A 72,089-nucleotide genomic window follows, 5' to 3' on the forward strand; every position below is an offset into this window, starting at 1 on the left:
AGTACACCGGTGAACACATCGTTCACAACACCTACAGGTTATGAACCTACTAGCGTTCCACGAGACTGTCTAGAAGGAGTCTGTGGTCGTTATCCATACTCCGCTGAATAACTAGGTCAACAAAAACAACAACATCGAGGCCTCTCATCTATTTATTACACACCAACTATCTACCCATGTTCTACCGAACATATTAGTAGATAAAATATACATTTTTATACATAGTTTAAAACCTGTATATTATGTTCATTCAATATATATTCCACACAACAAATGAGGCGTACCCACATAACACGTATTTCATAGAAAACAAATCAGATCTATGTGATTAAAGAGAGTGAATATACATTCACTTACATAACAACAAAACTATACACATAACACGTATTTCGTATAAAATACTTCATAATTATGCGTTAGAAGAAAGTAACTACACACTCACTCGTATAAACAACAATATACTTAATACACTCAAACCATACTTGTATTATTATTGCGTTTATGAAAAGTAGTATACACTCACTTGATCAGAAGATGATCGGACATCACTACGGCTTGTAGAAGTCGTAATCCTTAGCAGATCTGGAAGATCTCTACAAAAATCGAACTTCTCGTGGGCAGAGCTTCGGCTTGGAAACCGCAATTCTCGGGATCTTCGGGATCTCGGGACTTGCTTCGGGACTCGGGAATATTACCGGGGCTTCGGGGGTAAAAACGCAGAGCTTCGGCACAAAAACGAGAAGAAATGAGCAAGAATACTCGGACCGCTCGCATCCTATTTATAGGAGGCTGATGCCTAGGAGTACGCGCGGCGTACAGGCTCCGAAATGCGTCACTGCATGCGTCATCCAAAGTGTCGACACTCTGGTTGTACGCGGGGCGTACTCGAGTACGCTGGGCGTACTCTGGATGAGTCCGGTGACTCGTCTTCGGATAAGGCCAGATTTTATAATTAAATTTAATTATAAATTATTTAATAAACTTCGAAAATTCATATCTCCTTCATAAAAACTCCGTTGTCGACGTTCTTTATATCCACGCGAAGGTGAGACTACGCTCTTCAACTTTCGTTTAGACTCCGTCGGCTAATTTTGAATTTATTTTTATTATTTATTTTTAATAGGCCGAGACAGAAAATTTCGTTATAAATTCATAACTTCTTCGTTTGACGTCCGTTCTCGCCTAACTTTTTATCGCTTTGATACTAACAATGAGATCTTCGATTCTCGTTTAGATCACTAAGGCTAAATATCGCTCTAACGTAAATTTCACTTTTTACGTTAATCAGCGTTGCCGGTTCTGTCGCGAAACTTCGACAGATCATAACTTCCTCGTTATAACTCGGATTTCGGTATTCTTTATATCTTCGGAAACCTTGTTTCAACTACTACAACATTATCTAAAGATATCAAGTTTATTTTACACTTAAATTTTGACGCTTATTTTTATTCTTAATTAATCAAACCACATAATTAAGCAATTAAGCATAAAACACATAATACTCAAATAATACACTTCTATTATTTCAAAACGGGTTACAAAGGTTAACCTAGACTATCACATTGCTAAAAATGGCAAGCCCAGAAACACAGGCGTTACACGTGGCAAGGCAAAGGCGTGATCGTACCGCTCCTCATGTTTATGTTTTATGTTATGGTTCTGGAATACTCTGATAATAAATGTATTGAAAACCTTTTTGTAAAAACTTAAAGAAATTGGGATGTTTTTGAAAAGTTTAAATTTGGCTTGAATTTATGGTCGTTACATATAGGGCTATAGTACCCAAAGCACATAACTCGTAATTGGATCAGGGAAGTCATAAGGTTACTAAGACACGAGTAGTTGAGTTTGTTTTGTTCGTTTTTGTCATTACCTTTGTTTTAGTATGACTACGAAGATGATTGTTCGTTCAGATCTTAGTGATCATCGAGTCTGATTAATGTCTGCAAAGTAAGTTAGTTGGTTCAAAGAACCATGTTTGATGTAGTATTCGAATTTAGTCAAGAAATCGAAGGAAAAGATAATAAGGGAAATTGAGAGGAGTATCGCAACTTCCATTAAGGCTAAGTGGCCAGTAGCTAGAAATGATACTTATGAATGATGTGGTTATACCACATTAGAACATGAAGAAATGTATCTTTCATGATAGAGTACGACTCATAGAGAAACCCGAGTCTAAACATTACATCAAGCGATAAAAGGTTATTAGAATAAGACCATTCTGTTTGTTACAATAGTCAAAGTAAAGAACTTTTCATGGATCGATTCTGTTTAAGGAACATGAGTCTTTGATAAATATTGAGTTGAAATTTGAAGGTTAGGACTGAAGGTCCGACAAAGAATGAAGAATAGGTGCGAGGTTGAGCACCACTAACATATAAGAAGTCCAAGAGTTGATACTCGTATAGAAAGACATAGGAGTTATGGTCATTACCTAGGATGGAAATGTGATATACGAGATCATTCTATAAGCCTTGTTTTGTTGATGATTCCGGGATGTAATCATCCTAATGGGGAGATAATTGTAACACCCACAAGATAGGGCTATATGATTTAAGAATAATAGGATAATTATTCGTCACGGTGATAAATAGATATTTTTGTTAAAAAAATTATTCATGATAAATAATCTAAACAAAAGTTGTAGTAATCGTTAAACCGAGAGCATGCATATAGAGAATGTTTAATTCTGACTTCATATGAGGAAGTTATGATCTTTCGAAGTTTCAACGCAACAGTGTGCGACACAAAAACTGAAATATAAATCGGTTGATTATTAGCCAAAACACTGTAAACGAGAGTTGAATATCTTGTCAATACCTATCTGTCGATATAAAGACAGTCGAGAACGGATATCGTATGAGAGAGTCATCATTTTTATATAAACTTTAACAATCTAAGGGGCTGTTTGATAGTTGTTGACCGAGTAAGATCTGACTGAGTCAGAGTCTGACTGGGTCTAAAGTCTGACTGAATCTACATCTGACTAAAACCATGTTGTTCGATTATGGGTTTGACTGGTTGTGCTAACTGTTGAAAATGACAATTTACCCTTATGTTCTATTTTTTAGTGGTATGGCAAACGAACCAAAATCACACAAATGCTAACAAATGTCTAATATGAGGGGGGCATATCAGAATTCCAATTGAGATGACAAAAACACACAAATACTAACAGATGTCTAATAGAGGAAATTGAAACTAAAAGAACAAAGGAATGCAATCTTTTGGTTTCTTGTCTAATTAGGCAAAACAAATTATATTTTCATAAGGCATACAATATCTTAGTCCCAAATACCTAAAAAGAGACACTGTGCAGCCCAAACTGATTTCAACTTGCACGTCATGGCTTTAACTTAGTTCATATATCAACACATTTAGAAAACTCTAGAAACCACCATTTAGCTTGTTCGCTATTTGTTTGACTTCATCCATATACTTAATAATGGTTTTTTAATGTAATTCAATTAAAACAACAAACATATGGTCTTTTAATGCAATTCAATTAAAACAACATACTGATACTTTTAATACTCTATAATCCAACCTGCTAGCCAACCTTAAGAAATCGGAAACATAATCAACAACAACCATTTTGAAACATGCTTAAATATCATATGGTAAAGGTTTAGAAGATATCTAACAATCAAGTAATTTGATATCCTTGCTATCCATACAATAAAATTACATAAATGAAACCCTCAAACATATAAATACATTTGAAAGGAAAAATCTAAACCAAAAGAATAACCAAATGAGAAATTTTGTTGAAATCCTCTTGCATAGCTGTCTGGACTTGCATACTGTACACATTATGTAAATATATCATAATCAAATCTCATCTCAACTCCACTCTTGATTTCATACATATAATTTGATATAAACGCATGGTCTGATTTCATATAGATACAAATCATATCATCAATTGAGTTCAGAAAAAAAAAAAAAACAAAAACAAAACAAAAAACCAAATGCGTACCTGTTGTTGTGGAGCTAGACACTGCCAGAGGCTGAGAAGGTGTTGAAGTCGCCTGAGGAAGCTGCTGATTTTAGGTTGTGTGGATGAGGAGTGGTGGAAAGGAAGAAGCGATGCCGGCTGTTAAGTAGAGGCGCGCGTTTTTGTGTGTTTTCTTTTAGGACGCAAGGGCATAAAGGGAACGATGGCTTTTCTTTTTTGGGTTAGCAACAATTTTCATTTGGACCGAGTCAGGAGATTAGTCAGCTATTGCTGACCGAGTCAACAAATTTGGGGCTCTACCAAACAGCCTGACCGGACCGAGTCAGCCGAAACTTGCTGACCGGACCCGGTCAACTCATTATCAAACAACCCCTAAGCTTGTTAAAAATATAACTTCAAAAATAAAGTGGGAATTATTTGATGAAGTTTAAATGAAAGTTGTAGATATCACTGATAGCTACTTGTGGATATAAAGAACGTTGGAAACGGATAATATACAAAGAAATTATGGAACTTACAAAATCTACATTTTGTACGGTGCGTGCTTCTAGAAGGGCTCCATGTCAAACCAACATGCCACATGTTGTAAGGAGAGAGGCCGACCATGTCAAGTGCGCAACACACACCTAGTCCTTGCACGACGTGCAAATTGAAATTTCTTCTTATAAATAACAGGCAACCCCCGTTTAGTTCTCTTACACCACCAGTGCAATTCCTCTAGATTTCTTTTACAAAATCTCAATATTTCCTTAGAATTTAGGGTATTCCAACTAGGCTTCAAAATAAGAGCCCGAAAAATAGAAGCTCTCAAGTTGGAGTTTTGCTAGTGCAATTTCTGACTTTTCGCTAGAAATCTCTATTAGTTAAGCTACAATTATTTTATTTCAAGTGTTACTTATATATATAGTCATAGGTATTATTATCAATCTATAAATAAGATTTATTAGTGATTCCAAGTTATTAAACTAGATTGATCTACTTATGGGAGTGAACTCTAGGTTGAATTTGGTGATATGTTTAAAGTGATATTTCCAAACAGTATACTCTATATACCAAATGGAACCTACCTCCGGTATAATCCTACCTGGTCATTCCTTACTTGATAGATCTTGATGTGGACATTGAGATTAGTGAGGAATCTAGACTATTATTAGTTACCAGGAATATTAGACTAAAACTCAATATTAATTATACTTAGGTCACATCAAAAGGAAAGCTAAGGTGTTAGGCGAAGCTCTGCCCAAATCACTAGTCGATCTACCTAAGACAAATGAGTGCATAGTTATTTTCATCTTACACATAGATATGTAGTATTTAGATAATTGAATGCTATATGTGCTTATGTGCAAAGATGTTCCGTGTTAGATGAGATGATATAAAGATAAAATTATATGATTTATACCGTATACGTATTTTTATGAATATAATACATTGGGTAATTAAAGACAAATATGATAAGATTTCACAGTACGATGAAAGATGAAAATGATGATAGGATATCACGATTTTAATAGTACTATTATACTAACAATGTATGAACTAGTACTATTGTACTAACGATGTAGGAACTAGTATTATTGTACTAAGAATTTAGTCCTCTAAAAGAATATGGATGACAACTACGATAATTACATCGATGGTCCTTAAGGTAGATCTCTATAGATGAATAAAGAAGATAATGAGAATGAATATTCCGGTTAACGATTTGATAGTTAAGCATATTATTTATATTATTGTGAACTGAAGATGTTGTAAGGGCAATATCGATTACGTTTATACTTATGGTTCTTGTATCAGTTATCGCATCCTAAGTTTTTAATAATCAATGAAAAATATCTCTTAGAAAATACTTTTACAGGACCAATTCCGCAAAATAAAGAATACTTTGCTCTTTTTTTTTTTAAATAAGTATAAATTATAAATAAAAGGTATTTTCTGATAGCGAAAAAATGGGAATGTCACAAAAACAATAACGAAGTCTTACAATTTACATGAATTAGAAATCATATTAACATAAATTAGAAAAAATGAATTTTCATCGGCTTTGAAAACGTTTCTTATCTGTTTGTGTAATATTTACTTGGGTTACTTTTTTTTAGAGCTACAGAGGTTCATAAGAATTATACTACACGTTTAAATTAAAGTTGAGATAAAAGTGACAGTGACTCTCAAAATGAGATGGTTGGAATGGAAAAATGGAAAAGTTGATAGAGAAAGAAATATCACCATTATCACAAGAAAACGCAAGTCTTTATCAATCGTTAAAATTACAAAAATAAAAATAAAAATGCTAGTCTTTATAAACACAAGAATACAAAAAGTATCCGACAGCTAACATGAATCTTATAAAAGTCATTTAGTAAATTTAATTTTTTATCACATAACCCCAGTTTGCAAGAGAGTGATTAGATTAGAAAAGGACATAATTTTCACTCATTTGATGGGATACAGTTCTAACAAAATACATCAAACAAATAATAAAAAGTCACAAAAGATGGCTAAACATATATTTGATGATCCTAGTGCCATCTAAATATTTCCCTCTAAAAAAAGAAATATACGATACAAAATTCAAAAAAGAAAAATTACAAGCAACTCGGATCAAAGAAAAGATCGACATCAAGATGATCTTGTCAGTGTTCTACTTCTTCTTCAACTACATACTTCGATAACTGCTACCAGTGTTTGTCTTTCACAAACAGATTAATTAAACTACAATAAATTCAAAAGTTTTGGCTTATTTCTCTCTTCCCACTATATCCATTAGGGAAGTCGTATGTACTTCGAATTTGTAGAGATTGAGATGGAGAAAAAAGGGAAACAATTTAAGTTGAAAAGACTCTAAGAAGGAACAACAGTGCCCACATAACCAAATCCAACGATCAAGAAAGTCACCACTTGGAGGAAAATGTATACGAAATATCGATGATTTCCATACATAAAATCATAGCATCCAATGAAGAACAAGAACACTGCAAATCCCAATTCTGTAAGATGAATCCTGAATCACTCAAAACATCAAAGAAGAAGTATTAAGATTACGTAAGTACATGCACTTAATTATGTAAGTTTTGGTATAATAAAACTCGTGAAAAGCATTAAAAAGCATCAACTTTACCTGTTACTAAGGTTAAATTTAAATGGTTTGGATATGGGATCGGGTTTGATTTGTTTAAGATTTGATTTTTTGTTCTTGACAGAATCTCCAAGCTTTTCGGTGACAACCCATTCGTTGGATCTCTTTGCATCAAGTAGACCAATGAAGGTTGCCTTAGTCCGATGCAATGACATCACGTTCTCAAAAAGAATCCAGTAGAATAATAAATGGATTGATCTAAAGAAAAGTTACAAATTTAATTCACTTAGAACCATATATATATATAATAGTACAAAACTATATAAATTATAAAAACCCTAAATATAAGTGTTTTTGTACCTTGGTGTCCCGACCGAATTCAATGTGGTAATTATGCAAGGAATGTAGATGGCTCCCCATGTGGGGACTTTGACTTCGGGGACTAAAATGGTGACCGGAAGAACAATGCAAAAGAAGAAAAATGTGACCATGTGAGCGATGATTTTTCGAACGAAGAAAAAACTATAGATTACGTACACCTTCTTCCAAAATGTCACTTTCTGCAAAATAAAGAAAACATATATGATCATAAGGCACCATTTGTTATGCATACACAATATATAGGACAACACACAAAAGGTTAAATTGCAATTTGGCATCCAATGACTAAGGATATTTGAACTTTATAGATTTTTAATGGGTTGTCATGTCACAATTTTACTTTTCATACAACTTTAGCATTTTTTTCCTTTAGGGGATTGAACTTTAGAAAAGTTCAATGAGAAAATACTTTTAAAGAAAATCATTTATATTGAAAAAAAGTTTTAGTTTCTCATTGAACAAATTCATATTCATCGAACTCTAACGTGACATTTTTACTATGAATGATTTTAGTTTATTGAATGTCAATACCTATTTCATTAAACCTTACACTGTGAATGCTTTAAAATTGTAATTTTTTGTGAGACCCAAAATAATGAAACAAGGTTGGACGTGGACTAGCTACCGATCTATCATACTTGCACAAAATATGAATTCTCTCATCATCTTTATCAAAGATAGATAGACATAGAACAGTATAATTATATCCCATATAACAAAGACAACCTTATGTACGAACCTTGTTCCTAATAATCTCAAGCACCATTTTCCTAAACAAATTGGCTGGACCGCAAGACCACCTATGTTGTTGGAAACGAAATGCTTTGAACGTACTAGGAAGTTCACTATTGACCTGTAACATTATTCAAAAGTTAATTCATCAAAAAATATGGAACACTAAAACAATAATGCCCTTTAATACCATGTTAGATATGTGTAGATATTGATTTTTCTTTCCCATAAATGAGAATTCAACATATATATAATCACATTCACATACAGAGGTATGTGGGACAATACCAATATAATTGTTCAAATATTAAAAAAAAATCATTTTATATGATGACCTTTAAAATTACCTGCAGGTCACCAAGATAAAGAAATTTCCACCCCTTGAGACCAGCTCGGACTGCGAGATCCATGTCCTCGACGGTGGTCCGATCCTTCCAACCACCGGCCTCGTTGATGGCGGCGATCCTCCACACACCGCCGGTTCCTGTGGTAAATTACGATAATGCCCCTAGGTTAGTTTTGGAAAATATGATTGTTAGTTAAAGAATCATATTAAACTAATTTGTTACCGTTAAAACCGAAAAACGCATGAGTGGCTGATCCGACTTCTTGCTCCACTGTGAAATGGTAATCCAGTGACATTTCTTGCATTCTTGTCAATAAACACTCATCTGAATTTACTGCAAAACGTAATCGAAAAATCATTAGCACGTTAATAGCATCTTCAAATAAACGTGATTCTATAAAATGTTTGTTTTTATAAAACATATATATCTATGTAACAATGTAACTATATCCGATTTTAGTTTACTAAATGAAGAAAAGAAAGATTAGAGGAATCGTAAAAGTCCATAGATAATAAATGACAAACCTACCCCTGTAAACAAATCAACTATTACCTTAGGTGGTCCGTTAGCTAACGGGACATGTGCATAGCATTTACGTCATTATACTTATTCCGTTGGATCCTGTTTAATTCTAGATATTACTTTTCTTTTTACTATGAGACAATGTAGGACCGATTATTAAAGCATCTAAAAGAAGTATATACCTTTTTAATTATTCGTAAAGTACACACATCTAGGCACACAGTACAAATCCTCCTTACAAATTTTCGAAAAAGGAACTAAAAAAAATTCTCAATAATTAACTGATTATAAGGTAACACAATGATGGAACAAAAAGTGAAACCTTTTTATCAACATAACTATTTATACGTCTGATTTTTCTATCAATTTGTTATATTTTCGTGTCTCAAATAAATTAATGTTTTTTTTTTTTTTACTGCGTGTCACATCTTTATTTAGTTTATCAAATATTATTTTATAGTTATTTTGAATTAATTGTTTTTTCTACATATTATTTTATGAGTTTTTTTTATTTTAATAAATTCCACATAATATTTTAATTTAATAATTACAATAAATATATATTAATTTTATCAATAAATTAACTTACCTTTTAATTTCAAATTTTCTAAAATTAAAACTTATTATTTTTTTTATTTAAATTATTAATTTAAATTTAAAAAATAAGAAACATTTTCATTATAATAATTTATTATTTTTCTTACATTCTTACAAATTCAAATTTCTCAATAGATTTTTACATTTAACTTGTTTTTTTTCAAATTAACCCTTAATATTTTGACTTTATATTTAGTTTTTTTTTCAAATTAATTCATATAATATATACGTTCTCACAATTACATGATTATATGAAATAGATAAATTCAAATAATAATAATATAAATTAGTGTAAATTACCGAATCGCCACCGAGCTTGAACAAGGGCAATTTTAGGGTTGAACTCGAGGAACGGAATCGCTCGCCGGAGAAAATCCGGTTCCGGCCGGAAATCGGCGTCAAATATGGTGACATATTTACAGTTCTTCACATAATCATGAGTTAATCCTTCTTTCAATGCACCAGCTTTATACCCTCCACGACTCTCTCTAATTTGGTACCAAATCTTTACTCCTTTGTTAGCCCATCGTCGACATTCTTTCTCAATCAAATCCTACGAATCAGAAGTCAGAAAATTTAAGCTCTGTGATTTCAATGGTGAAATCCGGTACTATTCTGTCATTATAAACTGTACTTGATGCTTTAATAGTTGTACATTGCAGAGAAAGTAAACTAGAAACGTTGAAATCGTGGAAGATAATAAGGTCTGAAATCTGAATTTGATGAACAGTCATGGAATTTTTATTTATGTGCTTTAGATGGTTGTACTTATGCGGCGTTGGTGAGTTGTACCTTGATGTTGACGTCGGTGGAATCATCGAGAACTTGAATCACAAGGCGGTCGGCCGGCCATGACAAGTTACATGCTGCACCGATTGAGATCTTGTATACCTGAAAAAGATATAATCTTTTGAGTTTTTTAGAACATGAAAACGATGTAGGATTCAAGAACATGAATTGAACCTCTTTTTCGTTGAACATTGGGATTTGAATAAGAACCATTGGAAAAGATGAATTCCCACTCTCTGTATCTTCATCAATCGGTTGCCATTTGTATCGTTGTTCAGGTTTCTTCCAGAAGAGTTTTATGAGGATAATAACAACACCCATGTAAAGTCTTTCGATAAAAAGCATCAGAGTCATGGCTAAGCATATATAGACTGCTAATTGCAGCAATGGGACTATCAATGGCGTCTTTATAAGGTCCCACTGTATCCCAAATTGCATTCGTAAGTCCGCCATTTTCTCTCCTTCTCAAAAAGTTGAACTGAAACAGGGGATTGAGATCTATCAAGATTGATGAAATGTGAAGGAAAGTAAGCTGTGATCTTTGTGGAAAATGTTTGTTTACACAAAATTGGATGATATTTGATTTTGTAAACAGTTATATGCTCGAATGCAGACTACTCTGTTTCCTTTCTTCTGTAATTGGCTATTGCGACATTGTTAAAGAGAGGGTAGAAAATGGTGAAAGTGGGAGTAGAGATTAGAGAAAGAGAAGAGTGGAGCAAGTGATGTACAGAGAGAATTGAGGGTATTTTTATAGTCAATTTACAGTTTTTTACTATGTGTTCTTTCTTTTTTGGTAACCTATATTTATCAAAGGAGGAATTCAAACTTGATAAATATATCCAAGTTTTTTTTTTTTGTCATGGATTTCATATGGTTTAGCCATATCTTTTTTATTATTAGTATCAATTACTATAAAGTAAACCGAAATAATAAACTAAAGGGATTAGTTGATACGTGTGTAATGGTTCTAAACAAATCGAATGGATAATAATATTTGTATAGGTATTCTTTTTAACCAAATATATGGTGTGAATCTAAATAAATTTTACATTATTTAAAAATAACCTTAGCTTAAACATATCAAAGAACAAAATCACAAATAACCATTTAAATATTCGTTACTATAGATTAGTTATAATAAATTAGCAATTTTATTATGCTTATTAAATTTGATAAAAATTTCACAAAATTAAATAAAATTATCTCGAATATAATTCATACAAAGCACTATCCATTTTGATCAAACTAATTTGTCACTTGAATATCCAATGAAAAAAATCAAGGCCTTAAAGTATGTATAAGTAAATCCAGTTTTCGTTTTACTTAATATTTGAAGAACTATGAAACAATTACAGAAAAAAAGCAAGTATATATGATCATTCATTATATGTATACTAACGGTTTTTGTGAATATATTTTATTATTATTATTATTTTTTTTTATAAGATATAATGTTAAATACAACGAAATTAAGGAAGGGACTCATCGAGTACGAGTGCAGATGGGGTTGCGAGTTAAGTGACCTACTCGATGAGTTAGAGGCCTGACTCGACAAGTTGGTTAGGTTTGGGGAAAACCCTGAATGCGGGTCTTGTACCCTTTTTAAAGAACATTATAACCCTTCATCAGCCTCCTTGATGCTCTCTCAACTCCAGAACGAAACCCTAGTGCCTCCCATGAGTTTGTGAGCATTCTTGAGTGTTGTGAAGCTTGAAGAAGAAGGTAAAGCCTTGGGGGTTCAAGAAGAGACTAGTAGATCCAGAAACCTCTTGAATTCTCCTCCATTTTCTAGTAAGAAAGTTTCCACCTTGATCATTATGCATGTACATCTCTCTTCTTTTTCATTTTGGGGGGTTTTTAGTCCAAGAACCCTAGCATGAGAGGAATGGACGTCCCAAGAGCTTGTGTTTTCAGATCTAGCACTACTAAGGGCTGTTATAGCATAAAGGTGCGAGCTTTATGCCATAGGAAATCCCCATGCAAGCATATGAAGTGTTCTTTTGGCCTTTTTAGCTCAAAAGGCCATGAATGGAGGAAAAAGGCAGTAGCTTTGCATGGTCAGGAGTTGGTTGGGTCCAGATCTATGTTTTGGATGCCTTGAGCTTGTCTGAAATCGTATGAATAGTGTTGGACATAGAGAGACTCGGCGAGTCAGTTGTGGGACTCGGTGAGCCAGGTCAGTTCTTGCCCCAAAACCCTTCTGTTAAGGGTATAAGTTGAGTTTGGAAATGGACTCAGTCGACCCGAGTCCATGATGGTCATGAAGTTCATCGTACTCGACGAGTTCAAGGAAGAACTCGACGAGTCTAAGGCAATCTCCTTAGTTCATGAAGATGGACTCGACGAGTTGTTCATACAACTCGGCGAGTCACAAACTAGGCAGATTCATATGTGGATGATGAACTCGACGAGTTTAGGGATGAACTCGACGAGTCGGTTGAAGATGGTCCCATTATTGGATAAGGTATCTAAGTCCATAACTATATTTGGTATGTATTTGACCCGACCCGGCATGGTCCATTTGGGTTGCATGGCATCATGCATTTGGATATACTTAATAAGAGAAATAACATTTGTGGTTTATTAATATATTATAAGTTCTAATATATTAATAGTATTATTTAATTAGTATTGATCAAGAATTAATTAAGTGATCAAAAAGATGACTAATTAAATATATGGGTTGATTATGTAAATCATCCATAACTTGTATAGTGGGCTAAAAGGCTCCATGGATTATTAAGTTGGGTTAAACCCATAGGATGCTCCATGGGAGTTACAAACCCATGGGTCATGGAAATGAAGAGTCATGTCACATTAGGGTTTACATGGAGTAACCCTAGATATGACACACTATATAAGGATCATGATGCACACCAACATCGGTTACACTAAGTACAAAAAAAGGGCAAGCTGATTTTTAGAGTGTTATACATTCTCTCAAAGTCATTCCAAAGCATTTGGGGGTTGTGTGAAGCATTTGAGGCATCATAATTGGGGTGCTAGGCTCTTAAGGTTTTCAAGGAATCAAATCAACTACAAGGTATGTAATTCTAGCCATCTTTTAGTTTAAAAGTTCCCTATGTATGCTCGATAGGATTATGAACCTTGGAAATCATATTTCGCATGTATTTTAGACAAACATAGTACAAGGTTTTCTAGGGTTGCATGTACACTTAGGAGTGTTAGAATGCTCAAAATCCATCAGTGGTATCAGAGCCTAGGCTTGTTTGTTAAATACTTGATGCAAAATAGTGAAAAAAATTGATTTTTGAGCTGTCTGCACAGGGGACCCGACGAGTCTACGGGGGGACTCGACGAGTCCAAGTGAAAATGCAACCAACTCGGCGAGTTAGTTCGTGCACTCGACGAGTTGGTCATGCATATTGTAGTTTTTCGATTTTTGCTGCTGGAAATGAACTAGAAACATTACCCTAAACTGTTTTGGTGTTATAAAACTTGTTTTAGATGGTGTAATGGTTGTTCTAATCCATTTACAATGGCTAATATCAATTTTTCATGATCTTATGTGTTCATATGTTCTTGAAACTTTGATATGGATATTCATGTTCTTATGAGTAATTGATAGATCATAGAAATTACTTGTTTAATTGTTTAATCCATGATCTTTATGTGTTTTAATGGAGTCCATAACTTCTCCTCAAGTTATGGATAACCAAAAGTTTCTTTGTGTTAAAAGCCATTAAAAGAACACATAAGTTATAAAATAAAGAGTCATCATTTTAATAACTCATAAGTTATGAATTTGAAAGGTTTTGTAAAGTTACAAAACTTGCATTCAAGTTTTTGAACATGTAAAGTCACTTAATAAACTTTAGTTCCAATCCCTAGAATTTTAAAAGTTAAAATTCAACCCTTATACTTTATAATAATATAAGTTAATTATATATATATATATATATATATATATATATATATATATATATATATATATATATATATATATATATATATAAGAGCTAGTCGTCTTACCGTTAGTAGGACTCATTCACGAAGCCGGTCTATAAGGGGGGGGTATAAGGTTGCTGCCTATAAAATGGTAGTTTAATGGGTGTCCACTCTCACCCACCGCTTCCTTGATCGGTGGAGGGTCGTTAGCCGAACGGGTAGGACAAAGACTTATAAATTCTCATTAAAAGTGTGATGAATATTATAAAGTAACTAAATATTTTATTAAATACCTAATCTTAGTTACTTTAGAAAAAATGTGAATAAGGTGCTAATCCATGAAATTACACTTTACACTTTGATTAAGTCGTTAGTGGAACGTGTGTGGTTAACCGGCACACTAACCTGGACTTAACAAGGTAGGTAAAGGGTGACTTAAGGTTTATCATAGTATCGGTGGAGCGCGTGTGGTTAACCGACACATCGATTGAGTGATAGACATTAAGGGTACCAAGTAATTTGCATGGTTACTTCACACCTCGTTTTGTGATCCTCGGTATCCCAGTCACAAAACTTGGAGGGCACACTTGAGATTGAAACATGTCTTTGAAAGTTCATTGAATCTCAAAAGAATATAGGAATTTCTAAAAACCAATTAAAACCTAATATTTTATATTTCATTTTTTGGTGGAAATTGGTGAATCGTCATTCACCTACCTTTCAAATATGTCATAGCTTAGATTACAACATACCTCTTCTAAGTTATGATATATTGTGGTTGGATCCTAGCCTTAATATTACAATTGGGTATTTTATTAAGGACTATCTTTATATCTAAACTAAACTTGTTCTCTTCTTTTCAGATGTCTTCCAACAACACTGCTTATGGCTCAAACCCTACTATCTCCTTTTCACTCATGAACCTATATGGGAGGGTTATCTTTGATGGTTCCAACTTTATGGGTTGGATTTGGAACATCAGGATGGTCACACGCAACGAGGACAAGGAATATGTACTCGATTAGGAGCTAAAGGATATTGATGAGTCAATTGCTACTCCCGAGGAGATTGTTGAATTCCGAACTCATGAGAGAGAAGCCATGAAAGTGGCTTGTATCATGATGGCCATGATGACAGCCGAGCTCCAAAAGTCCTATGAGGTCTACTACCCTTTTGAAATGCACCAATATTTGATGGAAAGATACCATCAAAGTGCTCGTCAAGAGAGGTATGACATCATCTGCTCCATGATAACAACCCGTATGAAGGATGGTGAACCTATCACGGATCACATGCAGAAAATGCAAAGGTATGTGGACTGTTTGCTGAAGCTTAATGTGAACTTCCCAGAGGAGCTTGCAATAGATATCATTTTGTGATCCTTACCCTCGTATTATGATCAATTCCGCATGACATACCACATGAATAATGAAGAAGTCACACTCGGCAAACTTCAAGGACTCTTGAAGACTGCTGAAAGTGGTCTAAAGGGTAAGTCGGTTGTTAACACTCCTACTCCTACTCCAAAATCCAACCCTGTCTTGGCAATCGGGAAAGGTAGAGGGAAGAAGAAGAAGAACCATTCGAAGGGTACCAAGAGTAAGACCCTTGATGGATCCTCTTCAAGTGGAACCAAGAAAGGTTTCGTCACTTCTTCTTCTGACCCAAAAGAGGCTGAATGCTTCTATTTCCATGAGAAGTCTCATTGGAAGCGGAACTGCCCAAAGTACCAACAAGATGTGAAAGATGGGAAAGTCAAACCCAACCGTGCAGGTATTTACACTATTCTTTCTAGTAACTCACCCTATTCCAACTTGGTGGCTGTATTGGGCATTTTTGTGTTCTTTTTGGTGCTAGTGTGTACATGTATGATGTAGGAGATTTTTCATGTGTTTGGTTGTTGGATTTATCACACTCGAGAACCACCACCATCACCGAGAGTGGTTGGGTGCTGCCATGGACCGCCGCTGGCCACCACTGCCCGGGGTGGTAGTGGTTGGTGCCCGACTTACCAAGCACTAAATGACCTAAGCATCTAACCTTAGAACGAGTGACACATGTTTGGGTTGGAAACCCTAATTATGATTTAGAAAACCCTAGTTTTTGAGTTTTTTTTTTTTTTTCCCGGGACCCGTGTTGAACTGTTAATTGCACTTTAAGTGTACTAGATAATACCCTACAATTAACTTAATGCAGTATTGGACTTAATGAATTAAGTCCTTAAGGGGTTAAGTGTGAAACACTAACCGTAATTATGATTTTATATGGAAAACCCTAGAATCAGGAAGCCCTATTTTGGACAATGATCAGGGGCGCGTATTTTGGATATTGCTTGGATTATTATTATACCCAAGAATGACTAAGTCAAACCTTAATCGGTCCTACCCTTAGGTGGTTAATTCCTTAATGGGTTAAGTGTCCTTACTGAACCTTAATTGTGATTTTATGTGGAGCCCTAATTGTCATTTCATGTGAAGTAGTCACTGTTACAAGTGACTATGACCTGTGATCGGGGATTGACTCAAGTACCTTTGTATAGGTGATTGGAAGTGAGTTGAGGCTGGTAGAATTCCTTATTGCTACTATGGTGACCTATGCAGATATTGAGGTGAGTCTTGCCTCACTATACATATGGGTCGAAGGCACTGATGTCGACCCACTAGTTTTGGTTATCTGTTAGTAGGGGGATGCCTAGGGACTGTACGTAGTCATGTAGGATAGTCTGAGGAATATTGATATAGGCTCTTTTACCTATCCCTTGTTTGGTTGTGGTTCTAGAGTAGGATCACCTACCAGGTGTCTATCTCAACACTAATTTATATATGGTAATGCATTTCTTGGATTGTTGATATTTAGTATACTGCTATGTTGTAGTGATATGTTAGAATCTATATCCTGGTATCGAGTATGTTGCGTTGCTGTAGTGATCTGTAGAACTGTATGTTACATGTTCTTGCTGGTTATCATTTGGTGGAGTACCCTAGGGATTGTTTGTAGTCATCTAAGATAGCTTGGGGACTCTTGATCTAGGCTTTCTTTCATGTTCCTTGTTTGGTTGTGGCTGTAGAGTAGGATCATCTGTTCAGGTGGCTATCTCACCTCTTGTTACTTCTGGTTACATATTTTATGGAGTTTATCCGGTAAGAGGATTGTATGATGTGAGATGACTAGTAGGCGGTAGTGAGTTGTATGATTGATGTTTGCATGTATTATGTGCATACTTGACCCTTGATTGTTTACATGTCGACATGTTGTGTTTAGTTGGGTTGAGGCGGTCCTGCTTTGTGTTGTAGGCCAAAATACCTGGTGCGGGCTGACTGTAATCCATAAGCATGGAGGCTCGATATGAGTGGTTAGGTTGAGGCGGTAAGGCCAACAAACCCAATATAGTTGTGAATTCCAATTCGATGACTAATTGGGCCCGTTGCTCGTTTATTTGTTTGGTTATGTGCGGTATTTTGGGGAAACTCACTAAGTATATGCTTAATAAGTTGTTTATTATTTCAGGTATCATCAGTGTCTATGGGAAGGAAAAGGCAGGACTATACACACTCATCAGTGGCATTGAGGATTCCACATTTTCCATGATACCATGGTCTTAATAAATGTACTTTGGAATAAAAGGTTTTCTTAATAATGCATTTATAAATTTGGAAGTTTTACCTTAATAAAAATAAAAAATTTGGGTTGTGAAAAATAGGATGTTACAAGTTGGTATCAAATAGGGGTGTTGAACGGGTAATTTTTTCGGGTTTCGGGTAATTCGGGTCGGGTAATTCGGGTTTTTCATGTTAGAAAAATTACCCGTTACCCTACCCAAACTAAATTCGGGTAATTCGGGTTTGGGTAATTCGGGTATCGGGTCGGGTTTGGGTAATTCGGGTATTACCCGAAATATATGATTTTTTTTTTTAATTTCACCTAAAAATAAATTTAATGAAATAAATACGTCGTGCTTTATCAGTCTTGTTTATATAAACAAACGAGACATAAACGAAGTTACTCAAGCTTTGAACATTGAGATTTTCTACTCAATAATACATGAGATATCAAGTATTTTTTTAACGACTTAATCTAATCTAATAAGATGTTAAAAAAACAAATACCTAAAGATCTTAATTTAAAAGTTTAAAATGTTTAAGATAAATGTAGTCATAAGTTTTGTCATGTTCTAAAGTTTCGTCAAAATAATGAGTTTGTTAGTTGTAATAAAAACTATAATATAGAAAACAGTTAAGTTTTAAAGAACGTGATGATATATAAAAATTACTTTTAATATTGTTAGTGTCGTATTGTCATAATAAATATATTTATGTTTTATAATAATGATATTAGTTTAAGCGTGATCAAATACCTACTATATAGTACAAGCTCTACAAAAAAAAAATTTAATAATTTGGGTAATTCGGGTAATTCGGGTATACCCGAAACAAAAATGTACCCTTTACCCGACCCGAAAAAAAATCGGGTAACCCGATTACCCGGAAAAATTTACCCGATACCCGATTTACCCGATACCCGAAAAAATCGTGCGGGTAATTCGGGTATCGGGTAATTTCGACGGGGCTAGTATCAAACCCCTGGTTTGAGCGAATTAGAGGAACACTTGTGTGAATCCAATCTCAATCGAGGATCATAGAGTTTTTGAAAAATAATTTATAATAAAATGGGTTGGGTTAGGGACATGGGCTCGGTCTCTTGTCATGTTCTTGTTTGATTATAGGTTTAGGATCGGAAATGTTAGCCTTGAATTAACTTTGGATTTTTCAGGAAGATCCGGTGTGTATAGTCAGCCAGAGCCTGAACATGAGAGTGGTTCCCAAAATACCCACACTTGTTATGTTTGCTGAGTTTTGATTTTGCTGATATATGAATTATTAGAAAAAAAAACCATGCTAGTGGATAAGGGTCTTTTAGAAATTGTTGAATAGAAGTGACTAAGTTCAATATTGCCTTATGATATAGGGAGTTGCTTGCTATATGTTACTTAATTGTGTGATTGCTATGTTTATGTTGATTAGTTGTATATGGTTGGGAATGAATAGCCCTAGAATGATCGACTTGACCTTACATCCAGTTCCTTGTTTGTTTATGGGTTTAGGGTAGAGTTGATTATTCGACAGTCTATCTGACCCCATATTGAGTACAACAAGCATACACAAAAGCAACTAATGATGCAGGAGCGAGGGTAATCCTAGGAGGAGTGCCTAAGAAGTTTTTTGTAGATCGTGGGAGAAGTGGGTGTTAGCACACCTAGGAGTGGTTTAGTGTAGTGACTTAGGACCTTGGGATAAATTCTGAATCGACTATGGATACGCATGGAAGGTAGTATGGGCTTGTACTATTGTAAGCACAGGATCCATATGAGATCCAGGAGTACTTTTGAGGCTACTATGGAACTAATAGGAGTAGGTCCTGGTGTGTTGATCATTGTGTTGTGATGTATGATCTTTTCTTGGTGTACATTCATTATGGTGACTATTGAAGGTTCATGATTAGGAGTTGGCAACACTGGGAGAGTGGGTCTGAGTGAGGAGGAGATTCGTGGGATCATTGTTGCAGAAGCGGCCGAGGCGATCAGGGAGGCTACTCCAGAGTTTTTCGGGATGGTCAAGGCTTCCATGATTGAGATATTTGATGATAGCTATGTTGCACTTTATGAGGTTGTTATTGTTGTAGCTACTGCGGCTGTTGCTTCCATTGGGGCTCGAGGAGAGAGCTTTCCAGTATCGGGACTTTGATAATACGAAGCCCCCAAAGTTTGATGGTGTCTCAGACCTGATTATGGTGATGAGATAGTTGTTTGATGTGGATGGTTATTTCTTCATGTGTTCTTGTCCGAATGACCAGAAGGTCAAGTGTGCCATGAACATTCTCAGGTTGGGAGCAAGGGATTGGTGGAGACTAGTGACTAGTTCTTATACTCCTGAGCAGAGGGCTGCATTGACTTGGGAGCAGTTCTTGAAGATGTTTCGTACAAGGTATGTTCCTTGGTAGAGAGGGAGAGACTAGCCCAGAAATACCTGAATCTGAGACAGACGACCGAGTCAGTGACGAAGATCACCAAAATGTTCACTGAGAGGGTTTTGTTAAGTCCCGAGTTCACTGCTTCAGAGCAGGCTCAGATGACTCGGTATTTGAGTATGATCGAGGGACATTCATCAGTTTTTAAGTACCTGACAATATAGCACCCTCGCTGAGCTTCAGGATGCCATGAGGAGATGGGAGATTGAGATAAAGACCCGGAAGAAGGAGCATCGTCAGGCGCTGGTTCTGTCTCAACCCGCAGCAAAGCGGTTTAAGTCCGCCAGCCAGAGTTTGGGATCAGTTAGTGGGAGGCGCATATCTTTCTATGTCATAGATGTGGCGAGGAGGGCCATTTGGTAGAGATTGCAGGCGGAGTGCACAAGTTTGTTTCTATTGCAGCCAGGAAGGTCACATCAGAGCTTGTTGTCATTTTCTCGTTTTTTGTGGGGTGCTGGATCCTACACCCTTAGCTTGGCAGTTACCTGACGGCCGTCATGGGACGACCGGAGTCCCAAGGACCAAGATTTAAGTTGGCAGATCTTCTATTCAACAATCATAGTGGTACTGGTATTCATCTGTGTATTCTGTTTAAGTTTTGAAGTTTAGTTGTCATCTTGGATGATCATTTGAATGGAGTTATCTTAGTTAGCTTAATCAAATTTTATTTCTTGTTACGAATGGATTAATTATCTTTGTCATCATATTGTATGTGTATTGGGATTTACAAATGTTGTGTGGATTCTGATTCTCCTGTGTATTTGGGTATCAGTGGTTGGGATTAAGTGGTGGATTTTAGGTTAGTCTGGGTATCGAAGGATTGTGAAGTTGTCAGATTCTAGCATATTTCAAGTGGGGGACAGTGGAGCCTCGCAACAAGAAGACTTTATGCCAAGGTCCAGTTCTCGGTCTAATTTCTTCAAGTTCTAGACTTCTGCGCAACTGCTGAATCTTCTGATTTCGTAGCAAGATCATCGTCAATTGTTGGATTTTTCCTTCGATTCGTATTACTTCTAGTGGTAATATCATCCTTAGGGCCTGCTTATGCTTTAGAACCTAGGGTGTTAGGAGCTCAGGTTGAGGGTTTCCTTGTTTGTTATCATCTGGTTGGAATTGGAAGCCCGAGTGTTGTTGTTTAGAAGATCGGGGGTGAGACCGAGTGCAGTTGTTGGTTAGTGGATTGGGGGTGAACCAGAGTGCTGATTGTGGATAGATTTGTTAGGTTTTCAGAGCCGATTAGGGGTGTGGTCCAGTTCAGTATGTGACCGGTTAGCTTTCATTCTGTTGGTGCCCTTTTGTGCGGGATTAGCATGCCAGCATTTGGCCGAGAAACTCTTGGACTAATTAAATCCGTGGATTTTCGTACATCTTGGTTATTGTAGGGGAGGACATCATGAAGTGCAAGCAAGAGCTGATTTCGAGGACGAAATCTAATTTAAGTGTGGGAGAATTGTAACATCCTATTTAAATAAAATAAAATAACTAAATTAATTAATAAATAAATAATAAACCCTAAAACCCCAAGATGTATTTTTATAATTTTCTTTTAGCCCCAAATCCGTAATAATTCATCAGGGTGTTAGCGCAAGGAGTTAAATGTTGTAAATTTTGGAAATCGGGGGTTAAAGTGTTACTTTTGGACTAGTTATGAATAGAATTGTGGAAGTTGGGGGTTGTTTGGTAATTATTGGGCTTAATCTAAAAATGTTTGTGGCAGGTGTTACTTAAGTTTGAAGGATGGAGGCGGGACAAAAACCCGACCCCCCTTTGTTGCCTCTCGTCTTTTATACAACTACAAACCCCAACCCTAATAATGTTAGCAGCCTCCACCTTATCTCTCCACATATCTGGCCGCCGTCATCACCAATGTCGCTGATTTGAACCACTGAACAACCAACGTTACTCCTGCTGCCGGCAAAGATGAGACCGACGTCGTGATAATGGGGAGCTTGGAAGAACGGAAAGTCGTGGATGCTATTGCCTTTCTCCGGTAAAGGTGCAACCCCCTCCCACCTTCTCTATTTTCTTCTGTTGCTACATTACGTCCTGTCGTCGTCGCTCTGAGCGACTATCCCTTTTTGCTATCATTTCTCTGACTGCTGCATGCCACCACGAGAGTATCTGTGTTTGTGTGTATTTTCTCATGTGTGTGTGCTTGTTTCAGCGGTATGATGTCGTATGGAGGTTGCTTGACCGAAAAAAAAGAATAAAACCCACCAAAACCACCATGAGGTGGTGGCGGCCACCTCTTTCCAATGTCTGCCACCATCTTGGTGGTTGTATTGAGCATTTTTGTGTTCTTTTTGGTGCTAGTGTGGGTTGCATGATGTAGGAGATTTTATGTGTGTTTGGTTGTTGGATTTATCACTCGTGAACCACCACTGCTGTCATGAGTGAGTGACTACCGCCATGAATCGCTACCGACCACCACTGCCCGAGGTGGCAGTGGGTGGTGCCCGACTTACTAAACACTAAGTGACCTAAGCATCTAACCTTAGATCGAGTGGCACATTTTTGGATTGGAAACCCTAACTAGGGTTTAGAAAATCTTAATGTCAAGAAAACCCTAGTTTTAGAGTTTTGTCAGGACCCACATTGAATTGTTAGTTGGACTTTAAGTCCTTAAGAGGTTAAGTGTGGAACACTAACTGTAATTATGATTTTAGGGGGGAAACCCTAGAATCAGGAAACCCTATTTCGGACAATGATCGGGGGCGCGTATTTGGGATATTGCTTGGATTATTATTATACCCAAGAATGACTAGGTAAAACCTTAATCGGTCCTATCCTTAGGTGGTTAAGTCCTTAATGGGTTAACTGTCCTTACTGAACCTTAATCGTGATTTTTTGTGGATCCCTAATTGTTATTTCATGTGAAGTAGTCACTGTTACAAGTGACTATGACTTGTGATCGGGGATTGATTCAAGTACCTTTGTATAGGTGATTGGAAGTGAGTTGAAGCTGGTAGAATTCCTTATTGCTACTATGGTGACCTATGCGGATATCGAGGTGAGTCTTGCCTCACTATACATATGGGTCGAAGGCACTGATGTCGACCCACTAGTTTTGGTTATCTGTTAGTAGGGGGATGCCTAGGGACTGTACGTAGTCATGTAGGATAGACTGAGGAATCTTGATATAGGCTGTTTTACCTATCCCTTGTTTGGTTGTGGTTCTAGAGTAGGATCACCTACCAGGTGTCTATCTCAACACTAATTTATATATGGTAATGCATTTCTTGGATTGTTGATATTTAGTATACTACTATGTTGTAGTGATATGTTAGAATCTGTATCCTGGTATCGAGTATGTTGCGTCACTGTAGTGATCTGTAGAACTGTATGTTACATGTTCTTGCTGGTTATCATTTGGTTGAGTACCCTAGGGACTATCTGTAGTCATGTAAGATAGCTTGCGGACTCTTGATCTAGGCTTTCTTGCATGTTCTTTGTTTGGTTGTGGCTGTAGAGTAGGATCATCTGTTTAGGTAGCATTGAGGATTCTGCATTTTCTAGGATACTCTGATCTTAATATATGTATGTTGGAATAAACAGTTTTCTTAATAATAGATTCATAAATTTGGAAGTATTACCTAAATAAAATTGAAAATTTTGGGTTGTGAAAAAAATGGGACGTTATATAGGCCCCCATGACTAGAGTTAGATGAGACACTATTTATCAACGAATAGATAGATTTTCAGCTAGCTCTCGACCTATAATCGTTAATTCTTAAGTGATCAAGAGATATATGTATAGATCTATACATGATTGACACTACCACGTATGGTCGTTAGTTATAGCTCGATGAAGCGTCGTGGATTTTTGAGATGAACAGTCATAGCTCGATCATAGGAACTCATCATAACTTTGTCAAACTAAAACTAGCTATCATAAACTACTACTAGGAACTAATCTAATTAAGTAGTGATAGTACACACAAACTCAACGAAGGGATTTTAGATCAACCAACATCTAACTATTTTAGACTACCACTAGGAACCTACTTATGGAAGTAGTGATAGTACTCACAAACTCAAGGAAGTGAGTTTAGGATAAAAAAATAACTAAAGTACCTACATACGTTTGGTAACAATAAAACCTATGGACTCACCAACATTATGCTGACCTCTCAAACCGCATGTATTCTCAGGAGAATGATCCGTCTGAAGGAGGAGATAACCCCGGTGATGCAGCCTAAAACTTATGTGATTTGCTTTTGTATTTTGCTCTCATAACTTACCGGTATCTCGAACAATTAGGTAACATATTTTATTTAATGAATGAATAGCTATGTTGTTTGGTACATCCTATGTATTATTCAACACATATCTTGGGCTGAATCCCAACATTGTGATGTCGCACAGCCTGGTGCTTCTACCGTTGGTCAAGGGTGTGACAGATTGGTATCAGAGCTATAGATTATAGCGAACTAGTATTTCCTTAGGAAATACAACTATAATCTAGGACGACACTCTGATTAGATTTAACCCTTTAAACCTAAATTTAACTATTAGTAAATTACCCTAGTTCTTGATTACTTACGAGAGAGGTGACTAGTTTGAACTATCGCTTGGGTTGCTATATTTCAGAATGGCTATATGCTAAAATGGTCCTACCCTCTGGTACTTCTCATTTGGCCTATCCTTACTTGATGGTCTTGGAGTACAAAACCCTAAAACACACCCAACCCAACAAATATTAAGAGCGATATAGATATGCTCATATAAGTATACCTACTACCCAACAATACGAACCCATGAGGTCGCAACTCAAGATTTTAGGTCAAAAACCATATTTAGAGTTGGTATAGTACAACATTCGTACCACGACAAGACCTAGTATACGCAACTAAGTTTTATTATGGTTCGAGAAACGCACGACCAAACTCAGATACGGTGGTTGACAATCTAAATGCTTGAGGACTTCTAGATTGGATGCATAGGCAATGATTTTATACTTAGAGACTTGTCTTAGAGACTTCTACGTCTGGGGATTGCTAACTCCACTACATCTACACTCGAGGATTTTTCCACCCTAGGAACCTCTAACTTACGACATGGTAGGGGACTCAGGAGTTACGGGTACTATCTATTACATACTTATAATTTGATATTATATAGTATTTAATTGATCTTCATATCTCTTATAAACATCTCCATGTTTGATGTATTATACAGGTTTGTCGAAAGATGGAGGGCAGCTTCCTCATTAGAGGAGGAGCGTGCAATATTTGATGACTCAAATCCTATGGATACCTCAAAGGACGGTGATAACATAGAGCCCGATTATACTCCACCTGAGCACCCGTCAGAGCTTCTCAGTTCTAAGTACGAGCCCGATGAAGACGAGGACGACACTACCACCTCAATAGAGACCTCACCACCTTGCCCCACTCCTTTCCATTGGTCTTACATGACACCCGTGGGTACTTGGGTGAAGCATACCCTGAGGAAGGCTGCTGTTACCTCCTCATGGAAGAGGGCGGCGTCCCTACCAGCATCACCACTACCAGCAAAGAAATCCCGTGGAGACTCCATTTAGATGCCCTAGATACGAGCCTAGGCACATGAGGAGGCTAGCAGCTCACGGTTCGAGGTGGTGGAGTCATCCATTATACCTCACCTATCCCTAAATACTCTTATAGACTATGCCATCTCTCTTATGGTGCCCTGCACTGCCCATCACTTAGACCGCATTGGAGTCATCCATTATACCCCGGAGGACGGTGATGACACGGAGCCCGATTATACTCCACCTGAGCACCCGTCAGAGCTTCTTAGTTTCGAGTACAAGCCTGATGAGGATGAGGAGGACACTACCACCTCAGTAGAGACCTCACCACCCTGCCCCACTCCTTCCCATTGGTATTACATGACACCCATAGGTACTCGGGTGAAGCATACCCTAAGGAAGGCTGCTGCTACCTCCTCATGGAAGAGAGTGGCGTCCCCACCAGCATCACCAATGCCAACAAAGAAATCCTATGAAGACACCATTTGGATGCCCTAGATATGAGCCTAGGCACATGAGGAGGCTATCAGCTCACGGTTCGAGGTGGTGGAGTCATCTATTATACCTCACCTAGCCCCAGATACTCTTATCGACCATGTCATCTCTCTTCTGGTGCCCTGCACCGCCCATCACTTAGACCGCATTAGATCGATGGACACTGAGCGTTTCTTATTGAGGATGGATTTGATGTAACTCATAGAGCGGGTCTAGTACTTGGAGGAGGAGATATAATTGATGGTGATGAGGACCTTATTCGTGCAAGATCAGTTGTAAGAGGAGACCCAATTCCATCACCAGGTGCTAGAGGAGGTGATCAGCCACACAGATTGATTAGAGCTCTAGTTTGAGAGGGTGGAGTCTTGAGTCTCTCTTACTGATATTTTGCTAGAGTTTGTATATAGACAATTAGTCCAACTTATTCAAATTCTTATAGTGTACTGTGGATTTTAGTTTTATTTTGTTTTGGCTCTAGCATGATAGCTAGGAGGGACATGGATACTTTTCTTTTAGGTTAGGGTAATAGGAAAAGCTTACACACGCATGTTTTTGTAATCTCCAAACTTTTCCTACCCTAACCACACCCTATTTTGTTGACTTCGTGATGATATATAATATATATTGTACATACCTAGTTGCATGAAATCTGTGATGTTATTGTTTTTTCCATTAACATTAACACTAACACACCACGACCTAACCATGAGGGTACGAACTTACTAATTCCAAAGAATTAAATCACATGTTGACACTAGATTTAGGAATATGGAAATGACACCCCCAAGAATTACCAGATCTAGTCAAGGTCTTGAAGTTGAGCAGGATGCTCAGTCGGCACAAATTAACCCACCCCTAGACCACATGACTATTGAGGCAATGATCAAACAAATGATAATTGAGGCACTAGTCGCACATTGATATCATACAGACTCATGAACAGGAGGATAATGCTCCCAATGAAATGAGAAAGGTTCACCAAAAGCATGTACCTACAAGGACTTAATGAACTAGAAACCTAGGATGTTCTATGGGAATGAGGGAGTTGTAGGCCTCACAAGGTGGATCGAGAAGATTGAGTATGTCTTCGAAGATCAACTCTTGTGTTGAGGAAAGCAGAGTCAAGTTCACCGCCTACACATTTGCAGATGTGGCCATATCTTGGTGGAATGGCTATGTGAAGACTCTAGGCCTCGCCAACGCCAATGCTCTATTTTGGGAGAAACTTAAGAAAATGCTCATTGATGAGTATTGTCTTTGGAAGGAGATGCAAAAATTAGAGCAGGAGCTTGACCATGAGTGATGCTGAAATCTTGAACTACACCAATAGGTTCAACGACCTGACTACCCTTTGTCAAACCTTTGTGAACTCTGAGTATAAGAAAGTGGAAAGGTACTTATGGGATTGGTTCAACCCATTCAAGGGTTGGTCATGGACTCTCGACCATCGACATAAGATAGTGCTAAAAGATTAGCTTACAGCCCGACAAAACAAGAAACAAGAGGAGGCACATTGGTCAAGGGAAAACAAGCGCAAATCTTGCAACAGATTCAAGGGTACCTCCAAGAAAGCTCCCAACAAGAGACAGGAGATTGCCAGGGCCTACGCCATTAGTCCGACCCTGATAATGGTTACAAACCCCATATCTCAAGGACAGTAGATGGTAAAACACCCGAAGTGCAATTCGTGTCATTTCCACCATTTTGGAAACTACATGCACTATAATATGTGCAATCGCAGAGGGCATACTAAGAAATATTGACGTCAGCCCATGAGTACTCCTACTGCCATAACAAACCCAGGCATGGCTGCTTTTCCAGATAATAGAGCATGCTTTGAGTGTGGTATTGTTGGGAATATCAAAAGGAACTTACCAAAGCTGAGGAACGAGGGAGGAAAAGCTCGAGGAAGAGCGTTTGTGATTGGCATGAAGGATGCCATTCAGGACCCCACCGTTGTGATAGGTACATCCTGTTAACGGTTTATACACATCTATAATCTTTGATTCTGATGCTAAAAGAACTTTCATTACACCTAAGTTTAGAAAACTTTTAAGCCATAAGTTAGGAACTTAGACGAGCCTTATATAGTAGAAATGGCTAATGGAGAATCTGGTAGTACTCAGGAAATACTAGAAATATGTGTTTTAAATCTCAATAACCACTCCTTTTATGTCAACCTCATGCCTATGACCATTGGTAGCTTCGATGTCGCAATCAGCATGGATTGGTTATCGCCGTACTGAGCTGAGATCTTATGCTACGACAAGGTATTACGACTACCCTTACCCAACGAGGATCCTTAGTAATCTATGAATACAAGACTAACAAAGGCCTTAGAATCATGTCTTGCATGAAGGTGCATAAGTACCTTCACAATAAATAACACGCTTTCTTGGTCCATATCGTAGATAAAAGGGGCGAGAAGAAGGAAATCAAAGGCATACCCAAAGTATGTGATTTTCCCAATGTATTTTCGGAAAACTTGCCCGGACTATGTCAACACGGAGTGGAATTTCGAATTGACCTAGTCCCAGGGGCAGGTCTAGTGGCAAAATCACCCTACCAATTAGACCATTCAGAACTGTAAGAGTTTTCCGTTCAACTCCAGGAGATTTTGGATAAAGGATTTATAAGACCGAGTTTCTCACCGTAGGGAGCCCTAGTGCTATTCATCAAAAAGAAGGATAGAACCTTCAGAATGTGCATCGATTACCGAGAACTAAATAAGTTGACGATCAAGAGTATATATCCACTCCCAAGGATTGACGCTCTGTTCGATCAACTGCAAGGATCCAACTTCTACTCGAAGACTGATTTGAGGTCCGAGCACCGTCAACTTCAAGTGCAAGAAGAGGACATTCCGAAGATGGCATTCAAAATACGTTATGGCCATGATGAGTTCCCAGTTATGCCTTTTGGCTTAACTAATGCCCCATCAGTCTTCATAGATTTAATGAACCATGTCTGTAAACCCTACCTTGACAAATTTGTGATCATAGGCACTGATGATATATGGATATACTCACGAACAAAGGAAGAACACGGTAAACACATTCAAATCATTTTGGAGTTGTTAAGGAAGGAGAAATTGTATACAAAATTCTCGAAGTGTGAATTTTGGATCATAGAAGTACATTTCGTAGGAAATGTGCCCAGTGGTAAGGGCATTCACGTAGATCCTTCCAAGATCAAAGCCATAAAGAATTTGGAAGCACCCACAACGCTAACAAAGGTGCATCAATTTTTCTAGGATTGACAGGCTATTATAGAAGATTTATAGAAAATTTCTCAAAGATAGAATAACCCCTCATGAAACTTACATAGAAAGATACAAAGTTCGAATGGAAAGAACAACAAGAATATGTGTTTCAAAAGTTGAACCACATGTTATGTAGTGCACGAATTCTTTCACTTCTGGAAGGAACCGAGGACTTTATTGTCTATTGTGACACATCATGTCAGGGCATGGTATGCATATCTTATGCAATGAGACAAAGTGATGGCTTATGTATTGCGCAAAATCAATACTCATGAGAATAATTAGATCACCCATGATATTGAATCGAGAGCTGTAGTTTTCGCCTTAAAGATCTAGCGACACCACTTGTATGGCACAAAGTGTGTCATACACATAGACCAAAAAAATTCTTCAGTATATCTTTAATCAAAAGGAACTCAACATGAGGCAACAAAGATGTATTAAGCTACGACTACGAGTGTGAGATTTGATACCACCCGGGCAAAGCAAATGTAGTAGCCGATGCCCTAAGTAGAAATGAATGATTCAAACCTCGCAAAATGAAAGCGCTCACTCTAACTATCTAATCAAACCTTCTTGCTTAAATTTGAGAACCCCAAGTAGAGAAACTTAAGGAAGAAAACAAGGCAGAAGAATGCTTACACGACATGGAGAAAGAATTTGAGTCCAAAGAAAATGGAACCTTGTGTTTTATGGACTAAATTTGGGTACCAAAATTTGGCGACATTAGGAGTCTGGTACTAAATGAAGCTTACAAGAAAAGATACTCAGTTCACCCAAGAGCTGATAAGAAGTATCTCGACTTAAAGAAAAGGTACTGGTGGTCGAACTTGAAGGCAGGAATCACCACCTACGTGACAAAGCACTTGACCTACGCTAAGGTCAAGGCAAAATACCAAAAACAATCGGGTTTACTGCAACAACCAAAAATTCCCGAATGCAAATAGGAACAAGTTTCCATGGACTTCAATATAAAACTAACCAAAACACTTAGCAGTTTCAACAGGATTTGGGTAGTAATCGATCATTTGAATAAGTCCGCGCATTTCCTACCCATTAAGGAAACGAAAAAATGGAGAAGTTAGATAGGAATATGTCAAGGAGAAAGTCTGACTACATGGCATGCCAACATCGTTCATTTCAGATAGAGACAACCGATTTAAGTCCTGGTTTTGGAAAACAATACAATGACCATTAGGAACCCGAATTAATATGGATACCGCCAATCAACCGCATACAGATGGTCAGAGCGAAAGGACCATACAAACCTTGGAAGATATGCTCAGAGCATGTGTGATGGACTTTGGAGATACATTAGATACTCACCTACCGTTAGTTGAGTTTTCCTATAACAATTGTTATCACACAAGTATAAAGGCTACACCATTTGAGGTAGTATATGGTATAAGTTTCGGTCACCGTTGTGTTGGGTAGAAGTTGGTGACACCCAACTAGCAAAGAAACATGTAGGGAACATGTTGCTAACTGGACCTAGGATTATTCATGAAACAATCGAGAAGTTCGTGAAATTCAAGGAACGGTTGAGAACGGACTGTGATCGTCAAAAGAAGTATGCCAACTTTTGACGAAAATCACTTGAATTTCAAGTTGGAGATAGAGTCATGCTAAGGGTATCTCCTTGGAAAGGAATTATAAGATTTGGAAAGAGAGGAAAAATCAATCCGAGATACATCAGACCTTTTGAGATCCTTACCAAAATAGGCCCAATAGCCTACCGACTCGCTCTACCCCAAGGGCTCAACAACATACACATTGTCTTCTACGTTTCAAACCTTGAGAAATGTATCTCTGAAGACACGCTAGTTGTACCTCTTGACGAAATCCAGATCGACACAAAACTTAACGTCATCAAAGAACCAGTCAAGATCATGGATCGCAAAGTCAACAGGCTTAAGCAAAGTCGCATTCCCATAGCCAAGGTACAATGGAACTCTAAACGAGGATCAGAGTACATGTGGGAATGCGAAGATCAAATGAGGTACAAGTATCCCACTTATTTACATGCTAAATTTTGGGACAAAATTTCTTTTAACCCGGGGAGGAAGGGAGGATGTGACCACCCAGAGAACATGTTACAACCACTGTTAATATTTAACGATAAGACGTAAATATGTAATAGGGACAACATTGTAACCACCCGATATATTTTAATATATTCGAAATTTTCTTCCTTCATTACGTCAACCTTTAGGCTAAAAAATACGTGCGCAAAAACTCGTGTCACTTTGAGAGCATGTGAGCATATTTAGACTCTTTAAGCCACCACTATTCCAAAAATATAAATTTCGTAAGAAGCCGACACAGTATAAGTGAGATATGACATTTATGGTAAATGAATATCTACCGTTATTAAAATGTTACAACGATGAAAACTACAATGAGATTGGTTGACTTTTAGAAAAAGTCATCAACTAGAAAATCGTAATACTAGTTAAATTAAGAATTATGAGGAAAGAAGCGCCTAAAAATGGCGTCATATGAGAGAGTAATGATTTTTATAAAATCATAATGGTAATAAAAACACGTCGAAAACGAAATTCAAAAGTAGACAAAATGACCAAAAGGAAAGTTGTAGAGAATGACAAGACCTACACAAATATATAAGAGTTATTGAGAACGAAGTTCGTATATGATAGTTACGAAAATCTGTAGTTGAATTTTCATCGCCATGCGCCCTCGCGCACCTGACACCCAATACATCTGAATATGAGATTATGTGGCACGCTGAGGAGACGACATGTGTCGTCGTCATACGGTTCGCATGCAATGCGTGACGCACACTCCAAAACTTGCTATAAATAGCAAGTTTCGACAGCTCATTTTCTTCACCCCTCTCTTCGATCCTCTCTCTATCTCCTTTTGCGTGTCAACGACCCAATCGACTCTCAAAGTGCTAACTTGTGGTTTCTACCATACACCACGTTTTCATACTCACATGTGAGTTTCACGGCCCAATTTTCCAAATCTTTCAATGGGGGGGGGGGGGGGAATACATGTCTAAAATATAACTTTACATAGTTACACTAATTGTAGTTGGATAATTATGCTCATAACATTGTGATGATATTATGTTTGGTAGCTATTCTGCCCAAACTGTTTAGCAAATATTATGCCAAGTTGTTATACTGAACTACTATGATAGATAAGATAATACCTAGTTGTTATGTTGTCTAGTTGCCTAGAAACGCTCATACTCATTATTATAGCCACCCTTGGATAAGCTTAATACATAGTATTACTCTGCCCAATTTCTTTGCAACAAGATACACACAATATATATATATATATATATATATATATATATATGTATGTATGTATGTATGTATGTATCAGATAAATAATAATAATAATAATAATAATAATAATAATAATAATAATAATAATAATAAGTAAACCCATATGAATATAACACGAATAACAACACGGCCGACTAGGGGAGGCCCCCACGACAAGAGTTAGATAGGACACGATTCATGAACATGCGGATAGATTTCCAGCTAGCTCCCGACCTATAATCATTAATTTTTAAGTGAGCGAGAGAGATATGTATAGATCTATATGAGATTGTCACTCTCACCTATGGTTGCTAGCTATAACCCGACGACAATTCAAGCAGGCATAACTTTCTAAACACACAGTGATGTTCGATGAAGTGTCGTGGATTTTTTGGATGAACAGTCATACCTCGATTATAGGAACTCGTCGTAACTTTGTCAAACTAAAACTAGCTATCATAAACTACTACTAGGAATTAATTAATTAAGTAGTGATAGTACACACAAACTCGAGGAAGCGAGTTTAGGTCAGTAAATATCTAACTATCTTAGACTACCTCTAGGAACCTACCTATTGAAGTAGTGATAGTACTCACAAACTCAAGGAAATGAATTTAGGATAAACAAAATAACAAAAATACCCACACATGTTTTATAACAATAAAAACTATGGGCTCACCAACATTATGTTGACCTCTTAAACCACACGTATTATCAGGAGAATGAACCCGTCTGAAGGAGGAGATAACCCCGATGATGCAACCCGAAACTTATGTGCTTTGCTTTTGTTATTTGCTTTCGTAACTTGCATGTATCTTGAAAAATTATCTAATATCTTTTATTTAATGAATAAATAGCTTTGTTGTTTGGTACATCCTATGTATTATTCAACGCATATCTTGGCCTAAATCCCATCATCCTAATGTCAAACAACCTGATGTTTCCGCCGCCGGCCAGGGGTGTCACACACACACATACACACACACACACACACATATATATATATATATATATATATATATATATATATATATAGCTATTTGATAATCATGTCATCAAAAACGGTTTCCTACATGTCGTGACCAGTTTAAATGCCCATAAATGATTTTAATTATTTTTTTAAGGAATTTAACTGAATCTATTAATATAGCAAAACATTATGATCGACTACCTTAATAAAAATGAAAACTGAATTATCAAGGTAATTAATTACGTGTTTTTTTTTTTTTTTTTTTTTTTTTTTTTTTTTTTTTTTTTTTTCATATTTGGATAACTTCTTTTTCTTTTTCTAAATATCTAGATAACAAATTTGTTGCAAGTGTTCACATATGACCATTGTGACTTTACATCCGGTTATAATGATTACACGTGAACGCTTTCAACAAGTTCGTTACCAAAATGTATAAAGAAATTATCCTTATTTTTTAGAAACTGGAAAATTAATTACCTTAATTAATAAGTCAACTTCCCTTAAACTTTTTACATACCAAAAGGCCATATGCAAGAAAAAATAACACCAATCTTATCTTACTTTCATTTGAGAATATATATATATATATATATATATATATATATATATATATATATATATATATATATATATATATATATATATATATAGATAGATAGAGAGATGTTGAATGATATCTTCAAGAAAAAAATATCTCAGAAAAATAGAAAATGTCAAAGATATATTATTATATATAGAAAAACCAAATGAATAGTATATTTTGGGTTTTAGAAATTGCAATAATATTTTAGGTATTTTTTTTAAGTTTTCCCACAATTTTAAAAAAAGTCGATGTGCATTTTTTTATTATTATTTTAGAAATGGTTTTCAGGACAAAATGCACTATTCTATTTAAAAAACAAACTAAAAGATTGGCCCCAAATGGAGTTGAACCGACATAAAGTGCATACCCGCAACAATGTTATTATAGTAACTAGATCACTTCTCTATCAAACCACAATGTTGAAAGATCCGATCCACGAAACAAGTGAGTGAGAAGATGAATATCATAATGACCAAAGAAACATGCACACGTTATATACAATTCTGAGATATCAAAGCCACCAAAATCATGTTTTATACGTAATGGACACAAGATTTTCTAAAAAAATCATAATAAAACCTACAAGGTCGTGCTTCTTATTCAGTACGATTCATTTGACACAAAACTGTCCTCAAAAGAAACCCATGAAAACCTTAATAGAAAAAAAGTCATAAAACATGAAAAGAAACCCCAAGTAAAGATTGGTATAATACAATGCCTTGAAATGTTAGGTATTTCCTAAAAATATGGAAAATCCAAAACAATTATTTTATAACCTCACAATAGAACTCATAATAGAAAATAAGATTGTTCCAACATTAGCCGAGACATAAGCCTCACATAACTTCATGAATGTTCTAAAAATTACAAGATTTAGCATTCATAATACACTAAATAAAGGTACCATCAAAGTAGTAAATAAAATCCAAAGCAAAAAAGGATCATTAATATTGCAACAACAAAGATACACATTGGTATTTGTTGTAAAAACATTATTTGATATAATCTTTAAGATACAAAGAATTTATTATACTACTAATTACACTTGAACATATAGAATCATAGACAAAATGTAATTAAATGTAATTAATAGTACAATAAATTATGTGTATCTTGAACATTATATCAAATAATGTTCATTAAATAAAAAATATAAATAAATAATTAGTTATTTGTTATTTATTACATAAAAAATTTAAATAAATAATTATTTATTTGTTATTTATTTTTTATGGTTTGTAAATAATAAATTTATCACTTATAAATAACAAATAACTAATTATTTATTTATTATGGTTTGTAAATAATAAAATCATCACTTATAAAATACATAATATATTTATAAGTGATAAATTTATTATTTACAAACCATAATCAATAAATAATTAGTTATTTGTAATTTATTAAATAAAAATATATAAATAAAGGGCTGATTTATTAAATAAATAAAAGAGTTTATTTGTTAAAGGCGGCTAACTAATCAATACCTTTATCCTATATAACTTAATCTTATATAACTTAAGAGGTTTTTTTTGCTGATTTATTGTAATGAGAATGATATAATGCCCCATGGCATGCTTAATTAAGCTCTATTTGGAAATAATGGCTTTTAATAATATTTGTTTTCTGATGTGACGTTCAATTGTGAGATTTTTCACTTGGTTGTTGTTACATGTTGTATTTGATCATTTAATGACAACTTTTGTTCTTCCGTTCCTAAGTAACTGATGATTTTCGTGTGTATAAATGAGACATTATCACAATTTTTTCGTTGTTTGAATGTTATTTTTGTATTTATCTTGGTTTATGTTCTTGAGTTTAATATATGTTAGGAAGTAAAGTGGATAACTAACAAAACTAAAAGCACACAAGATACAATATTTATGTGGTTCGGTCAAGGTGACCTACATCCACTGACACGAGGGGATGTATTCTTTATTTCAGAAGTTCTCAAACAGAGTTTACAAGTACAAATTCATAGAGATTTGCCTAACACTTAAGAATTCAATACATACAAATGACTTTAGCATGCATCCCTATTTATACTTGAGGGATCAAACCTAAAACCTTAATGGACCAAATCCATTGGTCCATCGGCCCATGAATGGTGACAACCAATCATAATCCGCAATGCAGCAGCTTCTGGAACATTCATCCATGACATACAACACATAGGTATCAGCAACGCACATGATGGAGGACCATGAGCCACATTTGTAACATCTAGTTCCAAATAAGCATCACTTGTGAGTTTATCAATTAAGCTTTTAAGGATGAAAACCTTTGCCACGACGTGAGCATGTGCGTGTCATGGCTTGGAGGTGCATTTGGATGAACGCACATCTTATTGGTTGTCACGACGTGACAACATGTTGGTCACGACATGACATCCCTTGTTAGATATGGGCATTAATGGATGGTTAGTGGCTATTAAGTCCATTCTAGATGTGAAATGGAGCCCAAGACTTCTGTCATGGTTTGTTGTTAGATACAGGTCTAACAATATGGCTATGACTATTGCTATTTTACCTATGGCTATAACTTTTGTGTCAACCACCACCAAATCCATGAATATTGGTAAAAGGTGGTTATTGCAGGATTGTCGACTTGGAGTAGGGATACTAGACTTAAGTGTTATAGAGGAATAAGTGATGGATGTGGTGTAGAGAAGACCTGACCTTATAATAGAGGTGACTTACATGGCCTTTCATTATTCTTCTAGAACAAGTTTGGTGCAGGCTTCATAGAATGGAAGGGGATGATTAGTTTTTTTTAATAAAGGTAGCAACACTATCATAACTATTATTAACTTTGGCCATTAGTCATAAAACCAATCGATGTCCAAACACAAGTGTGCCTAACATTAGATAGTAGATCAGTAAACATCTTTAGTTCTTGAAAGTTAGAGGAGACATAGGAGAAGTTGTCAAGATAGGCGTTGGAGAATTGATTTTCCAAATAGATAGCCTTAGAATTTTTGTTGACTTAGAATATGTTTTGGCGTCGCTCCATGGGTCTTTATTGGTAAAATCAGATGCAAGTATGGTGTAAAGAAGATCATTGAAGATAGTGTCGTAGATCCATATATTGAAGAACGATAGAATGTAATTAAGACCAAGTATTATTAGAGAGGGTGGTGGTGAGGGTTTCCTTTTCAACATTAATCGAAGGTTTGAAAAAGATAATATGGTCAATAGCTTGATAGGCGCAATTGTGAATTCTAAGTAATTTGACCAAGATGTGTATCGACTTTTTTCCTTTTTGAGAGTTATAAGAATGATGCTTTTTTTAATGTTGGGGATTGTAACTACGGGGTATTTTTGGATTTGTGGCCATCAATGAATACGATGGAATAAGCTAAAGGTCTAATTAGAGAGCTCATGGTAAAATCGATTAGGGTTAATAACCTGATATGATGTGAGAATTCAATCTCTTAAGTATCCTCATTCCCATCAAATCACCATATAAAATATTTGTGATCCTTGTTTATGGTATAAGATATATTCTTGAATTAGATTTACAAAAAACGAGGATTGTATAACATAACATATATAAGCAACAGAACAAAACAACGAAAAAGCAGCTCGAGATAGTCGCAACTAGGACATCACGAAAGCAAGTGGGAATGGTGTTACCAGCCAAAGTTTTTGGGTCGACGGCCAAGCCTACCCATCACTTAATTAGAATCTCCTAGGCTAAGCCCCTTAGTTTTCTTGTATCATAAAAGGTGTCCTTTACTTTTTCATGTCTATTCATATTATGTGTAAGGCCAAGTATAAATGCCCATATTTTTTGGTTTGTACTCACTTCATTTTAGAGATGAATATCTACTAATTAACATGCTTTAGGTATTGAATTCCTATCTATGAATACTTACTGATGATATTATCTATTACTGCTTCAAGCCTCTCTCCCAAACCCCATGGCTTACTGGACCCTTACAAAAATATTCAAGTGCTACACTGATTTGAAATTTAAACTGTGATATAAAGGTAACTATATTATGCATTTTAAACTATTTGTACACCTATAAATTAAAATTCATAGCCTGAAATTTTCCAACATGCAAAGATTGGAAATTTTCTATAAAAAAGAGATCAAAACGAGCTTCATGTTCTCTAAGATTGATTAGCGTAGTTTGATCGATCTACTTTAGTCATTCCGAATAGTAACAAGATCAAATCTAATTTCCTTATGTAATACTTTTCTTAATAAAAATTGCATCTGTGGTAAACTATTTTAGTACTTTATCTATCTTTTCTAATATACACTTATGACACATACACAAAATCATTGCTTTTAAAAATGCATTTTCTAAATAGAAATGGATTGATGATATGTTTCTTTTGTGTGTAGTTTACCTATTTAATGCAAGAGAGTTATATAATAAAATAACTAAAATTTACAAATTACAATGATATAACAACAAACTACTTGGTTAGTTTATTTTTATGCAGCTGCACCCTTGTATGATAATGCATTATTCTACAAGGTTACCCTGGAAAAGCTATAGAATACACTTAAGGGATTTAAGTACAAGTAGTAAAAGGGGCCAAATGTAAGTTTACAATATTCCACAACTAATTCGGTCACAAGCTTGGCTTGTTTAATTAATTATTTATCGAGCCATTACGTTCAAACATTACATAAATAATCACTAATCTATATGCCAATGAGCAACTTTCTCATCCAATTTCAGTTTTTTATTGTTTGTTTAAGATGCTTGAATTAGTTAACGTATTTGGTCTACGTTGTAAGGTTTCCCGTAAAGTTATTTATTTCAAGAGTAGTTGAAATTAATAATGTAGAAAATTCATGTGAAAATAAAGATTTATTTCACTACACAAGAGGGAAAATGAAAACATTGTAGAAGCTACATATTGTTCAACATAGAAATTGATGGGAATGTTTCGGAAGATCGTATAATAGGGTTTCATTGTGTATTTAGTGAAAATAAACATGAAGTTCCAGGGAAATAGATACATAATGTAAAGTAACGGTCTTATATATAATCTTGTATCAAATTCTTTCCAATATTTTGTTTAGTGGTGTATGCTCCATGCAACCCTCCACCCCCACATATACATTTGCCAATTTCCTTAATTTCATGCCCTCCTACAAAATACCTATATATGTTCCTCATTCATCGGAATGAATTCAATTGTTTGTATTTTTTGAATAATATACCATTATATTTATAAAGAATAGGAAAATACCTGTTTGAGTATGCAACCAGCTGTGTAGCTGTATAGAGCCCTCTGGCTTGGAATGAAGCCGAGTCCAAGAGTAATGTGAATTATCTTGGGCCTGGCGACGTTTCAAGTCAGAAGCTCTAAACTTTTATTATTCAAATAAACTTGATCTTTCGGTTCCAATGCATGTGTATTGATTACTTTTTGTAATTTTATTGTTGCCGAATGAAATGGATCGAAGGGAAGAAGAAGAAGAAGGGTTGAAGGATATGCCTTTCCTGATGTATCACATATATATACCACCTTCCAAATTTACATAAACCATTAGCTTATAACCAGGTGTTTGTGGAGGGGGTTTAATTGTAAATGAAACCACAAATAGATGGAGTTCCCATTCATGGCCTAAACTTCTTTAAACACCATTATTTGCTCATTTAAATATACTTTAAATGATTGTTATTTATTTATAGTTTTCAAATTGTTATATTTTATCCAACTCTTATAAATTTGAATCCAAACGTTAAGATAATGCTCCTAAACCTAATTATGCATGGGATTTAGTTTTTGACCTAAAGCAATCATATTCTTAAAAAATTATGTTTTTTTGTTGTGTTGCTTTTGCATGGCTGTTGGACATTGTTGTTGTTTTTTATTTTTTATTTTTTTAATGTTTATATAGGTTTCAAAAATATCTTTTAAAAAGGAGTTATTATAAGGTTATTCTTTTGGTAAAAAACAATTTAAGTTGATTTAACCAAATTCATATAGGGTGTGATGTTTTAATGTAAAGTTCAAGATGCTGAAATGTAAAAGTTGAAGATGAAACACGAGGATAACCCTTGATCACTCAAGATCTTTGTCATTAAATCTCGAAAGGTATGAAAGTTACACTACCTTATAGTTTATATTTAAACAGAACCGATTACAAGTAAGTATGGAAATTGGATAGTGTGAGTTTGAAGAGAAAATATCCAAAGTGAACGTTTGTTTGTGTTCTTAGCTCTTTTATTTATACATTTAATAGCTAACTTGCTTTCCTATAAATCTTTGTTCGTCATGTTATCCTAATTTGACTGCAAACATAAGGGAGAGTAATCTCACTACTAGAAAAACAGCTTTTTACGACACGCAATGCGTGTCGTAAAACGCTCAGATGACGTGCAAATGCGCGTCAAGGAAGGCCCTGTCATAACGAGAGACGATACGCTTTTGCGCGTCGTCTATAGACGACGTGCATTTATGACACGCAATGCGTATCATTAAAACCCCTGTCAAGAAAGGCCATGTCATAAATGAAGATGACACACATTTTTGCGTATCGTAAATTTAAATGTTAAAAAAATATATATTTATGTATTTATTAGTTTTTAAATTAAATTTGCATTTAATGTCTCATAATAGAAATAAAATACCATATACAAAAATTACAATCCATTGCATAAAATTTAATGTCATACAATTCTATTTCTTACAATAATAAATTTGCATTCATCTAATCTACTCTGTGTTTCATACAAAAAATCTATTTCATGCGGCTTGTTCCAAGCATCCCAAAGACTAGGTACAAGAATGTCCATGACCTGAAAAAGATTCAATTTTTTACATGCTGACGAAGCCTTGTATGAGCAACATTGTAATTATATTTGTGATTAATTAATAGACAATAGAACAGCTAAAACAAACAAAATTAAGCACATATTTGAAGTATAAACATTCAATTAAACCAAATTGGGAATGAAATTTCAACATACATAGCAAAAAGATAAATGAATTGCATGGGTTTATAAGCATCTGATATGACAAAACACAATGGAAAGAAAATTTGATCAAATAACCTTCAATATTGGCATGGCTCCGGTGTAGAACCTCACTGCATCACCATATGCTTCAGATTTGATGCTTTGGTTCTTCTGGCACTCCCATCGGTGAACCGCCTTTCTCTGTCTCTCCTACTAAACTTAATGTTTTAGGGAAAAAGATCAGATTTTTAATAGTGAGATCAAATCGTAAATATTGATGTATATATCTAAATACTCATATTCAAAAATGTTTATTAAATTTGAAAAAACTTACACTGGAAACACAAAAGATCTTGAGCTACTGTCTATAGTAGACTGGCTATCTTCTTTATTTTCTGAATTTGTGGGTTCATGTTCATCTAGCATGCTTTCATTAAATTAATTATTATTACAAAACAAGAAACGCAAACCAATTAATCAGTCACAAACATTATCTCAATCAATAATACATAGAACAAATTTGTTTTTCATTTTTCCCTAAAAGCCTAATCAGGTGGAGGGAGGGGGGGGGGGGGGGGGCGATAGTTTGATCAACATTTTTGTCTAACTTATTTTTGCCTATAACATATGTTGTACAACTTATGTTCATGTCCATGTCCAATTCAAAAAATTAAATAAAAAGGAATTGAGAGATAGAGGATATGTACCCGTAATATTAATTCATCAGGGACATGGGGAAGGACTTGACAAACGGTTTCAACCATGGCGATTATGTTTGACAAGTCAACATTCGGGACAGGTGGAGTAAGAGCCGCTCGGCTTAGATATATATATATATATATATATATATATATATATATATATATATATATATATATATATATATATTGCAAAGACCTTTACATGCCTGTATTTAGAAGGAAATTTAAACAATCGTTTAGATGAATAATAACAAGCATGCAAGATATATATATATATATATATATATATATATATATATATATATATATATATATATATATATTATATATAAAGATATACATACATGTAATGGTGCATATAACAGAACAAAGAAAACTAGTCAAATGCACCTCATTAATATCATATTGCTTTTCAGCTTCAATGTAAATAAAGCCCTTCACATGATCAATAGCAAATGCAGAAACTATTTGTAGCTTAGTTCCAAGAGCCTTCAAGTCAACATACTTCTGCATGAGGCAAAAAGCCGAATGCCTCTCCCTTCCAACCTACAATCAATTGTGTTAAAAAATGACATCAACTAGGGCCTAAAAGCAAGTTGACAAGCTGAACAAATTAGCTACAGAAAAAATACCATGCATTTGACTTTCCAGATTGTTGGATCCTTTGAATATAACATATATGTGTTCTTTTCATCCGACCTTGGAGCTTCAGTAGTTTGGTGGTCTTCTGCGTATCTAACAAAAGTAGAACCTGGTTCATCCCTCTCATCTTCTTTAGGAAAAAAGGGAATGTTAGGAGTCTTTAGTTCATCCTTGACCTAAAAAAAAAGCAAAAGGTTTAGTTAACACTCTTCGACTCCTACAGTGAACCTGCACACATCCATTCCCATGATTTAGTTAACAAGTCAATGTGAATCAGCAGAAAAGAATGATAAAAATCAGAGTCTTGCCTGCTACCGACATATCTAAAAGCTTTAATATTTTGGAATTTGTGGTGTTCTCCATTTCCTAATCAAAATCCTGCACAGTGCTCCCCTGCAATAATAGCAACACATATTTCATAGTTGAGAAAAAAAATTCTAAAAAGAAAAAAAGTAAATAGAATAAAAGAAAGAAAGTTGCTTTTGGTTTCGCCAAGATATACATCTATTAATTTTTTTCATTCTTATCCATATCCCAAACTAAAGTAATTCACATGAAAATAAACCATAAATCATCTTTAATTATATTCCTTGTCTTGGTCTGCAATCTACATTTATGAAGACACCAATAAGCATATGCTTACATGAGACAAATTGATTTATGATAAGCAGATTTTTACAATTGGAATCGTGTGAAGCTTCGATACTGTGATGGAGGATCTTTTGCTGGGAATAATAAGTTTGACAATGGGGTACAATAATAAACATGACTAAAATAGTTTCATTGTTAACCTCTTATTTCTTATCATTAACAAATACATACTGTAATCTTTCTTGCTAATAATACCAACATTCTAACATTTTCTTCAGAAACAGACATTAGTTCTGTTTTTCCGAGGGCAGTAGATTTGGAAAGAAATTATTGAAGATCTTCTTCCAAAAGGCATGAGGTTTGCTAACAAGGTATATACAATTAATACACCTCAATTAAAAATCTCCTCAATAATTAATGAGGTTCATCAATAGTAATATAAGTTTTGTGTTTATGTTGACTTAAATTTTCCAGGCTTTGCTTTCTGGGTGTTTAGCATCCTACTTGCATTGTAATAACTTCACCAGTTATCTACCAAATACCACCACTGTCAAATGTCTGGGTGATGCTGGATTTTTCATGGACTCGCATGTTCTTATATAACTTCTTATTAAATATTAATAGTTTAATATTTTTTTTGCTTTAATTAATATATAGTATATATTTTCTTTTTGATTTTCTCCTTTTTGGGTTGCAGACCAGATATCATCATGAACCACACCCAAAAAACTTTCTTTCAACATCTTATCACTCTAAATAAATTCATTTCTTTCATATTTTTGTACAGAATAGAAACAATAAAAGGAGTTTTTTTTTTGACAGGGAATAGAATAGAACCTGGATGAGAATTGCACGACTTCTATCACTGATCCCAAACAAGTATTGTTCATTAATAGCAGACACAATGATCTTTAGTAAGTTTTAGCAGACACAATGAAAGAACAATTTAATAATAAATTCATTTCTTGCCTTCACTTCTTGAATGATATCTTTATCTGTACGCATCTTTTGCAGACCTGTTCAAGTAATAGTTATTGGCAACCAATTTTTCCTGCATAACCAAATTATTAAAAATTAAAAAATAATAATAATTTTAAAAAGTACAATAATGCCCTTATTGATACGCACCAGATGAGACTGCACATTTTCCATCTTCTTTTCATCAAACTCGTACTCCTTAACAGTTACTTTTGCAGCCTTTTAACATACAACAACAATAATAGTATCAAAAATGGATTACACAAGATGAGACAGGGGCCTTGATTCGATAATCAAATATTGCAAAACTCAGTGATGCAAATAATCAAACACTTAGTGGGCAATAAAAATCCAACACATTAAAATAGAAAAATAATAAAAAAATTTTTTTGCACCAAACATGGAAACAAAAAATAAAAGGAAGCTTGAACACAATAAAAAAGGAAGTAAGTAGTTGGGGATGATGATGAACAGTTAGTGATGATGGATTTATTTTCAACATATGATTTACCTTGAGATCCAAAATTAGCATGAAGAATAGGAATCACTCTGATAACCCTGTTGCAAAGACGTTCCCACATCATTATGCTTGTCAAAATAAGAAATTACATCAATGAATTTCAAATGTCTGTTTTTAGTTTTCAAAAGTAAAAACTTAATTGTGTTGATTGAAAAGAAGTTTAGGGAGGTAAAGGAGAAGAGGAGAACCTGAATGAACGAATCTGAGATAAGGTTAGATGTTGTTACCAGAGACGGTAACAATGGTACTCATAGAGCATAAGATTAAGAAGTAGGCACTGCATTGATTTTCTAGAAAGAAAATGACAAACATTTAGTAATCTATCCAAAATCAATAATCGGCACATCATCTGCACTCGACTCGATGACATCGTTAGCTTCCCGAAACTCCAGCGACACTGTTAGTTGGCTTGGACACCGACGACTCATCTGACCCACACCACGCCGACGTCAGTTTTACCAGCGACTCACCTAATCCCAAATTTGATCTTCAACCTTCGATTTCTAATCTTTAACCTCTAACTTGAGCCCTATAGCTCCTCACAACCCCTTGACAACCTTCGAACGCCACCTTATACCCTCACCTACAAATAAAAAAAAGAAATAATAAGAAGGGAGAAGAAGGGTTGTGATCGAGCCAGAGGAAGAAAAGAGGAAGAATAGGCACATCTTTTCTTTCGTCTTTCTTCTTTTCGCTCTCAAACTCTGGCTGTAAATAGGAAAGCGCAAGAGATATTGAGAGAATAGACACAAGAGATATAGAGACATTGATTCAGGTACGGTTGAGAGGTAAGAACATATAATCATTTGAAGAAGAAGAATTTGGATGGGTGAGGGTGGGGACGAGGAAAACTTGTTTCCTGTGAGACCCAGCGAACAAAAGCCCTAGTTCTTCCAAGTTTGGGATGGCATGTCTTTAACGTCTCATAGGGAGAAAATGGTGGATAAAAGAGGATAGTCGACATCGTTGACCACTTTATGGCTGTGATGCTCCAAAAATACGAAAGGGATGAAGAGTTACAGCCGCATAATGTGGTATAGGGTTTACAGATAAAAGGAGAAAAAGAGAGTGAAGGTTGTCGGCTGGTGGAGAGGAATAATTCGTTATTCCTTCCCGAACAGCAACAACTTGATTAGAGAACGAAACCTGCAAATGGGGTCTAGGGTTTACATGGAAACCCTAAAAGATGGATGAAACGTAGGGCTTTTAATTTTTTAGGATTTCATTTCCCCCTGCTATTAAAGAATGGAACGCGCGTTCCATTAAAATTTATAAAGTGATGTCCTTAGATGACACACATGTGCCCTCCATGTTTTTTTTCTTTTTTGTTTAGACACTAATCTAAGGGCACGCAATAATGCGTGACCTAAATCGTTAATTTTTTTGAAGAGACGACACTTTTTTAATGTTACTCTCTTTTACGTAACATAAATCAATGAGTGTCATGGTTTGCGCGTCGTAAAAGGGTCTTTTTCTTGTAGTGTCTGCAAAATCATTTGACCACATGTTGTTGACTTGGTCTTTGGCTTGTGGCTTATTTCTTGTCCTATTCAACAATATTAATAAATAAGACTTGCCAAGATATTAGATAAGTGAAAATGCAAGATCATGATGTCACATAATTGCCAAGTTTCAAGATAGTGACCAAGATCTTAAACAAATCAATACATGTTAATTAGTCAGATAAAAGAAAATATTACCCATAACAACTATCTTGGAAGATAGAGTTTCTTTCAGGATCAAACTTACTGATGCGACACAATTATCCGAACTGATCTTATTTGTTGAGTTGCTTGGGGAATTTTAAATTTTGAAGGGTCGAGACTTACGTTCAGAATTAGCTATAAATTAGCTCTTAATTACTGATTTCACATGCTTGAAATTAGAAACCCATTCCTTTATTTTTTTTTTATTGTCTTTCCTTTTCTCTTTCTTTTGCCATGCTAAGGGGCATTAGTTTTATTATGCTTTGGATATTTAAATGTTATTTACTACTGTTCTATTATTAGTATGATTTTTACTTAAGAATAAAAGTATACGCATTTTAAGTGCGACGTGCCGTAAACCATAGTAAAAAATTTTCATTTTCAAAAGATATTTCCATAAAATTCGTAAGGTATTCAATTCATTGTTTCAAAACATAAGCATATAATATAAGTATCAATAATATCTCTAAACATAAATCAATAGGATGATGTGTACGATCACGCCTTCAACTTCCTCCGATCCTATGAACTACCTAAAACATTTAAATCCACAACTATAAGTCAAAGCTTAGTGAGTTCCCAAAATACGGTACACAACAATAAACATACAATGCAAGCACACATGAGCCTACAGTGTGACTGAATTGTCTTGCAAGGCCTAAAATACACCTAGACCGCTCTCCTTGGACCTATAGTCTGACTGGACCTCCTTATAAGGCCTACTGTACACCTGGGTAACTTGGCCTACAATACAAAGCAGGACCGCCTCAACCCAACCACAATATGATGACATATGCAAACAAATAACAATAACCGACAAACACAGTTAATCATAACAAATCTACTAGTTTAACAAATCACTACAATATACCAAAATACTATACATAAGGATACATACTGCTATACAAATTATAGTGAGAAAACTCACCTTACAAGCTTGCAGACAAAAACACAGTTCTCACAGAACAAAGACTGGTGCTACGAGTCACCTATACAAAATTGGAAGATACATCCTTAATCTACCGTCTAAAAATCCTCAAGTTGACTAAAAGTCAACTTGGTCAAAATTCAACAGTTAACGGTCAAATTCCATAATGAAAAGTCAAATTAGCAGGCTACTACGTCGTGGCCAAGCATTATTCAGGTTGGGGTAGCCTCATAACAAAACAGTTGCGGTACTGCCGGGTAGCCAAACCACCACATTATGGGACCAGATCTGACCAACTTAATGAATTAATCTCTTAATCCTTCAAGCTACACATTCGTACTTTCCAGTAGGCTTTCTTACACTCAAAGAGTCATAAAAATCGTTGATTTATATACATGCATGTCTTTCCCAAGCTAGGTCATAACAATGGTGAAAATAGGTTCAAAATCTCATGCATGAAGAAAAAACCTACTAAACCTCAAATCTTGATCACTAAATCTCAAAGGGACCTCAAGGATCCATAAAGTTTCCAACTTTATGGAATCCATCCACTCAAAATCACCCAAACATGGAGAAAAACATAAAATCCTAGATCTAAAAGCATAAAACATAAATATTAGAACTTGAGGACATAAAATGATCCAAAATATATGTTGCAAGGTGGTGATGGAACTTGATTGTTGGCTCTTTTCTCAAGGGACACCTTATTCTCCTTCAATATCACCAAAAAGTGTCAATAACTCAATAATAGAGTCTAAGGTTTGACTAGGTCAAAAGGGAGGTGGTGGAGGTTGGTGTGAGGTAACCCTAGCCATCACATCCCTTATGTTAAATATGACTTGAACATTTACAGGATTCTCATGGACCATTTGAGTTCAATGGAGCACTTGGAACTCATTGGAGAACTTAGGGTTCATTAAGCATGTAACAAAGAAATGGATCATCTGAGAAGGGAATGAATCATTTGACAAAGGAATAGATCATCTGAGAAGGGAATGAATCATCTGACAAAGGAATGGATCAAGTGTTAAAGGAACGATTCATCTAAAATGGGATATGGAGCATCTAGAAGTGGTTTGGATCATTTAGGAGTGGAATGGAGCAACTTGATGCATATTTTCTCCTTTTGATCAAGTTTTGGGTTAAGTGGAAAGCATGTTGAGCCATTGGCAAACATGGCACACCACTTTGGACCGTGTTGTGCCACTCTAGTAGATGTTGCCCTAAAGTGGAAGAAGTTGCACCAACTTGGAAGATCTTGCGCCACTTAGAAGGAAGTTGCACCAAGCTCAAAGGATGTTACACCATCCTTACACAAGATGGGCCATCATCATGCAAGATGCACCACTTTAGTTCCTTCATAAGCCATGGTATCCTTGATAAGCCATGTATGCTATGAAGTCCTCTATGATGCTCAAGATTGTTCAAGGATGCTCAAAAGTTGAAGATGTTGGATGTTGGGCCACTAGTGTTCATGATGTGCCACCTGTGTAACATGACACTCCACTATGGTTTATGGTGCTCCCTTATGTGTGTTGTTGATACTCACGTGTTGTATGTTATGGATGAATGTTTTAGAAGCTACTGCATGGTGAATTATGATTGGTTGACACCATTCACGGGACTATGGGTTAATGGGTTTGGAGCATTAGGATTTTAGGTTTGATCCCTTCACTATCAATAGGGATGTATGCTAAGTCATTTGGTGTATCCTTTGAATCATTAGTGAGTAGGTCGAATCTCTATCGGTTGTACTTGTAATATTTGTTTGAGAACTCTATGAATAAAGAATGCTCCCCTCCTACCTGTAGACGTAGGTCACCTTGACCAAACCACATAAATATTGTGTCTTTGTATGCTTTTGGTTTTGTATGTTATTCAAATTACTTCCTAACAATGGTCATTAGAACTTGGCACATGGCTTCAAATTTGCTCTAAGTTTTAACAAGTGTCATTTGCTTTCCTAACAAGTGGTATCAGAGCTACAGTTGGTATTTAGTTGATTGAAGATAACATCTCACAAATTTATTTGGAGTAGATCAATGGTGAAATCATATCACTTTGTGGAAGGTGAAAATGGAGGCTCTTCTGATTCAACAAGGATGTGCAACGGAACTGGAAGGAGAAGCATATTTTCCAAAGGACATGGCAGATGAAAGGAAGGTGGGTATTCTAGAAAGTGTGTGTAACACTATTCTGTTGATTTTGACAGACGAAGTACTAAGAGAGGTCATGGATCAAACGAGTGCACCTGGGCTTTGGGAGAAATTGTGTGAAAAGTATCAAAACAGTTCCCCGATGAACATGTTGTATCAGAAGCAACGTTTGTATACTCTTAGGATGACGGAAAGCACCCATGTGAAGGATCAATTAGGTAACTTCAATAGGATCATCTTGGATTTACAAGGTGTGAATGTAAAGATTGAAGATGAAGATTAAGCACTTATCCTCTTATGTTTACTACTAAATTCTTATGAGAATTTCGTTGATACCATGTTGTATGGTAGGAAAACAATCACTATGAATGATGTGAAGGATTATTTTTATGTCCAAGGAATTGAAAATAATGGTCTCGGTTAGAGAAGAAGTTTCCAGTTTTGGTTTGTTCACATGTAGAGGAAAAACATCAGATAGAGGTAGAGGTAACAAAGGGATGTCAAGTTCCGAATCTAAAGCCAAAATCAAATGTTAGAACTGCAAGGAAAAGGGGGAATTCAAAATTGATTTTCCATTGCTAAAGAAAGGGAATAATGGTTTTGGATCAAAGAACAAGAATGATGTTGTGGTTCAAGGAAATTTTGATGAAAGGGATGATGGTGAAGTTTTGATTGTATGTACAACTAGTTCTTCTGATGCTTGGGTCTTGGACTTTGGATCATCTTTTCATATGACATACAATCATGACTGGTTCGATTCCTTCAAATAATGGAATGGCACATTCAAGATGGGTGACGATTGGGTGATCAGTATCAAGGGTAGTGGCACGGTGCAGATCAAGATGCTCGATGGTATAATTAGGAAATTAGATTGTTGGTTCATCCCAGAGATTCAAAAGAATTTGATTTCTCTTTGAACTTTAGTGAAGGATGGATTGGAATATTCTTGAGAGGGTAACTAGGTTAGAGTCTCTAAGGGTTCTCTTTTAGTTATGAAGGGAACGATGAATCCTCATGGGATTTATATCTTGGAAGGCTCTACGCTTAGAGGAACTATGACTATATACCAATACTTGGATCAATGTGACAATGAATGAAAATTGTGGCATCATAAGTTGGTACATATGAGCGAGAAAAGGTTGTTTGGTGGAGATGAAACTAGAAATTATAAACATAGTGAAGTATGTGTTCAAGAGATACAATGAAGGGTGAAGTTCAGTTCGGTTCAACACTCAAGCAAGGAGATCATCAAGTGTGTTCACTCGAATCTATGAGTCCCTTTCATGTGACGTCTCATGGTGGATGTTAATACTTTGTCACTTTTATCGATGATTATTCAAGGAATATATGTTGCTGTTTCTAAAGACAAAGGATGAAGATGAAGTGTTTGGGCGGTTCAAGGAGTGGAAGATGATGGTTCAGAAACAGACCGAGAACCATGTCAGATCACTCAAATAGAAAATGGGTTGTAGTTCTACAAGGTTTCATTTGACAACTTCTACAAAACAATAAGTACAATGATGCATCACACTATACGATTAATAACACAACAAAGCAGAGTGGCAGAACATATGAACCAAACCTGGTAGAGAATGCTCAGTGCATGCAATTATCTCCTGATTTATCGAAGCAATTCTAGGAGGAAGTAGTGAATAGTACTTACTATCTGGTGAATAGATCTCCATCAACTATAATTAATTATAAGAATACTTAAGAGGTGTGGTCTAGGAAACCGTATGAGAATTCCAGTTTATAAATTTTTGGATGCCCTACTTACACTCATGTGAATTACGGTAAACCAGAGCCAAGGGAAATGAAGTACATATTTCTAGGATATACGTTTGGAGGAAAAGTTCATCATCAGTGGTGTACAAAAGAAGGATATACTCCAAAATTTGTTATTAGTATATATATGAACTTTGATTCTGCTATGCGTAACTGAAGAGGAGGTGGTGCAAGGGTTGAAAGGGAACAACCAGGGTGATAGCCAAAAGTTGGAGTTTGAAATAGAAACCCCACACAATTTTGTGATAAATAAGGAACATTAGGAAGGCATGGAACAACATAGACGTAAGGAATCCCTTGAAAAGCCTAGGGAATAAGTGCTTGGTGATGCTAATGTCGGGAAATACAACTTGATGAAGCTTCTAGACAATGATCTTGTAATGAACGATTTAGGAGCTGAAAAGAAGATAACAAGGATGGAGAGTCGGAGGGATAGAAGCATGGTTATACATTTTTCACTACATTTAGAAAGTCCTACAGTCGTACTATCAAAATCAGTCCAAATGTGTTGGTACTTATTTTGTGGTTTGATGCACTAAGATAAAAGGTCATTGGGAAGTGTTCAAGTGTATCTTGCAACACTTGAAGAAAATGCTTGATATTTGTCTGGTGTATGGTTCTAGTTTACGATAGATGGACTTGGTTGGATTAATAGACTTGGACCATGAAAGTGACTAGGAGATAAGAAGATTATTGACAGTTGGTGTCACTCAAAGTCTTCTTTTGAAGGTGGAGAAACATATCATGTTTTATGACAGGTTACGCATTCAAAAGTATGGTGCCAACGAGAATCCAAAAGACATGGTAATAATGACATTTGTGCCAAAGATAAGTTCAATATTTTCTTAGACTTAGTTGATGTTCGCAGGTGGGAAGCCCCTTCGGAGCTTGATAGCAAGAAGGGAGAAGAAGTTATTGTTTAAGGTGGAGTTCGGAGGATGTTCAAGTCAAGGTGGATATTGTGAAATGTGACTTGAGCATTTGGAGCGTTCTCACAGAGTATTTGAGTTAAATGGATCACTTCAAACTCAATGGAGCACTTGGGGTTCATGGAGCCTGTAACAAAGGAACATGTCATCTTAGAAGGGAATGAATCATCTGAAAAAAGGACCATACCATGTTCCAAAGGAATGGATCGTCTAAAGGGGGGGGGGGGGTATGGAGTATCTGGAAGAGGTTTGGAGAACTTGGGAGTGGAATGGATAAACTTGACGCATGGTTGCGTCATTTGATCAAGTGTTGGTCTAAGTGGCTAGCATGTTACACAATTGGCATACATGTTGCGCCACTTTGGACATGTTGTGCCACTCTGGTGGATGTTGCACCAAATTTGAAGAGGTTGCACTGACTTGGAAGATCTTGCTACACCTTTGAAGGAAATTGCATCAAGATTGAAGGATGTTGCACCATCCTTGCACAAGATGGGCCATCATCATGCAAGATGTTCCATCTTTGCATGTTGCACCACTTTGGACATGTTGTTCCACTCTGGTAGATGTTGCGCCAAAATGGAAGAAGTTGCACCGACTTGGAAGATCTTGCACCAACTTTGTAGGAAGTTGCACCACTTAGAAGGAAGTTGCGTCAAGCTTGAAGGATGTTGCGCCATCCTTGAACAAAATGGGCCATCATCATGCAAGATGTGTCATCTTGGTGTAATATGCACCATTTTGGTTCCTTGATGAGCCATGGTATCCTTGATGAGACACGTATGTTATAAAGTCCTCTATGATGCTCAATTTTATTCAAGGATGCTTAGAAGTTGAAGATTCTCAAAGAATACACCATGATGTGCCACAATGATGGTTGTTGGGCCACTATTGTTCATGATTTGCCACCTGTGCATCATAATGCTCCACTATGGCTCATGGTGATCCATCATGTGTATTGCTAATACCCATGTGTTGTATGTAATGGATGAATGTTCCAGAATCAACTACATGACAGATTATGATTGGTCGACACCATTCATGGGCCTATGGCCCAATGGGCCTGGCTCATTAGGGTTTTAGGTTTAATCTCTTCACTATGAATAAGAATGTTTGCTAAGTCATTCGGAGTGACTTTTGTATCCTTAGTGAGTAGGTTGAATCTGTGTTGCTTGTACTTGTAATCTTTGTTTGAGAACTCTATGAATAAAGAATACTTTCGTCTTTCCCGTTGACATAGGTCACCTTGACTGAACCACATAAATACTGTGTCATGTTGTGCTTTTGGTTTTGTGTGTTATCCTCATTACTTCTTAACAAGAGTCATTAGATGAAAATGTTGGATTAGTGTCTAAGTCCATAACTATATTTGGTATGTACTACACCCGGTTGTGCATGGTCCTTTTATGTTGCCTTCACCAAAGCAACTTGACTGGGTGAATATTAGAGAAATAAGTTATTATGGTTCATTAATATATTATAAGAATAATATATTAAAAGAAAAATCATATTTATTTAATTAACATTGATCAAGAATTAATTAAGAATTAATTTTGTGATCAAAAGAAGTTAATTGAACTAGAGGGACTGAATTGTAATTATGTGATAGTTACAAGGTTGGGCAAGGAAACCCTAAATGATAGGGTGGACAAATTCTAAGGATAAGGCCTTAAGAATTCGTCCATAATGGGGATTCTAGAATTATTTTATGGGCTGCTTGGTGGCTAAGTAACCAGATAAGGATAATGACTGAAACCCTAATTCCTACACCTATATAAGAACCTCTTGGGCATGAGAATTCGGCTACACCTAACCCTAGAAGTCTTAGAGCCAAAATTCTCCTCTCCCCTCCCTCTCTTGTTTCATCCAATTGCTTTTGATGTTTGTGATTCATTAGAGGCACTACATTTGAGGTGCTAAAGTTCTCAAGGCTTCAAGATCTACAATCAACAATCAAGGTAATCATCTAGATCTATTTGTTTTGAAGTATATACACTAGATCTAGGGTTTGCAAGTCTTGGATGAATTGCATGTATAATAGAGAAACTAGATCCAAGCATTAGGGTTTGCATGAGCATATAGTATGTTCTTTTGGCTGAAACCCATCAGTGGTGTCAGGGCTTTGTTTGGTTTCTTTTGTATTGATGCCTTGCTTGTTCATCCTCTCTTAGAAATCGAGTTTTTGTGTTCTTTTCTTGACGAACTCGGCGAGTCCCAATGTGGGCTTGATGAGTAGGATGAACTCGATGAGTCCATAAGGGGACTAAGCGATTCGGAACGTCAGACAGAGGGATTTTTGGGATTTCTTGATGTTTTGCTTAAGGATAATTACCTAAATCATTTTTTACTAATAAAATCTGAATTTTATTACTGTTTTATTGTTGGGCTTTGATCATTCTAACACTCCTAAGTCTACATGCAACCCTACATACCTTGGATCTATGTTTTCTCTATTATACATGCAAATATGAACTTTCCAAGGCATTCATCCTAACTAACATAATAACATTGATTCATATGAATATATCAAGTTAGAATTACATACCTCTTTTGATGTAAATTGTCTTCATGAAGCTTGAGTGCCTAGTGCCCCAAGTGTGACACCTCAAATGGTTCACAAACACCAAATACACATGGAATGACTTGAGAGAACTTCACACCTCATGAAAATCGGCTAGCCCTTTCTATTACTCATAGTGGCCGATTTTCTTCAAGAATAAAATCATTATATGGTTAGGGTTACACCATGAAAACCCTAATTGTCATGGCTTTCATTTACATGATCCAAGGGTACAAAAACACCATGGAGCATCTTATGGGTTTAGCCCAACTTGACAATCCGTGGAGCATTAGCCCACTATATAAGTATGGATGATTTACACAATCAACCTATATATTTAATTAATCTTCTTTTGATCACTTAATCAATCCTAGATTAATTCTTGATCAATACTAATTAAATAATCTTATTAATATATTAGAACTTATAATATATTAGCAAACCTTAAGTGTTATTTCTCTCATTATAGTCTATCCAAATGCATGATGTCATGCAACCCAAATGGACCATGTCGGGTCGGGTTAAGTCTTACCAATTATAGTTATGGACTTAGACATTAATCCAACAGTCTCCCACTTGGATAAGTATAAAACTATTATTGTGTATGACTTCAAGAACCGACTGACAATCATAGCTCTCAAAAGCTTCTGTCGAACTCTGACCTTGTAGATGCACTCAGACCTTTGTCAATGCCTTTTCCATTAGATAAGGGATCATATATTCCTCCATTCTAGATATCATATGGACTGAGACATGGATTATAATCATTCTCTCTTTCCATTTGTTGTTTCCCGATTTCCGATTTATGACGACTGACTAATTGAACAAATCAAATCAGTCCAAGTCCGGCCGAGCACTAACATTTGTCATCACCAAATCATCGAGGGGCCCACATATATCGCTTTTATCCCGAAGGTAAAAGGAATGTATAAACTTCGACTCATATAGCTTGTTCTACTACTTGTTGAATCATACACAAAGGCACGTTTTATAACATCGAGTTACCGAATGCGTTTTCGTGAAATCAATGTACAACCAACTCATAGTAACAACTCATATCTCTATGTTTGAAGAATATAAAATATTATCATCTCATGATCACTCGTGATAAAATCCATGAAATGATTCCAATGAGTGCGGGTTGAATCCAATACTCAGAACTTATGAGCACTCATGAGTGTTGTAGCCCTTTGTCCAACATCTTAGACCTCTACAAGCCAAACCATGACAGTCTTAATTTGTATCTACTTCCAACATATGATCGACTATTGATGGTTTGAATAACATAGTCATCCAGAACAATGACCTAGTTATTCTGGAAGTTAAAACATGCAAAGTGAAACACAATAATAATTGAATCCAATATGGTATCAAAACCTATGAACATAAATAAAACACCTTTTATTTATCACAATATGATTACACATTATTCATTATATAATGTTTCAGCTATCAACTTTATACTTGAATTAAAACAATAGTTGTCCCATGCTTCAAGCATGTACACTATGTTTTCTAAACACTAGTCATGTCACACACCAAGTATGCATACTATGTTTGTCTATGATCTTTACTTTGTGAAATAGATCAATTGAACATAACTCCAATGATCCTCTTTTCACAATCCCAAATCCTTACTGAAAATGCAACAATTCCAAATTCATGCCATTTACTAAAATTTGTTAGATTCTAAACTTATATGCATTGATCCTCTTGTAATGATTATGCACAAAGTCAGAAAAGACTTGACAACAACCACTACAGAGCATTCCAAAGGAGATCAGCTCCTTAGAAACATCCTTCTTGCATTAAGTTTCCTAATCTTACACAGATTGAATAATTTTTAACTTTGAAACATTTCCAGATTCCATTTTGACTATCACTTCTGAACAAGAGTTGCCTCCTTACAGATTATGTCAATATGGCCTTTCCAACAATTAACATTATACTTCCAACTTTCCTTGAGCAATCAATCTTTGGTAAACCTTAGATTATCCTCAAAAATTGCTTAATCCTTTTAGTCATATCCAATTCTAGACCTTTTCCCTTCTTAATGCCCCATGCATTTGGAAAATTTTAGAAAGGATGAATATAGCACATGTAATCGATCCTATATCCGAAGCATATGAGACACGATTCAAGATGTCTCACATAAAGAATAAACCAGTCTTTTTCTATAATATTTCCATTTCAATTTTCCAAGTTCTCATAATTCAGATTATGAAAAAGGGATGTCGTAATCATAATCGAATCCAAGAACGCAAATAATAGACCCATATACAAAATTTCCTTATGTTGAGCCATTCCAACTTGAAATTCATGTATATATATATATATATATATATATATATCCTTGACTAAATACGATTAAAACCTCAATCTAAGCTTTTAGATTTGAGATGAAGTATAGTTTCCTCTCCCTTAATTATAACAAAACAACTCTTTCCCAATTGAAACTTTTTGTTTTCTATAATTAACATTGCTAATTTGTAATACTTATCATAATTATCATGCTCCCACTAACATGATGATTATTAGCATAACACCTATGCTTCCACTAGCTTTGACATGTACTCAAAAATCAGTTGGACTTCTAGAAATCAATACTTTATTGACTTTCTTACCAAAGTTCAGATTTCTGATACTAGATTGCTATGATAAAACTTTATCATAATCATACACATTATCTTAGATAGCTCACATGTGTGTCTAAACAATTTTAAAAACTATGAAAAGAGATGTCATAATCATAGTCTCGATTTTTTAGACCTTTTCCACCTCTTACAAGTTCATGTTAGTATGCCGGTTAATCACACACGCTCCACTAACGACTTTGAGAATGCAAATATCACAATTGCTATCTAGCTAAAATCTACTTAGTGAAAGTGTTTCCTCACCATCATTTTCATGAATCGGAGAGAAACCTTATGACACTTAGATTTAATACTGTATGTGTTCTTATCCATGTGAATTGTCAAAACCATAGTCACAAGACAAGGATAATGACAAATTCAAACTCATATGGACTAAAATCAATCTTAATGTCTTGCCATCTGGCAGCTCAAGGGCTTGCTATTGCTTCCAAGATGTTGTGAAACCAATTGAGAACTCTAAGAACTCATATGCAAAGCCAAATTTAATTGGAATGGGTACAAAATATGTCAACACGATAGGTTATGAACCTCAAGTCGTGTGCTAGTGAAGAACTTTAGGTTTTATTCTTGATTAGTTCTTGAGACTTTCAAGATCTTTAAGACTCCCACTGTCCTCTTGACATTTAAGACTTTCTTGTCAGACATTCAAGAGATAGTGTGGATTCTAATCAAGACAAACACTTCACACAATTGGCCTTAGTTGATCTTTGTTTTATCGAAAACATCACAACTTACAAATTTCAAATGTACAAGAGTAGAAAAATTTTACTCTTACATTTGACATGTGTTTTAAACCTTCTCTAAGACATGTCACTCAAGTTACAACTTTGGAGTATGACTCTAAGACTTGTATTGGAATGAAGTATGACTCATCTTCTTGATTTAACCATTTCAACAATTCAAGATTCCTCTTCTTAGTCATAAGAATGCACTAAGATTTCCTTATAGAACTAACTGTGCTGTGGTTTCTTAATCATTAAGATGATCACAAAAACTGATACTAAAGTACTCTTCCATCTTTTCAGATTTGAGAAACTTTTATCTTTTTGCCTAAGTTGATCCTTCTTATTCGCTTTGTCTTACATTGAAACTTTTCCAATGTTTCAGAATTATACTTAAACTTGTAAGTATAACCATATTTTCTGAACTTAAGTAAATCATGATGAATAGTCTTATCGATCTTTTGTGGTGGACTTAATCAGTGCACCAGAATGTGTACTCGATCCCTTAGTCCGTTACTTGACTCACACATCCATGTGAACAAGTAGTTAGTCTTAATTTTTCCAATGCTTGAAAGTTATCATTCATCATGCTATGCCACTTGCATGATTCCAAGTTCCGGTCCAATTGAAACTTGCGTGATGAGGATCTTTCCTTATTTGGTAAATTTAGACATTACCACAAATGAAAGAATCAATTTCATATTTCCACTCTTGCTATTAATGGGATCATATAAGCAACAATTTTCTTCACAAATGCCATTGTAAGGATACATAAAATAAATAAAATTAAAAAATTCCTTTTATTTTTAAAAACTTTGTGGAAAAACTTATCCTTACAATCCATATGAAAACTTGTTGTTATCTATTACTAAGAAATATTTCATAACTCCTAAGAAGTAGCTCAAGAATCCGATCTTCAAACTATGCGATAGAAATCCATCTACGTGATCAGATTCAGCATATTCTTTCTTTAAGTTTCTTCACTTTTCATTGATTCTTAAAACATCACCATGTGACCCAGTCACATCATGTATCAAGAATCTCATAGTAGAAACTTAGCAGAGTTAGATAGTGGACTTTACTTGAAGTAGAGTCAAACTTATTGACTTTAACACCCTTAGGTAAATTGGCAGCTTCGCAACTAATGTCCCTTCCTTTGGCAATTTAACATATGGATGCTTTGGTAATGGAACATGGAACTATCACAGACTTAGCCTTTCTCCTTACCATTTGGTCAACCGATTTGACTATGGTCGATCCCTTTCCATTGGGAAGAGAGAGCTTTACTGGATATCCAATGTCAATATTGTCAATGTCCACAAGTTTTAGGAAGTTGATCTTAGCAAATTGATAATATCATTAAGGGTATTGTCATAATCTGTTTCATAGGTGTCCCAAAGTAACTCACTATGTGAGTTAGAAAGCTGTCGAGCCACCAACTTTCTCAAGACTTTGACACCCAACTCTCTTGGCTTTTCAATATGTGACTACATCTCCAAGATGTGATCACACATAGACCTTTGCTTTCCAATAGGTCTTGAGTGACCTTAAGCTTTTCAATAACTTGTGGGTTAAGGAGAATAATTGGAGGAGGTGAAAGAAGTATGATTTCCATGGGATATCATCTTCATTTAGGAAAACTTGTTTCAAGAGATTTGGGAAGATCATAGATGTCTAAACCAGACATCTTTTGGGAGATATTCAAGATAGTTGATTTAAAGTCCTTAATATAACACCCAATATGAAATATTAAGGCTAGGACCCAACACAATAATTTTATAACTTGGAAGAGGGATGTCGTAATCCAAGCTATAAAATATTTGAAGGTAGGTGAATGACGATTCACCAATTTCCACCGAGATAAACGAAATGTATTATTAGGTTTTAATTGGTTTTGAAACTCCTAGATCTTTGAGATTCAATGAACTTTTCAACGGCATGTTTCAATCTCGAGTGTGCTCTTCAGGTTTTGTGATTGGGATGCCGAGAATCACAAAACAAGGTGTGAAGTAACCATGCAAATATACTGGGTACCCTTAATATTTACCCCTTAATCGATGTGCTGGTTAACCACACGCGCTCCACCAATACTATGATAAACATAAAGTTACCCTTTACCTACCTTGTTAAATCCAGGTTAGTGTGTCGGTTAACCACACACGCTCTACTAACGACTTAATACAAAGTGCAAAGTGTAATTTCATGGGTTAGCACCAAATTCAGATTTTCCTCAGTAACTAAGATTGGGTATTCATAAAAGGTTTAGTTACTTAGTATTTATCATTAATACTTTTAATGAAGGGAGAATTATAGTCCTTTTCCTAACCATTCGGCTAACGACCCTCTACCAGTCAAGGAAGCAGTGGGTGAGAGTGGACACCCATTAAACTTAATATATATATATATATATATATATATATATATATATATATAATTAACTTATAATATTATAAAGTATAAGGGTTGAATTTTAACTTTTAAAATTCTAAGGCTTAACTTGGAATTAAAGTATTCATAAGTGAAAACTTTGCAAAAGTCCAAAACTTGAGGGCAAGTTTTGAAACTATTCAAAACTAATTAATTCCATAAATTAAGTGTTTAAAGTAGTTTTAATTAAAACTCTTCAAGTTCCATAACTTGAGGACAAGTTATTGAAGACTTTAAACTAATAAAAGAATGTAACTTTTCTTTATTTTGTAACTTATGGAATTAATTAAGGTTACACATTTTATTACTTAATGAAGTGACTCTTGAACCTCCATAACTTGAGGACAAGACTATTCATTTTTTGTAACCATTACCAAATTTTATGAGTTTTATGAAACTTAAATGTGACTTTTCATATAACTTGAGGACAAGTTACAAAAACACATTTTAGAATCAACTCTTAGATTAAAATGGATTGAAAACACATAATCAATTAACTTTTCTATTAATCTAAGCAACTCATAAGAACAAGATAATTCAAATCAAACCTTTTCATCTAATTAGCCTAATCACTAAACTAATACAAAACATGAATATATTGAAAATTATCTTTGAAATTGGATTAGCATGAACATTACCACATCAAGAACAAGTTTATAAGTCCAAAAACAGCTTAGGGTAATGTTCCTAGTCTATTTCTAGCAAAAAAAACTCGAAAATATGTTGTCTGGCGCTCCTACTCGTCGAGTGTATCAACCTACTTGATGAGTAGGATGATTTTCTTCATGGACTCGGCGAGTTCATCAGTGGACTCGGCGAGTCCAATGCCTAGAAAGCCAGAAAATCAATTTTTTCAGCAATTTGCATCAAGTATAATAGAAAACAAGCCTAGGCTTTGATACCACTGTTGGGTTTTGAGCATTCTAAGACTCCTAAGTGTACATGTAACCCTAAATACCTTTGATCTATGTTTTCTCTATTATACATGCAAATATGAACTTTCCAAGGTATTCATCCTAACTAGCATAATAACATTGATTCATATGAATATATCAAGTTAGAATTACATACCTCTTTTGATGTAAATTGTCTTCATGAAGCTTGAGTGCCTAGTGCCCCAAGTGTGACACCTCAAATGGTTCACACAACACCAAATACACATGGAATGACTTGAGAGAACTTCACACTTCATGAAAATCGGCTAGCTGGCCGATTTTCTCCAAGAATAAGATCATTATATAGTTAGGGTTACACCATGTAAACCCTAATTGTCATGGCCTTTCATTTCCATGATCCATGGGTACAAAAACACCATGGAGCATCCATGGATCATCTTATGGGTGTTAGCCCAACTTGACAATCCATGGAGCATTAGCCCACTATATAAGTATGGATGATTTACACAATCAACCCATATATTTAATTAGTCTTCTTTTGATCACATAATTAATCCTAGATTAATTCTTGATCAATACTAATTAAATAATCTTATTAATATATTAGAACTTATAATATATTAGCAAACCTTAAGTGTTATTTCTCTCATTATATTCTATCCAAATGCATGATGCCATGCAACCCAAATGGACCATGTCGGGTCGGGTCAAGTCTTACCGATTATAGTTATGGACTTAGATATTAATCCAACATTTATGATTATCCTTACCAAATTAAAAGATAATTGCAAATTGTTTGAATAATAAATTCCTTATATGATAATATTTGATTATTTAAATTAATTGTTGAATTATCTTGTAAATCAAATAGATTAGGTCAAATTTAGATAATCATTAAATTAATTTTTTTAATTTAAATTATTTGCTATTTGATCCTTTGTGTTTTGAAAAGTTCAAAACTTGCCATCAGTTTTGAAATTTAAATTTTTGATTAAAAGTTTAATTTTGAACTATTTAAATTTCAAACCCTAGGATTTTATAAGTTTAAAATTCAACCTAATACTTTATGATATTATAAGATATATATATATATATATATATATATATATATATATATATATATATATATATATATATATATATATATATATATGTATATATATATATATAACTTAAATAATATTCTTACCGTTAGTAGGCTCATTCACGAAGCCGATCTATAAGGGGGTATAAGGTTATGGCCTATAAGATAGCCGTTTAATGGGTGTCCACTCTCACCCACCGTTTCCTTGACTGGTGGAGGGTCGTTAACCGAACGGGTAGGATAGGGAAACCCTTTCCTCATTAATAAGTATAATGCATTATATAAGTAAGTAAATGTTTTTCCAAAATTCACAATCTTAGTTAGTTTAGGCAAAAGTAAAATTGATGCAATTCCAGGAAATTACACTTTGTACCCTTGCTAAGACGTTAGTGGAGCGTGTGCGGTTAACCGGCACACTAATTGGGTTCTATGCAAAGCTAGAAAATGGTGACTCATTGTTTGTCATAGTTCGATGGAGCATGTGGTTAACCGGCACATCGAATAGGTGACTGTAACAATGAGCGCACCACATATATTTGCATGGTTATTCACACCCGCTTTGTGATCCTTGGCATCCCAGTCACAAACTTGTGGGGTATATCGAGATTTAAACATGCCATTAAAGGTTCAATGAATCTCAAAAGATCTAGGAGTTTTCAATACATTTAAAACTTAATATCTTTTTCGTTTTTCATGGTGGAGAATTAGTGAATCGTCATTCACTTACCTTCAAATTATTTGCTTGTTAGATTACGACATCCCTCTTCTAATTTTTGAATAATGTTGTTGGATCCTAGCCCTAATATCTCATTTGGGTGTTTAATTGGTGATTCATTTCTAATCAAACTTTGTTATTTTTCCTTTTCAGATGTTGAACGTCAACAGCAATGCTTCCGGCTTGAATTCCTCCGACTCGTTCTCACTCATGAACTTGTGTGGGAGAGTGATCTTTGATGGGTCCAATTTTAATGATTGGATCTGCAACATCCAAATGGTCACTCGTTACGAGGACAAAGAGTATATCCACGATAAGAAGCTAAAGGAAATCAATGTCAACACTGCCTCCGCTAAAGAGATCGCGACCTTTGAGGCCCACGAGCGTGATGCTACAAAGGTCCATTGCATCATGCTGGCTACTATGACTGCAGAACTCCAGAAGTCCTATGAGGACATGTATCCTTATGAAATGCATCAAGACTTGCTGGACCGGTACCACCAAAGCTCTAGGCAAGAAAGGTATGAGATCATCACTTCGATGATCACTACTAGAATGGGTAATGGAGAATCCATTACTGCTTATCTGCAAAAGATGCAAAGATATGTCGATCTCCTGCTAAATTTGAATGTTAAGTTTGATGAAGAGCTGGCAATTGACATCGTCCTTCACTACTTGCCTCCATGATACAACCAGTTCTACATGACCAACCACATGAATAAGGAGGAGGTCACTTTGAGCAAGCTTCAAGGCTTCCTAAGTGTCACACCCCAAAACCGATAACGGCGGAATACGTTTCAGGGTGGAGGACGTCATGCACAGTATCATCACAATTGCATAATAGTAAAAACAAGAAACATACAACCATTTCATTACATAGTGAGTTTAATTACAAGTGTGTTCTGTGAAGTTTCAATAGACACCAAAAGTAATACAAAAATAAGAGATGGATCTTGTATGCTCCATCTTCTCCAAAATGCTGCACCTGTACCTGTCTATCTTTGACATAAGGATACAACTAATTTTGAAAAGGAGTATCAACATAAAGCTGGTGAGTTCATAAGTATTTAGTGTGAATTTTGTATAAAATGCATTAGAACGTATAGTGTGTAAAGCTACGATTTACAGTTTGAAAGTAGTAGAAAGACCCTAGAAAATCCTATATTTTCCAGAAAGTACATCGTGAGTGAAAATCTTTAAGTTGCATGTAAGTTTCATTATTGAAATCCGTTTATTGTAAGAGTATATTAGTAATTTACCAATACATAGTGTAACTAAGAAAAAGGTTATGCATGTCGTCAGCATCAGTGGTGCGAACTCCCATTAGTAATAGATACTTATTTATTTTGGGATATTAATTTACACTTTAGTTTTAGTATTTTAGTGTGGATATAGTGTATTCTTTGTATGCGACTGATAGTGTGAGTAATAGAGGACCCCATGACCTTCCCCGGTCATACACAGTGTAGTGAAGTAGTGTCATCCCTAGGCTTACTCGGATCAGACTGAAGTTAACAGTCGAGATGTAATAGTGTCTGCCCCGTATAGATCTATACATGTAGCGTCGTCTTCCTATTGGAAAACTCTGGGCATAGTATGTAGCGAGTAGAGTATCTTGTAGAGAGTTAGTGTGTTATATTCCTAATTAGTGCTTTCCCTTGTATTATAGTGTAGTAGTCTTTTATATAGTTCATAGTGTGTTCTCTTATTCGTGTATTGTCTCGTAATAGTATGTATTATAGTATGTAAAATAGTGGCAGTAACGAATAGTAGCGACCTTAACTATACCTATTATAGTTAACTTAGTGCATATGGTTCTTGGCAATTGTGTAGTATAGGCATCGAATGGAATGAAAATACTTGTATCCAACACCAATATACATGATATATAACTAAGAAATCAACGACAGTCGGACAGATAACAACTACCCTAAGCCCACAATCAAACAAGAACAGGAAATAAGGCGAGCTATCGGTCCTAAGTCCTTCAAGTCTTACTTATATAAATATATTGGTGTGGTTACATTTTATAAGAAAATTTATTTAATAAAAATCTTGTCCAAAGAAAACATTTAGAAAATAGTTTATTTATCCAAAGTAGTTTTGAAAACGCAAAGTTCTTTTATAAGGCATAGTGATAAATCACATGTGATTTGAACTACGGGTAGTGAATCACATGTGATTATTCTTCATAAACATATATATATATATATATATATATATATATATATATATATATATATATATATATATATATATATATATATCTGACTTGTATCCCCCCCTAAAACATATAAAAACATTTGAAAGGTTCATTAAAGGGGTATGAACTCACCTGAAATCGAGTAAATCGGGTGGAAGTGTCGGTTGAGCGTTTGGTGTCAATTAAGGACTTGTACACCGTTTAAACCCCTATTATCATATGAGATATGTGTTTTACAAGATATTAGTCATTTTATGATTTTTATTAAAACATTTACATATCCTAACATTGATTCGGGGTCTTATGGATTGGAAGAGGTGCTCGGGGATTATACAAGACCAAAAGGGGTTACGGGGGAGTCCAAGAGTTTACTCCCTTGGAGTTTACGACCCAAAGGCCACTCCTTGGGAGTTTATGGTCGTAAGCCTCTTGGCTTGGCCGTGAACTCTTGTTCACTCTCCAAAATTGATGCCAAGGCTCCTAATTCAATCCCTTAATTTTTCTAGTGAAGGTCTAGGGCCAATTTGGGGGTTTAAACCCTCATTTGGTGATGTTTGGGGGAGTTTACGGTCCTAGCTTATGCTTGGGCCGTAAACTCTAAATTACCCCTCAAAATGTGGTGTGTAATGGTCCTAAACTCGAAATGGCATTTCCTAAAAATCATATCTCAAGTCTAACATGCATTGGATGAGTTTTTGGGGCATTTTTATATGGAAAAAGGGTGTTTACAGCCTAAGCATGTGCTTGGGACGTAAACCCTCTTTTATGCTTTAAAATCTCATGTTTTGATGGCCAAACACTTCTAGGTAAAATCCCTAACTAGTATACAAGCTTAAAGGAAGGAAAATTTGGACATTTGGCCATGTTTTGGGTGTTTACGGCCTAAGGAGCTTCTTAGGCCATAAACTCCTTGTTTACCCCTCATTCACATGATTTTTCAGCTATATATACATTGATGCAAGTTTAGAACAAGTTAGGGTGGAAAACCTTACGTTTGGAAGCCGGAATTTGCGGTTTTGGAGTATAAATCGGGTCTAGAGAGAGAAAGTAGTGAGAGAGAGAGAGTGTTTGGGTGGTAAAAGAGTTCAAAGGGGTGTTACACTTCCTTTTATAGGCCTCGGGTATTGCACCCGGTACACGACTACCCGATGCTCAAGTTTAAAGGGGTTTAAACTTTTTACCCGGGTTAAGTGGTTGAAAAATAATATAACTTTGTTTCGTTAAATGTAACTAACACTAACGAATTATATTTATTTTTACTAAAATGATAATCACATGAAATATAAATAAATACTTAAATATTCATTTATTTCACAACTCCAAATTACGGAACTTTTATAAATGACATATTTTGTTAGTGGAAACGGAATTATATAACCGAATTAACGTTGGGTTGTCACATCATCCCCCCGAAAGGGGAATTTCATCCCGAAATTTAGAATTCAAACAGTCAAGTTATTATAGTACTACTAAGCGAAGAGATGGGGATATTTGAGTTTCATTTGATCCTCGCGTTCGTAAGTGAATTCCGGTCCCCGCTTGGCGTTCCACCGAACCTTCACAATTGGGATGCGACTTTGTTTCGTTCGTTTTACTTCCCGATCCATAATCTCTGCAGGCTCTTCCACGAAGTTGAGGCTCTCATTGACCTCGATCTCGTCAAGCGGAATAACTAGAGTCTCGTCGGACAGGCACTTCTTCAAGTTTGAGACGTGGAAGGTAGGATGTATGTTAACGAGTTCGTGGGGTAGGTTGAGTTTGTAAGCTATGAGGCCGATCCTAGGGAGAATCTCGAAAGGTCCTACGTACCTTGGGTTCAGATTTCCGTGCTTTCCGAAGCATATCGTGCCCTTCCAGGGAGAGACTTTCAAAAGGACTCGGTCTCCCACCTGGAATTCCAAGGGTTTTCATCGTTTATCTGCGTAGCTTTTCTGTCGATCCCTAGCGACTTTTAATCGCTCGCGAATCTGAATAATCTTTTCGGTTGTTTCTCGAATGATCTTCGGACCAGTGAGAGCACTATCAGGAACTCGTCCTCTAGCTAACTGAGTGGCACCCACCTCAGCCCAGCACAGAGGGGATCTGCACTTTCGACCGTAGAAGGCTTCGAATGGAGCTGCTTTGATGCTCGTTTGATAACTATTGTTGTAGGAAAACTCCATAAGGGGTAAGTGTGTATCCCACGATTTACCGAAGTCAATCACGCAAGCTCGCAACATATCTTCTAAGGTTTGGATCATCCCTAGTGCCTTTTGTAGTGATTGCCAAAATCTTGAGTTAAACCTACTATCTCTATATGAGATAATAGATATAGGGACGCCATGCAGCCATACTATTTCCTTAATGTATGTTCTTGTGAGTTTCTCCATCTTGTCCGTTTCCTTGATGGGTAGGAAGTGTGCAGACTTGGTTAATCTGTCGACGATGACCCAAATGGAATCCAACCCACCCGCGGTCTTGGGCAGTTTGGTTATGAAATCCATTGTGATCCACTCCCACTTCCATTTTGGTATCTACGGTTGTTGGAGGAGACCCGATGGATTCTGGTATTCGACCTTGACCTTCGCACAAGTAAGGCACTTACTCACGAAGGTAGCAATCTCTGCAACCTCCGTGGCGTGGAGTCCAGATCCGGTCCATGAGATAGTAGGCTCTGTCACCCTTAACCTCCAAGTTTTTATCCATCCCATGTAGGGATTCACCCGTTACATTCTCAGGCTTTAAGGCTTCTAGCTGAGCCTCCTTAATCTGTGCGGATAGATGTGAATGGATAGTCATTTTTAGTGACTTGACTCTTCGGCCAGAAGACTCTTTTATACTCAGCGCATCTGCTACTACATTGGCTTTTCCCGAGTGATATCGAATTTCGCAATCGTAATCACTGAGTAGCTCGACCCATCGGCGTTGCCTCATATTGAGCTCTTTCTGGTTCAGTATGTGTTGGAGGCTTTTATGATCAGTGTACACCATGCTCCTTGTCCCATACAAGTAGTGTCTCCAGATCTTTAGTGTGAAGACGACCGCTCCTAACTCGAGGTCGTGAGTAGTGTAGTTCACCTCATGCATCTTTAGCTGTCTTGAGGCATAGGCGATGACCTTATCTCGTTGCATCAAGACACAACCGAGCCCTTAATTTGATGCATCGCAGTATACAACAAAATCTTCCGTTCCTTCGGGAAGGGATAATACCGGTGCGGTGCATAGGGCTCGCTTTAGAGTCTGGAACGCCTTCTCTTGTTTCTCTTCCCAATCGAAAGATATGCCCTTCTGTGTCAACATGGTGAGAGGTTTCACAATCCGAGAGAAGTTTTGGATGAATCTACGGTAGTAGCCAGCGAGGCCTAGAAATTGACGAATCTATGTAGGCGTCTTCGATGCTGACCAATTCTCAATAGCTTTAATTTTGGAGGGATCCACATGGATACCGTCTTCACTGACCACGTGTCCTAAGAATTCAACTCTTCGAATCCAAAATTCGCACTTAGAGAACTTCGCAATCATAGGGTTTCCAGGACTCATCGAAAATGATCCCTATGTTCTTTCTCGCTCCGAGAATAGACGAGTATATCTTCAATAAAGACGATGACGAATTGATCTAGATATGGACGACATAACCTATTCATCAAGTCCATAAATACTGCGGGGGCGTTAGTCAGTCCAAAGGGCATCACCACGAACTCGTAGTGCCCGTAATGGGATCGGAAGGCTATCTTCGGAACATCTTCCTCAAGTACCCGTAACTGGTGATACCCGGACCTAAGATCAATCTTGGAGAAGTAACTCGCTCCTTGTAGTTGGTCGAATAGGTCGTCGATATGAGGGAGAGGGTAGCGATTTTTGACCGTGAGTTTGTTGAGTTCCCTATAATCGATGCACATACGGAACGATCCGTCCTTCTTCTTTACGAACAAGACCGGAGCTCCCCAAGGTGAGAAGCTTGGTCTTATAAAGCCCTTGCTGAGCAGCTCGTTAAGTTGACTGGATAGTTCTTTCATCTCAGCAGGTGCTAAATGATAGGGCGACTTAGCTACGCGGGTAGCTCCTGGGACTAGGTCGATTCTGAACTCAACCTGATATTTGGGAGGTAGACCAGGAAGATCCTCTGGAAAGACGTCAGGGAAATCGCATACAAAGGGGGTGTCTTTTGGATTTTTCACTTTCTGACTTGTGTCGACGATGTGAGCAAGAAGGGCGCGATATTCCTTACGTAAGTATTTATGAGCCTGTATACTGGAGATGATACGAAGGCTCATACCGGGTTTATCTCCATAGATTAATAGAGTTTCGTGATTTGGAAGGTTCAGGCGAATGGCTTTGTCGAAACATAGGATATCAGCGTGATGAAGACTCAACCAGTCCATACCAACAATGACATTGAAACTCTTGATTGAGACTGGTATGAGATCGATTGGAAACGAGTGATCGTCTAACGTGAGGGTACAACCTATGTAGATTTTGTTAGAGCTTTCGGTCTTCCCGTTAGCCATTTCTATGACGAACGTTTCTTTTAGTAGTTGAGGGGATTGTTTGAGTAAGTGCTTAAAGTTTTGGTTTACGAAGTTGCTTTCTGCACCACTATCGAATAAGACACATGCATAAGAGTTGTTGAGAAGGAACGTACCCGTAACTACTATGGGATCCGCCACCGCTTCATTGTGACCAATAGCGAGTAGTCTTCCAGTTCCCCCAGCATTCGCAGCCTTCAGACAGTTTTTCTTGAAGTGACCAGCTTCACCGCAGCCGTAACATGTCGGGGTCACTCCCGAACCGGGAACTTGCGAAATAGGCTTGGGAGGGGCCCTGCAGAATCACACCGTATGGCCCTTCCAAACGCATTTGGAACACTGCAATTCACGGTAGGGGCCGTTGTGGTGGTAAGGACACTTTGGACATTTGGGCAGATTCCCACTATAAGCTTTTGGCGGTGCAGGAGTGGCTGGAGTACTGGCAGCATGGACCTCCACTATTTGCTGGTCCTTGTAGGAGGTTTTTGTTTTCTTGCCCTTCTTCTTATCCCATCGTTTCCTCTTTCTGTCAGATGAATCAGGTGGTGCAGTGGGAGTTGTGGTTGCTGTTGTTGGAGTAGAAGAGACTTCATGGTTGATTAGACTATGGGCCAATTCCTTGGCGCTGTCGAATGTGGTAGGGCGTGAGGCTAGAACATTTCCTCGATACGGGGGCATTAAACCCCATATGTATCGTTCAATATTCTTGCTTTCAGATGGGATCATATTGGGACACATAGCCACCAAGTCGCAGAACCTGGCCGTGTAAGCTATTATGTTGGTCCCTTTCATCTTGAGGTTCTAGAGTTCCTCCTCAAGTTTTTGAATTTCGTCCCTAGGGAAGTACTCCCGTCTCATGAGATCTTTTAGAGTGTCCCAGCCCACGGCATTGGCGGTTACCAAGGAGAGTGCACTGACATGGCCGTTCCACCATGTCAAGGCCTTGTTAGTGAGGGTGGCAGTTGCGAACTTGATTTTGCTCTCTTCAGGGCAAGAGCACATTTCAAAGACAACTTCGGTTCTTTCAAACCATTGACACAATGCCAGAATTCCTCCGGTACCATCGAAGAAGGTAGGTTTATAGTTCATGAAATCCTTATAAGTGCATCCCTGCACTCTTTGATGGACTTTGCCAAATCTAGAGTTGCCACCGCTCGCATCACCGGAGTTCACTTGAGCCATGGCTGCTGTCACAGATGCAGTCACAGCCATTTGGAACAGCACTGGATCGAACTGCGGAGGAGGAGGAGGAGGTGGAGGAGGGGTTTGAGTTGCTAGTCTTGCTCTGCTTGGACGCTTTCATGGAGGCATCTTTCACTAGAAGGTCATAGAAATGATAGCAATAGTAAGAGTCTATTGCGAATATGAATAGAGTGTTTCATGGATTAAATCATCATAATCCAAAGATCAGAATGAGAGTCATAGCAATAGAGTAGTTAACTGCCAAATTACTGGGATTAATGATGTAATACAAGTTCATGAAAAGTGACCTAGCAATAGGTCTTACATCAAACCATAAGGAAAAATGTTGGCAGTTTAGAGGCCTAATTAGAGAGGGAAGGCTAGTCCTTTAAGCAAAAGTGATCTACGAAACATAGAGAGGGAAGGCTATTCCTTTAAGCAAAAGTGTGAGGTAGCTAGACGTCTTCTACAGGCGATGGTTACTTCTTGGGCGAACCCTCAGATCCGCTAGTTGAGTTATAATTTCCTGAAGGTGTCGTTCATGAGTCCTTTGGCGTGCTTGGAGTTCCCTAACTTCGGCTCGGGATGCAGCTAGCTGATGCTGCAGAGCCTCGTTGGTCCTCCTTGTCCTATCCATGGCATCTTCAAGTTGGCGAATGTGAACAATGTTGAGATTCGAATTGGTATTCACTTCTACAACCCGACCAATAGCTGCTTGACCCTGCTCGACATTCCTAGCAATCCTTCGGACCATGATGGGCAGAACCCGATCCGCTGATCCTCCTTCGCTTATGTTGTAGAAGCTTCGGTTTCCGTTG

The 72,089-nt window shown here is 36.2% G+C and overlaps 1 protein-coding gene across 2 annotated transcripts; it reads right to left on the reverse strand.

The window, feature by feature from the left end:
• Nucleotides 1-6,363: 6,363 nt before the first annotated feature.
• On the reverse strand, nucleotides 6,364-39,891 carry LOC145000245 (glucomannan 4-beta-mannosyltransferase 2-like). Of its 2 annotated transcripts, XM_078959440.1 has the most exons (10): nucleotides 39,673-39,891; nucleotides 10,577-10,880; nucleotides 10,406-10,504; nucleotides 9,914-10,166; nucleotides 8,717-8,827; nucleotides 8,495-8,631; nucleotides 8,155-8,268; nucleotides 7,395-7,594; nucleotides 7,077-7,292; nucleotides 6,364-6,959 (listed from the first exon to the last, which is right to left on the reverse strand). In XM_078959440.1, the coding sequence occupies exons 2-10, from the start codon at nucleotides 10,853-10,855 to the stop codon at nucleotides 6,800-6,802; spliced, it is 1,569 nt and encodes a 522-aa protein (XP_078815566.1). In that variant the 5' UTR covers nucleotides 10,856-10,880; nucleotides 39,673-39,891; the 3' UTR covers nucleotides 6,364-6,799. The 2 variants fall into 2 exon arrangements, with proteins under 2 accessions (XP_078815566.1, XP_078815565.1); XM_078959439.1 differs by lacking the exon at nucleotides 39,673-39,891 and having other exon boundaries at nucleotides 10,577-11,163.
• Between the last annotated feature and the right edge of the window lie 32,198 nt (nucleotides 39,892-72,089).

This window comes from Lactuca saligna, chromosome 6, assembly GCF_052625555.1.
Source record: "Lactuca saligna cultivar CGN05327 chromosome 6, ASM5262555v1, whole genome shotgun sequence".
NCBI lineage: Eukaryota > Viridiplantae > Streptophyta > Magnoliopsida > Asterales > Asteraceae > Lactuca > Lactuca saligna.

Excerpts from the sequence above, each read along its gene's own strand:
- LOC145000245 (XM_078959440.1), bottom strand. The coding sequence starts at position 10,855 with ATGGCGGACTTACGAATGCAATTTGGGATACAGTGGGACCTTATAAAG. Across the intron at positions 8,269-8,494 it reads TTTATCTTGGTGACCTGCAG|GTCAATAGTGAACTTCCTAG; the intron begins GTAATTTTAAAG and ends ATAATGTTACAG. Across the intron at positions 6,960-7,076 it reads AAATTTAACCTTAGTAACAG|GATTCATCTTACAGAATTGG; the intron begins GTAAAGTTGATG and ends TGAGTGATTCAG.